The 55600-nt window shown below is 39.2% G+C and overlaps 1 pseudogene; it reads left to right on the plus strand.

The window, feature by feature from the left end:
- Window positions 1–9064: 9064 nt before the first annotated feature.
- Window positions 9065–54962, plus strand: LOC122144560 (annotated as a pseudogene).
- Window positions 54963–55600: the final 638 nt, after the last annotated feature.

Here is a 55600-nt window from a genome sequence, read left to right on the forward strand (position 1 = left end):
CATGCAGCCTGATGCGCAAAAGAGACTTCCCAAAACAATTTAAAATCGAATGGCCCCAAATGTTGAACAGTAGTATAAGACAAAACTCAAGGCTTGCTAACAGTACACTTATTAAAAACAATGGCATCAATTATATTTTACTGGAAGTAAAACCTTGATTTAAGAACATTGTCAGGTGAAATTGTTTTATTGTGTGTGTGTGTGTGTGTGTGTGTGTGTGTGTGTGTGTGTGTGTGTGTGTGTGTGTGTGTGTGTGTGTGTGTAATATGGTATGACTAAAAGTGGGCCACAATGCGAGATCATTAATTAGGATGCACTGTGCTTTCGTGCTCTGGCTGGGTCAGAGCAGCCCCCACAGTCTACAAACACACACACAGTACTTCAATAATGAGGCCCTGTCTGTGTCACACACTGCCCTCTGTCACTGCCTACAGATTAGTATGCACACTTACACACCTACAATAATGGTCATGCTTTCTCTCCCTTTGTGTGTGTGTTTGGGTGTTTGGTTCATCAAGCTAGAGTCCTTTCACCCTGCTCAGTGCGAGATGCTGTTTTCACTCCTGGCTCGTTCGGAGCATTTCTAATGCATTTTTCTCATTCGTTCAGTGCATTTAGGCATATATGAAGATGGCGAACGTGCTTGGATTCACACCAAATCAATCGCTTCGAGATCACCTGAATGAGTTTGTTCTTTGCCTGATTAAAAACAAACTCTGGAGATGCTCGGTGCAGATATTGTGTGTCTGCTGATGTTTTGTGTAGATGTAACTATACCTAAAACCAATGTTGATGTTAAACTCTATTTGGTTTGGTTATTTTTTGCACATCTCTCACTCTTTTGAGATGTCTCACCCGAGGCCATTCTGGTGCAGTTCAGGTTAGGTGGACGAGGGAGAAAAAGACAAAGGCCCTGAATTGAAAACTTAATTACATCCCTGGAAAGCAATTCATCAGAACACAATGGATATACAAACCTCTGAGTGTTTAACTGAGCATGAAAAGGAGGCTCTCTTTTTAGACCGCACGCAAAAATTGCTTCTGCAGCCCGCAAGGGCTAGGCACTTACGCGACTCACCAGCGTGCTGTTTATGTCCCCTAGACAGTACCCGGCAAAGCGAGACTTGACTCAGGGGACACCGCACTGTCCCAGTCACTCATGAACCACTTGCCTACACTGTCATGTCACCAAGACACCTGCAAGACTTTCCTATGCGGTGTATGTGTGTGGTGTTGTGTGTGTGTAATTTCCAGATCATCTGTTCAGGTGGTCCGTAGAGGAGGCTAGAAATGATGAAGACACGGTTTCCTTCTGGCTTCTCAGAATCTTTGTTTGGCGCGGACGTAGTCCTTCATCAAACAGCCCAACAATGGCACAATTCAAGATGGTGGATTATTTTTAAATCAAGATTACTGCATCCCACTGATGCTCTATACCTATGTAGCTTATGGACTTATACACTCAACCCTGTAATGTATAGAGGTGACTACATAACGTACATACAGCAAGTATGGTGATCCAGACTCAGAATTCGTGCTTTGCATTAACCCATCCAAAGTGCACACAACAGCAGTGAAGCGTGAAACACAACAACCCGTGACCCACACCCGATAAGCATGGTCTATGAACATTCATATAAGGTTGTTTTTGGTCAATCATATCAATTCTGATAGCCCCTGCCCCCATTGTGACGTAGTTAACCCTCTGGAGTCAAAGGGTCTTTTTGGGGGCCTGAGAGTTTGTCATGCCCTGGACATTTGTGCTTTTTTCAGTTTATAAATATCTAAAATTGGCTAAAGTCTAATCTCACTGTAATCATAACAAACTGGGCTATAACAATATGGAAAGCAGCATGTATGTACATTATTGTGTTTTTTAAAAAAACAGCCATGGGTTAGTGAAAAAACTAAAAATGTTAAATCACTTGGAATAAGGCAATAAATGAAAAATCATCTTGTTTTACTCACTTACAGAAAAACAATATATTGATTTTAAATTTTCTAAGACACTTTTTTGTTGGTAAAAAGTCATATTTGAGTAGGCGCCAACTATCATGAATTCACACCTGAGAAGACAAAGACCTGCATAATGAGCTGCATAATGAGCCATTCAGTCAGCTGTGTCACTGAGAGGGGATGAGTTACAAGAAAGAATGTGAGGACAAAAATAAATCTTATATAATTTTTATGTTTGTAGTTTATTTAGAATATATTTAATTATCCCACAACATAATTCTAATATTCACTTGTGAGTGCAGTTAAAACAGTTTATTAGGAAAAATCAAAGCTGACTTTCAAAACTGAATTTTTTGCATCATTACCCAGTCACACATATTTTCTACAAAAAAAAAACATTTATTGTTATAGATCATATTATTATATTAGTATTATTATTTTATGTTGAAAAGAGCTGAGAATATTTTTTTAGGTTTTTTAGGGGGTATAAATTGAAAGTTCTGCGCGGCAGCGGTGGAAGAAGTGCGCGGCCGCGCGCGCGCGCAGCTTAGAGGGAACATTGCCTAAAACCCAAAGAAGTGTTAAACATCTATTTGGTTGGTTTTTTTTGCACATCTCTCACTCTTTGAGATGTCTCACCCGGAGGAATTTCAGTGTGCAGTTCATGAGGTGAGGGTGACAGAAAGAGAAAAAGACAAAGGCCCTGAATTGAAAACTTAATTACATCTAGGAAAAGCATGTCATCAGAACAACAATGAGATATACATGGTTGAGTGTTTAACTGAGCGACATGAAAAGAGCTCTCTCTTTTTGGAGCCGCCGCGCCAAAAACTGCTTCTGCCAGCCCAGCAAGGGGCAAGGCAGTGGGAAGCAATAAGGCAATAAACACATACAGAAAATTGGTTCCCAGGAATTTTGAGAACTGGAGCTTGTAGCCTAGAATTTTTTTTTTTTTTTTTCTAAATGATGTGAAAATCATCTTGTTTACTCACTTACAGAAAAACAATATATTGATTTAAATTTTCTAAGACACTTTTTGTTGGTAAAAGTCATATGCAGTAGGCGCCAACTATCATGAATTCACACCTGAGAAGACAAAGGCCTGCATAATGAGCTGCATAATGAGCCATTCAGTCAGCTGTGTCACTGAGAGGGATGAGTTACAAGAAAGAATGTGAGGACAAAATAAATGTATATAATTTTATGTTTGTAGTTTATTTAGAATATATTTAATTATCCCACAACATAATTTAATATTCACTTGTGAGTGCAGTTAAACAGTTTATTAGGAAAAATCAAAGCTGACTTTCAAACTGAATTTTTTGCATCATTACCTCCAGTCACACAATCCTTCAGAAATCCTTTTAACAATCTTATTTTCTACAAAAAAAAAACATTTATTGTTATTATTATCATTATCATTATTATTATTATTATTATTATTATTATTATTATTAATGTTGAAAAGAGCTGAGAATATTTTTTTTAGGTTTTTTAGGGGGGATAAATTGAAAGAACAGCAATGATTGTTACATTTGTTACAGTTACATTTATTGTTACATTTATATTATTTACATCAAGCTTTTGAATGGTATAGTAGTGTATATTGTTATTGAAACTTCATAATATTTCACTTGATTATACATTTAGTCAGGAATTATAGTTTGGAAAAAGTCTTTGGAAAAAAGTCTAACTAGTAAAATGTTTACACGTTATGTGAAAACTAGTACAAGTATATAAATAAATAAAAAGAGACTTACTCATGTTTATGATCTCTGCTGAATAAAGTGCTTCATTCTTTTTTCTGAGGAAATCCAAATCTCAAATCCTCAACCACATCACATCTTTTTGGGGTGAATTATGTCTTATTCCTCTCATCGCTAAGCAAACAGTAAAATAATAAAAAACTTGAAGAACAGTCTCGCCAGGCGCTTGTCTTCTGTTGTGTGGGCGATTCAAAAGCCGCTACGCTTCAGTGAAACATTTGAATCTTCAAAAGCGCTCTGGCGCGGGGGGCGTGGTCGCATTAGAAGATAATGAAGGGAGACGGAAAACGGACATCGCTTGTTTTCTATATGGATTACTTTATCACAGAATATTTGTTTTCAGCAGCACTTGTTTAGTTTAAAAGTAGACATGTCAGGCTTTCTATAGATATCTCTCTCATGTCTCTTCGCTGAGTATTCACTGAGTTACAGTTCATTTTAATGACGATTTGTATCTGAAGTGGAGAGACACAGAGGAGACTGTTGACTAAGGAATTGCTGAATAAAGTCAAGTATTTTTTGTTTTCTTTCTCGCTACAAAAAATTATTCTGGAATCACTGATGGTAGATGGGAGTATTCTGACGCATGTCTTTCTATACTCTTTCTGACCTTGACACTGTTATTTGCCTAAGTAGTCTACTGGACATAGCCACAGGCCTCCCCGGTTTTCAACATCCAAAATATCTTAAATTCGTGTCCCCGAAGATGAACAAAGCTTTTATGGGTTTGGAAACCGATATGGGGGGTAAGTGGATTAATGACAAAATTTTCTTCATTTGCTGTGGAGTAACCCTTTATCAGACTTTAACTGCTGTGGATCGATCATTGAACAGTGAGTTGAATTCAAGACCTGGGTCAATCCAGTTCATGATTGAATCTTTAAATCATTTGAACAGGTTTTGCAGACTGACCAACAGATCTCATAGGAGTCAAACAACAGTTCATTCATAAATCATTTAATTCAGACATTTTCTTAATGATTTTTCAAATTCCAATGATTTTTGACTGTATTTTTGACTTTCATGAGCTGTGTAATTCTAATCATCAAAAATTAAAACATAAAAGCTTTTGAAATGTTTTTATTATGTAATGAATCTAGAATATATGAAAGCTTGTACTCTTTGAGTTTTTCATTATATTCACATTTTTTTGAGAAGCACCCGTGTGTGTGTGTGTGTGTGTGTGTGTGTGTGTGTATGTATATATATATATATATATATATATATATATATATATATATATATATATATATATAATATAACTTTTAATTCAGAAATCATGAAACAGCACACTCTAAGCAATACAGTTTTTCCACTGTCGTTTGTGTTTTTGTAATTATGAGAATCAGCATTGATTCATTGCTTCATATCTACCAAAGGCATCGCATCATATTCTTCCCATCCTCCCGTTCCCTTTGAGTTGCTCTTTAGATGCAGACAAACATGGTGGCACAAAGAAAAGCTGCACATGTTCGATGCGGCTGACGCGATCGTTAAGTCTCTCTTGAATGGGATCTAATTTTTCCCCAGTCGGGCATGAAGCTTCTTTTACATCCTCTGGCCAAAGTATCATTACACCAAATTAGGCCAAAAGCACAACACAAACACAGCTTGCATACCGCTTCTCCGGTCCCTCTTTCTTTATCCGCTCTTGTACTTGTTGTTTTTTTTTTAACGTAGCAACAAGTGACATCTTCTGTATTGATATTCAAATTAGTACAGAGCTTTGGGTGGACTTAGATTAAATTCACCAGCTATTTATACATCGCGAGCATGGCTTTTTATCCAATGCCTTTGCTTCACTAAGTATCTGCTGAATGAGTTTTTGTGAAAGATTTGTTAATGTTCTGAGTAAGAATTTTAATTTAGATGGAAATTGATTTGAATTTGAGTTTGGGACAGAAATTAATAGCAGAACCTGATTAAAGAAAGATTAAAGAAATGTGCTGAGGAAGAAAATTATGATGTCATGAGTTTTTTTGTGTGTTCTTGTTTATGTGGGTTTGTTCTTTTTTATTAGTATTTGCCAATTAAATGACTATCATTTATAAGTCATTCTGAAATCATGAAGACATCAGTGTGTCCTCGTTTCTGAGGCCTAGTTCATTTCTGTATGTCCAGTTTTGGAAATGTTAGCTAGAGATTCTCTCGGTGGGAACGCATCGATAGGGTTCCGTCGGGCAGTCACCTAAAAACAAGGCAGCCAACCAAGCAGTAAGTTTGTTGACTGATGCCCGTAATGTACTAATTAAGTTCGCTGTGTTGTGACTGTTGGCTAGAGGGGTCTTGGTGGACATTGTAGCTCCGTCGGTCTCTTTTATGGTGGAATTACACACAGGATGAGTGTCAGGTAGGACCCAATCCTCTCTGATGTCTGTGGTGCCACTTGCTTCTTTACTCAGTTTCTTTTGCGACACATGTTTTCTAGAAATTTTATTTTTACATATGAAAGCCAGCCGGCGTGATTTTCATGTAGGGCTATTTTTGCACTATCGACACCGCAACAGGAACAGTCAATCTACCTTGCTGTTGTCAATCTATAGAGGTATGTTATCATAAATATATGTATATATAATATATATATCACTATATAGTATATACTAATACATTGACAAGTACATAAAAGTAAACGTTATAAATAACACTCACATAAAAAACAATATATTGTATAATGAAAATTATATTAACCTTTTATTACTTTTTCATAATTGCTTTTACGAGATTACATGCAAAATTTTAACATTGACATTAAAAAAAGCAATGGATTATAATTAATAAATATCTAATAACTAAATCCTTCCTATTAGCCAAATATTTATAAGTATTTATTTGACAACGTTATCTCTATAGGCTACTTGTTATTTTTTAATTTGATTTTGTTTGATATTAATTACTACTGTACACTCAGTATTTGTAATAATTTACATGCATTATGGAAATTATCATTTGTTAGGAGACTTGTTTTTGATTATTGAGTTCTAAGTGTATAGTTACGGTAGTTAGGATGTTGCAAAACCTATGCTATCGAGATATTATTTGCAGCAATTTTCATTCTACATGTAAAACATTGTTAGTGCATGATCCACGTTATTTATCCTCATAATTATTCCCATCAACAGTATATTTTGGTTTTTTTGTAATAAATTTAAATTATTTTTAGTCACAGAAGGTTATTTCATTTAGCAAAATCATTAAATAAATATCCTTTCCGAATATACAGTCCTGATCTAAAAATCTAATAAAATGTCTTCAGGAGGCATGAAGTACTGTTTCTTGCATGCAGCTAACAGCCAATGTCCTTTCATTTGGAACTATGCATGTATTTAGCATACATGTGTGCCTATGTTCAGTGTCCTGTAGGACCTTGATAATTTATCCTGTATTAATCATCCACAACGTTCAGGTGAATCATAGTGGCAAGTGTGACAGCCGCAGAATTTTGATTACACCCAACCAACAACTTTGACAGGATTTACATGTATTTTGAATAGAGAATGGGTCACTTTTTTGTTGACTTTCACCCTCCCATCTGCAGTGATTTGTGGGGGTCGTTTGGGGTTTTTGCTTTCACACTATTCTTTGTCTTAATATGTGGTTTTTATATCTATTTGACTGAAGTCCCCGTCCATCCGTTTTTGAAAACACACATCCTTGACTCCCAGCAGACGTACACAACACCGAGTATCCGTTAAAACATCGAGGCAGAAACCACCAAACGCCCCGACCATTGTATATACTTGACTCTTGTTGGGTTGTTCCCCTTCTTTGGTGCCCTTCCCGCCCCTTGCAGCTCTCCCTTTGATCTTCGCGTTCTTTTGCATAACTCCACAAGGCATGGCTTATTGAAACACAGTAAGTCGAGGGTAACCGGTAGTATGTTCCGCTTCGTGAACGATTGGTGCTTAGAAGTGTGAAAGTTTGGCTTATTCTCACTCTTTTTCTGCTTTATTAGCAGGAAATAGTCAAAAACAGCACTAGGCATAGTCGGGGAAACACACAAACACACAGAGAAAAGAGAACACACAAAACACCCAAAAAAAAGATATATTCTGTTCGTGGTAAGTCCTTTTCCTTCTTTTCTTCCTCTCCGTTTGATCTTACTGAGGCTCGTCTGCGGAGGCGGATCGCTCTCGGCCAAGCAAATTTCCTTCAGGTACATACAGGGGTAAGTCAGAGATGACGTGTGTGCGACAGAAATGGTCATTCTTTTCGGGTAGCCGAGCATACTCGGGCAGAATGACATTCTGACGAGAGAGGGTAGGGGGGGACGTCACTGAACTCAGGGTGGCTTAAAGGCTTTTCCCTTCCCCTAGCCCTCCTGCTCTTTGGCTGGTATTTGGATTAGAAGATGTGCTTTCAGAGGCTTATAGATGCAAACACTGTGGCTTGGTAGATGTGTTTTGGTATTTATTTTTTGTGTTTTTTTTTTTTTTTTGTTTTTTTGTTTTTTTGCCGCAATTTACAGAGATTATGAAGCAGCATTGGGTGAAAACTTCCCTCACAAAAAAGAAGACAATGAATGGGATAAAACGAGAAGAGTATTCATGAGAGGGAAGATGAGAGGGACTTGGATTTCTCTCATTAGGGGCCTATTGTATTATTATTAGTATGCATTTTTAATTTTTATCTTTGCTGTTTGGTGCTAAGGGGTTCTGAGGGGGTTTAAGTTTGTTGCTATTCCATAGTTCCAGCCCAAGTTCTTAATTAGTCTCAGTTACCTTTGAAACCACAAGCGTTATCCTCCCATATTCAAATAATTTCTAATTTAAAGATAATACTTAATTAATGACAATATTTAATTAACCTTAAAGAAGAAAAGTAGAAATAAAAAAAAAATAATAATATAGTCTTATATATTTTTTTCATAAAATAACTGGATGACCTTCTTCTCAAATAGACTTTCATGTCCTTGTAATGCATAAAATCTGTCCTTTAGTTTGATTTTTTTCCCTGATAAACACCTGAATAACTTTTTGTAAGTATACTTACATTGTTGTTTTCCTTCCGTATTGTAATGTTATTAAAATGGCCTAACAAAAAACATTCATTTTTGTGGCATCTTCTTTTATTTTTTATATATTTTCCCCCCAATTAAATATCTGAATGAACTTTAGGTAAGTAGACTTATGTTGTTATTTATGTATTGTTATGCATGAAAAGCATAACAAAAAACATTAATTTTGTGCGTCATATCTTTAATTTGATATTCTTTGTCCTGATAGCTAACTAAATGAACTTTATGAAAAATATCAAGTGAAATAAGTTGTTTTTGGTATGTGATGTGATTTCTTATGAACTCAAAAACATGTTTGTCTGTTTTCCCCTTTCTCTGTAGGTGATGATGGTACCTGTGCCGGCTGACTCTGACCCCTCCCCCAACTGGGAGGTGTGTCAGATCTTCAGTGGGCCATAGATTTCCCCTACCCCTACCTGGCAAGCCGTGGGCCCTGACACTGGTGCTGTGGGGGGCTCTTTGTGGTCTACAAGCTCGTGGCCCGAAGTGGTGATGGCTCAGTGGGAACCGCTCACTTCCCTTTTAGTTGATGGTGGGTTTGACGGCCAGGACTCTTTGAACCATCGGGAAAACCTGTCTATACAATCATTCTGTCCGCCCAGAATGCTGGCCCACTTTATATGGAAAGGGAATTAAACTGATGTCTCACATGCAGACATACATTTAATGATCAATACTTTTTAACCCCTTGAAACGGAAGGGCTTTAGCTGGAGCATTTTAGCTCAGGTTTTGAGAGAAATTTAGTTTTTGTTTTCATACCATAGACATGCCCTTTTATTTTGAAACAATGGCAACAATGATGTGTCTTTTTTAAAATGAGCCAGTTGGTTAACACTGTAATAGAAAAAGCATAAAAAAACACTAAGTGACTAATGTAATCCATGCCGTTTCCATAGTTTATTCACTCATGGTTAAGTGATTTCATGTGGGGGGTAGTGCACAGAGAGCAACAAAGGTTAAATGAATCTGAGGCATGGCTTAGAATTCAGTCATAATTAGTCAGAAAGCAAATAGACTAAATGTGATTTAAGCATACAACTCTGATCTGCACGTATATGTGTGAGTGTATGTGTACGTTGGGGACAGGTGTGCCTCACTGGTTTTATCTGTACCTCCGATCCAGGACATCTTCAGAAACATCATACCCTCTCATAATGGCTAGTCATTCATCATCTGATATGTTGTGACATGTTACAAAATTACTTCTCTCTGGTCCATAAGGATTTAGACTCTGCTATAAATATTCTGTCTCTGGTGATATTTACACTCTGAATGTTTATAAACTCTGTCTTTCGGTGCCGTTGCCTATAGCGCTCACCTGCCTTCCTCAGAGTTTTTGAACTGTCTTTAGTTGAGTCTGTCATTTCATGTCAGTTTTTACTAGATTTGCGCTGACAGAATAAATTACTATTCCTTGTAGGACAAAAGGGATAATGGTTTCGAGGTAAGCATACATTTTAGACCATGATTCTGTAGAAATAAGACTGAAATAAAAATAAATGGACAGTTCTGGTCCTGGATGTTAATTGGTCAGTTTGGCATCCCAGCCATGCTATGTTGCACAGTGGCACTTAATGAATTTTGCTTAATATTTAAAGAAAGATTGTACCTTAACAAAATCAAGGACCATGTTTATTATGAATATTTTCACAGCTAAAGGGCTGCAGGCTCTCTACTGTTTGTTTTGGCCTTACAACATCCTTTAGACATGACGAATCTACCATCTTTGTTAGTGCAGACAGATATAGTTGGTAAAAAGAGATACAAACACACAAATCATAATTCATTAAGCAAGTATGCAAGATAAATGCAGGGAAAAAGATTTTATTGCATCACATTGTTTTCAAAGTGACATAAAGGCATGATATAAGATGATAGATTTCTGTTTCAAACAAATGCTGTTCTTTTAAACTTTCTATATTTATCAAAGAATCCTGAACAAAAAACGGAAACGTATCACAGGTTTCCACAAAAATATACAAGTAATCAGCACAACATCAATAAACAAGAAGAAATGTTTTTGAACATGAAAATCAGCATATTAGAATGATTTCTGAAGGATCTTGTGCTGCTGGAGACTGAAAACTCAGTTTTGACATCACGAGAAAAAATAAATTATATATTAAAAATGTAACAGCAGCTATTTTAAATTGTAATAATATTTCACAATATTACTGTTTTTACTGTATTTTACATCAATTAAATGCAGCCTTTTTGAGCATAAGATACAGACACATTAAAAAAAATCTTGGCCCCAAAGTTTTGAATGTAGATATGTTTTCAAATATAACATTGATATCAAAATGTATCTTTTTGTTTCGTAGCATGTAAATGTGTACTGAATTTTCAGTTTTTGTTTCTTAGAGCTTGCCCGTCCCTAAACAAAACACCAAACAGTAAATTGGAGGTTGCCCAAAATTTTCCTGTCTATAGTGTGCAATTCTTAGTTAGAATAAGCTGCAAGTTATACATAATGAGGAATAGATCATTCATTTCCACACCATTAAACAGCAACCTTTTTTAATTATTTGACGAGAGCTTGTAAGGACAGAATCAAGCGTTGATTCTGGGATCAGAAACCTCTGCTTGTAGCAGATGAGCATTCGAGCAGGAGCGGGTACAGCTGGGAGATCTGCTCCGCCTCAGCAGCTGTGTTCTTCATCCACCTCCTCTTCCTCTGCTCCTAAATAACGACATGCTCAAGGGGACAACAGCAGTTAAAATGAGCTCTTGTCTTACTATTGTCCTGAAGGAGGAACGGAGGGGAGCATATTGCTCCTCACACACACGCAGATGCACTGAACCACAGCTGGCAGAAGGGTCCCTCACTCCTAATGTGTTTGTAAAAAGACTCCAAGGCTTTTGTGACTTTGTCTTTGTAATGCTCTTGCACTTTGAGCTGAACTTTACAAAGAGTTGCTCTTTTAATATGTGATTATAACAAGAGCCACATCACAGTTTTTAGGCAATGTTTCAAATTGGTTACATGCCACAAAAGTCATCATTTTTAAAGTTAGGCAGGTTGTTTGTACTATACAATACTAACAAGTGCTACAAGTGCTCTAATATATATATATATATATATATGATCTAGATATATATATATATATATATATATATATATATATATATATATATATATATATACATATTATATATATATATATCACTCTTAGATGTTTTTTTTTTTTTTTTTTTTTTACGTTAAATTTGTGTGTGTATTTTTGTGACAGGTGGAGAAGATTCATTTGAAGTGGACCGACAACAGGTGAAGTAAAGACCACAGGACGACCCCTGACCCCCAGTAAGGAGTACACACTGATCGTCCAGGCCGTGGATTTGCAGGGCAGGAGGGGGTCCACACACCTCTGTGTGTCATTTACTGGCTGGCTTCCTCCCGCCCCCTCAGACTTTTCACCAACACCACCTACATGATCTACATCCCAGAGAGCACCGGGGTGGGGCCAAGCGTGAGTACAGGAAGCTGTGTGTTAGTGGGCGTTTGTGTGGTGTGCGTCTACATGTAAAAAAGACTCAGAATTTGCTGCTCAATAGAGGGTAAGAGAAGGATTGTGTGAACATGGCCAACTCCACAAGCTTTATGTGTCATCTGTTGCATGAAACAATTCGCCCGGAGGGATGGCGGAGGTTGAGAGAGAGGGGGGACGGAGTGAATAGAGGGGGTTGTGGCAGAGAGGGGGGAACACAGATGCATCATTTTGTCCCCAGGCTCTGAAATTTGAAAGCATGTTCAAATTCAAATATTTATTAAAAGAAACTTCTGGATAAACATGAAGAGCAGTGTCGAACTTCCCCCTTCGGGTGCTGGCACAGAACTGAGCATAATAATCTGTGTGAAGGAGGAGAGGACCGCTAATCATGGTAAGAAGACATATTAAAAAAAGAGGAATAGAGACACAAATAAAAGTTAAAGAGTGTGAAGGGGGAGATGACAGGCGGACGGGAGCCACAAAGAACAACCAAGATATCTCAGACATTCATTATTTCCCAGCCATTGTTAACTAGAGACATTAGCCCTTTTTCTAAAATCTTGTAAGTTGCCATTGCTGCCTACAAAAGCAGATGCATTCTAAAGCTTTGTTTACACTGACAGCATTTGTATGGCAGGAGGTTGAGAGAGGTCACTGTATTTTGGGCCCACTAATGGGCACTTTTTTTTGGTGGCTTATTTGGCAAAACTGGCCATGCTTTTGAAAATATTTTGTAAGTTTTCTTGCTGCTAAAAATGTATGTTCTGCAGGGTCAAGTGCCAATGGTTTTCAGGGAGCATTTTAACTGAAAAACGAAAATTTCATAAATGGCTACTCTTCACATCAGTCTGCAACATCAGCAAATACTTCTCTTGTGAAACCAGACTCTTAAATGAAATACATTAGTTTAAATGTTTTTAGTCTAATGTCGTTTGACATTAGTTTAATGACTGTTTTTGAAATTGATAATAATAATAAATATTTTTTGAACTCCAAATCAGTTCATGATGAGCCTGGCTGCTGAAAATTCAGTTTTGCCATCACAGGAATAAATTGCATTTTTAAAATGGATCATAATTATGACATTTTTATAATAATAATATTTTAGACTATAATAATATTTCAGAATATTAAATAAATGTTTTGAGATTATTTTAAAAAACATTAAACATTCTTACTAAACCCCAGCATTTTAAATTATATTGCACATAGTACACACAAATATTGTGTGAAATAGTCCTTATGTAATTATACATTTTTAATGCTTTTTTATATTATTAAATACTGTCTTGGCAGGTAGCTCACAAAGTTTTAGAACATAGCTGTAGTTTCCATCCTCCAATAGGATACATAGTGTATAAATGATATGCTGGCCTGTGCACTGATTCTATTTCCTTTGTGTGTCTGTAGGGTGGCGGTGGTCCAGGCTATCTCTTTCCAGAGGAAGACTCTGTCTTATATGTTGCTGGTGAACCCAAGCAACCTGTTCAGTATTAAACCAGGAGAGTGGGGCGCTCAGCCTGACACGTACTGTGGACTTTGAGAGTGGACAACATCTCCATCACCTGCAAGTCAGAGCGTCTTCTGAACCAGATACAGGACCGCTCTTGAGCAAACATGGCAGAGGTCAGCACGCGTTTACCTAGCTATCTAAACGGCTTCTTCCCTTGGTCTTCGACCATTTCTATCCCCAAAAGTACAGTTAGCACAGAAGTACATAACTTACTTGTTGTTTTGTTGGTTCTGGTTTCCCACTTATATATTGTTTTCTCTCACATACTTAATGAGATAAACCAGCTTAGGCCTGACATTAAGATGCTGTATGTGTGGCTGTCAGTCATTTCTTCACATCATGATGTATCTGGAACTTCCTGAGGTGAAAGATGCATATGCTTTGATATACACAATAACACACACACACATATGCATGAAGGCATACGCAAGCACAAACAGAAAAACAAACACATATCAGCAGTAAAGCACTAATGAGAGATTGTGTGTGGCGCTGAGGGCCATCAAACACGCCACAGCTGTGGCTGTTACCACTTATTTGTCTTTATGTGTAAGATGAAGTGAAGCGACAAAGGCAAAGAAATATGACAGATGTGCGATGGATTTTACCCATTGTGTTGTTGTTGCTGTTATTAAAGGCACAAATGTATCCATTTGTGTGTGCGTGTTGCTCACACTTTTGTTGTTCTGTGTTGATCTTCTTTGTTTTGGCAGAAGTTCCTCCACATTCATTGAGTCCTCTTGATGGACTTGGCTGCGACACAATGATGTGTAACTTGTCTGTGCCAGCACCAGAGACACATACACACTCTGACATTTTAGATAATTGTCGGAGTCACTGCCCCTGCCAAATGATTACACCATCTGTGAAGACGACTTCATGAGTAGGACAGGCTAGAACGGAGATGAGACAAAACAAAAAGAGAGAAGAGGAGAAGATAAGAGACAAGGCCAGAAGAGACTAGACTGGACAAGACTAAATGAACAAAGAAGAGATTAGTCAAACAATCCTGATGAGAGGAGACTAGAAAAGAAAAAGAGATGAGATGCAACAAGAGAGGAGATCAGCTGAGACAAAACAAAACAAAACAAAACAGAAGAGACCAGAAAAGATGAAATGAAACGAGATGAAAAGTAAAGAAATTATATGGCAATAAGAGACGAAAACAGACCAGGTGGGACATGAAAGGGAGGAGACAAGATAAGACAAGAAAATTAAATGAGGTGAGACAAGAAGAGACTAAATGTGTTGATGAGATAGCAGAAGACAGCAGCTAGAAAAGGTCAAATGAGACAATAAGAGACCAAAAGAGACAAGATAAAAGGACAGGTCATGAGAAAGAGATGACAATACAATAGACTAAAAAAGTTGAAATGGAACAAAATAAGAGTAGAAGAAAAGATAAGAGATGGGAATAGAAGAAAACAAAAATATATTAGATGAAGAGTGAAGAAATTAGTCCAAATGAGATGAGAGGAGAGGAGACAAGAAGAGACTAAACAAGGCAAGTGAGATGGTGAGAAGAAAAGATACCAGGCGAAACTAGAAGAGAGGAGACTAAAAAATTTAAATGAGATGAGAAGAGACTAAATGTGTTCATGAGATAGCAGGAAAAGAGACTAGAAAAGGTCAAAGGAGAAAAGACGAGACCAAAGAAAGACAAGATAAAAGGACAAGTCATGAGACTAGAATAGACTAGAAAATATGAAATGTGACAAAATGAGTATAGAAGAGAAGATAAGATATAAGACTAGAAGAGACAAAATTATATGAGATGAAACGTGAAGAAATTAGACCAAATGAGATGAGAGGAGACAAGAAGAGACAAGGCAAGGTGAGAATAAAATAGACAAGGCAAAACCAGAGAGTCAACAACAATAGGAGAAGACAAGAGACTAAACAAGAAGATGAGAGGAAAAGAAACTAGATGGAATGAGATGAAGAAAAATAAGAAGCAGAGAGAAGAGAAAATTTGAGACAAGAGGGGAGGAGACTAGAAAAAAACAAACGAAAAGAAAAAAAAATGAGAGAAGAAGATGAGCGTCTGTCCAATTTAGCATGTGAAAAATTATTTCATAAAGATGAAGTTCTACATTAAGACTCTTCATCTCTTTTAGACCCCTGTTGTTGTTGTTATTAGCAGTGATTCTCCTCCAGCAGCAGACGTCAGACTCATTACTGCCATATTCAACTTCCAGCAGCTATGAAACAAACACAGAACGTTTCCTCCTTTGGGGCAGATTCCTGAGGGACAACTGAAGAGAAAAAGAAACCCGTAATGCAGAGCTACATGGGTTTTAAGGCTCTGGCCTGACGGGTTTCAGAGCTGTATGATCAGCTACAGTGCTGTGTGTGTTATGTGTAAGGAACTTTTCCCTCTTGGCAGTGCTGTTCCTCTGAGATAAGCAGTTCTGCGGGACTCACCCCACACCATGACTAAACGCTCCCTATGAGAACACGTACCCTGCTTTCCCTCTGCCTCTGTTCGGTCAAAGTCAAATCCTGTGCCAGTATTCTGTCTGAATGCTCACAAATCGCTGCACAGAGAGAAGCCTGAATGTAGATACAGCCCTTCCATAAGCTATCATCTGGAGCTTCAGCTGAGATCTGCCACATTACAGTCTACACACTGAGTTTGACTGGGGGTTTCTGTGTGGGTGTTTGTGAGGAGGTTGAGCCATTTGCATTTAGTGGCTTTTTGCTGCAGCTGCTCTGTTCTGCTTTGGCTTCTTCTTTTAATGTTATATTCCTCTCTCTTGTGCCTTCTTTTTTAACCAAAAGCCTCCAGAAAGCCAAGTGACTCAGGAAACTAAATTGTCCATGCTCATACAGGGGTTTTAGACCCTGGTTTTACAGATTGCCTTCTGCTGCAAATATTGAGGTCAGCCATCTTTCCACGGAAACTGGATGACCAAAGAATGTTTTCATATATTTATTTTAGTTTTTTCTTAAATTGTCTGTCATTTACTGAATTTTAGGAATGAAATAGATAAAAACAGAAAGAAAAATTTCAACCCAATCAGTCAGGTGATGAGTAATAATTGTTTGTAGCTCACTTACTCTCGCAATGTTGTAAATATTGGCATGTTTGTAATCAATATGCAGCTAAAATTTGCCTTGCAGGTCAGTATTGGAGAATATGTGCACAGAGGTTGTGTGATAAATAATCGTTAAACATCATTCTGATGAGCTGGTTTGCAAAAGTTCTGTTTTAATCTCAGTATTGTTTCTGATTGGCATTTTGAATGCAGCATCACAAGAAGTTCCGTGGCAAGAGCTATTTTAGTGTTCGCATTAAAGAAATTTCAGGGAAATAGAGTAGTAATGCATGAAGCACCGTTCACCCGCATTCAAACTGTTGGTCTGTGCAGCAAATACATGTGAAAAATTGGAAGTTCTTCCACAACATTTTAACAGAACAGTGGTACATATGTCCACATCTCATCTCTCTCATCTATGTTCACTTGTCACTTTAAAACACTCATTTTACTCTCTGTCTTCTAATGCCTTTTAGCATCCTTTTTTAAATACTCCTAAAGTATGTTGAGGACATTTAACACAATCAAACAGATAATATACAGTCAAACCAAAATTTATTCAGACACCTTCAACATTTCCTACATTATCACAGTTTATTCACTATAGTTTAGAAAATAAATAAATAATAAAACATGACAGGAACTCATAGGCTGCATTTACACTGCAGGTCTTGATGCCCAAATCCGATTTTCTGATTATTTCCAATTTTTTTGACGACCCGTTTACATCATCTTTTAAAAGTGACCCGTATCCGATTTTTGCATTTACACTATACACTGCTGAAACTACCAAACGTAGACGTTCTGACCCGGAAAAGGAAGTAAAATGCACGAAATACAATGGATGCAGATGCAAATAAAATTATACAGTGTTTTGCTTTCCACAATATTTTGAAAAGTCAACAAAAAAAATCAGCAAAACATTGGTCTCGTACGGCGGAGAAAAAAGAGGACTTAAAAGACATGAAACCTCCGCATTGCTACACTGTGTGTATCTTTCGTCCTCCATTGCACCTATAATAAGTCATGTGCTCTCAGTTGGTGGTGTCCATCTGAGTTGACGTCACTTTTTTAATGACGTACGACTCGCATTTACTGGGGAATATCCGATTTGTCTGCTTACATGGCACACGCAAATTGCACCTATCCGATTCATATCCTATTTATTACCACATATGAATGAGGCCTGAATCCAATCTGAGAAAATCGGAATCAATGCGGTTTTTTCCTGCTTACACGTTCACCGGTCATATCCGATCTGTGCCACATGAGAGGAAAAAATCGGAATTGGGTCACCTGAACCATGTAGTGTAAATGGGGCCATAGTTAAACTGTGTCAGAACAAATTCATATTGTTAATGTCAGATAACTTTGATAAAAAGGTATTTAATGAATTAGGTTGAATAGCTGTCAGCTGTTAAATTTAAGTACACAATTAGACAATACCAATTTAGGTCAACCAATTACAATGTAATTCTTAATTTTGTTCAGTCTGAGGTGTAAAAAGGTCACATTAGCAATAATAATAATAATAATAATAATAATAAACTCTAAAGCAAAACATGGTCAGGTCAAAGTGTCTAAAAAATTTTTGGTCCCAAAATTTTAATGGTAGTCCACTGCATGACAAATTTTTGGGTATGATATGTCACAGTTTACTTTATTTTGCTATCCTCACTTACATAAATGAACTACGTGTAGTGTCCTGCACCAACTAGTAAAAAAAAAAAAAAAAATGTTATGTCTGAATATTTTTTTAACATTCAGGTTTCCATACTTGTCCACATAGTAATGTTCCTTTCTCTGCCTCTTTCTCTTACTTATGCAGGTGGTGGTTCACATCACAGATGAGAATGATTGCACACCAGAATTTATGCACTCCATTTACAGTCGAGACAACGTCCCTGAAACCACCCCTACTGGCACATCTTTACTGCAGGGTGAGTGTCTGTTTCTTGATTTGTCTCTGTGTCCGTCTTACTTTCTTTCTCCCTGTCCGTGTTTTTCCCCCAGCAGTCCCGCTCTTGAGGCAGGTGCTGTTGCTGCTTGCTCTGCGGGGGCGAGTGTCTCTTCAACTCAGTCCTGTAATTATGAAATAATTCATTATGGCAGCGCTTTCTGGGTGGTAAATGGATTGTAATCAAAGCCAGCTCAGTGGCTCCCAGGCAGAGAAGCTTTTCTGCCCCCCGTCTTCCTCTCCTATCCAATCTCTCTTCCTCCCGACTAGCTCTGTCAAACTAGTCAGACCATCAACCCTCCATTTTGTGTCTTTGCTGACATTGTGGGCTCTATAACCACAGGTCGGAGACTGTGACCCAGCAATAGAGGTGAGATATCCGCTGTGGCCGGCGGTGGGGGGCTACGACCCCCTCCATGTTCTTCAGATAATCATGTCTGATAGAGAAAGACAGCTCTGAAAAAGAGGCATGCCTGACCTCCTCCTCCTCTAAAAACACAAGCGTTAATAGAATGGGACCTGTTTATCTCTGTGTGCTGGCCCCATCTGCAATCTTATCACTGTAATTGAAGGTTGTTTTTAGAGGCTTAAAAAAACATGAGATGTCGTGTTGCGTTTCAGAAAGAGGTTTGAGTGCATTAGTTGTCTGAATAAATATTCATAAGCCCTAATTAGTGGTGCTTGCTAAGGCAGGCATTACTATTAGTATTGCTCATAACTAGCATTTGGGATTTGAACAAACCTCTAAACCTCATTATTAAAAGGATAGTTAGCCAAATCTGTCATGATCAACCAAATCCATAAGACTCTGGTTAACCTTCAAAACACAAAATAAGATATTTTTAATGAAACGTGAGAGGTTTCTGTCCTTCCATTAAAAAGTGCTGGTAACCAAAATTTAGAAGATCCTAAAAAAGGTCAAAAAGTTGAACTGAGCAGTTTAATTCAAGTCTTGTGAAGAGATAAGATTGCTTTATATGATGAACAGATTTAATATAGGCTTAGACAGAATTTACATTTTTGGGTGAACTTTCACTTTATATTTTAGTAACTCAACCCATTACATTTTTTTCTACAGACTTAAATGATACCTCAATTTTGTCAAAGAGAAGTGTGCTGCTTGCAACTAGGTTATACATGTATTTTTTCAAAGAGTTAGCATATTGTGATAAAAGTTCATTATTTTCCATAATGTAATGATAAAATTAAACTTTCATATATTTTAGAATTCATTGCACACCAACTGAAATATTTCAGGTCTTTATTGTTTTAATACTGATGATTTTGGCATACATCTCATGAAACCCAAAATTCCTATCTCAAAAAATTAGCATATCATGAAAAGGTTCTCTAAACGAGCTATTAACCTAATCATCTGAATCAACTAATTAACTCTAAACACCTGCAAAAGATTCCTGAGGCTTTTAAAAACTCCCCAGCCTGGTTCATTACTCAAAAACCGCAATCATGGGGTAGACTGCCGACCTGACTGCTGTCCAGAAGGCCATCATTGACACCCTCAAGCGAGAGGGTAAGACACAGAAAGAAATTTCCTGAACGAATAGGCTGTTCCCAGAGTGCTGTATCAAGGCACCTCAGTGGGAAGTCTGTGGGAAGGAAAAAGTGTGGCAAAAAACGCTGCACAACGAGAAGAGGTGACCGGACCCTGAGGAAGATTGTGGAGAAGGACCGATTCCAGACCTTGGGGGACCTGCGGAAGCAGTGGACTGAGTCTGGAGTAGAAACATCCAGAGCCACCGTGCACAGGCGTGTGCTTTTGAACCAGAAACAGCGGCAGAAGCGCCTGACCTGGGCTACAGAGAAGCAGCACTGGACTGTTGCTCAGTGGTACAAAGTACTTTTTTTTTTTCGGATGAAAGCAAATTTTGCATGTCATTCGGGAAATCAAGGTGCCGGAGTCTGGAGGAAGACTGGGGAGAAGGAAATGCCCAAAATGCCTGAAGTCCAGTGTCAAATACCCACAGTCAGTGATGGTCTGGGGTGCCATGTCAGCTGCTGGTGTTGGTACCACTGTGTTTTATCAAGGGCAGGGTCAATGCAGCTAGCTATCAGAAGATTTTGGAGCACTTCATGCTTCCATCTGCTGAAAAGCTTTATGGAGATGAAGATTTTGTTTTTCAGCACGACCTGGCACCTGCTCACAGTGCCAAAACCACTGGTAAATGGTTTACTGACCGTGGTTATTACTGTGCTCAATTGGCCTGCCAACTCTCCTGACCTGAACCCCATATAGAATCTGTGGGATATTGTGAGAGAAAGTTAAGAGACGCAAGACCCAACACTCTGGATGAGCTTAAGGCCGCTATCGAAGCATCCTGGGCCTCCATAACACCTCAGCAGTGCCACAGGCTGTTGCCTCCATGCCATGCCGCATTGAAGCAGTCATTTCTGCAAAAGGATTCCCGACCAAGTATTGAGTGCATAACTGAACAAAATTATTTGAAGGTTGACTTTTTTTGTATTAAAAACACTTTTCTTTTATTGGTCGGATGAAATATGCAAATTTTTTGAGATAGGAATTTTGGGTTTTCATGAGCTGTATGCCAAAATCATCAGTATTAAAACAATAAAAGACCTGAAATATTTCAGTTGGTGTGCAATGAATTTAAAATATATGAAAGTTTAATTTTTATCATTACATTATGGAAAAATAATGAACTTTTATCACAATATGCTAAATTTTTGAGAAGGACCTGTATAAAGCTGTCTAAAAATTAGGGATGCACTGATCAGCAAAAAAAAGTGTGCAAAGCTAAATTTCTGTGAATTATTTTCATGTTATGGCCAGTAAGGGCTGATACTCTTTACTATTTCTCTATATAGATTAAACACACCCTAAAACCAGTTAAATGCTAGGAGTGAAAATAGGCATAAAATATGGCAATATTCAGTTTGATAAATTAATATTCATTTTGACATTTGCTAAAGATTATATTTAACTGTTTTAAATTATTTATTTTTTCCCTAAGACTAACTGTTTTATGATGGCAAAGGTACTCTTAACATCTATTAAATATCTAATACTAATATATATCCAATATTAACTGATACTGATAAATTACAAAAATGTCTAATATTGAAGAATAACCATCATGGTACCATATGGAAACATGCTGTGTGTTTCTAATAACAATTCTCATAGGCTTCCACTCAAGGAGCTATATCTAGAGACCAGAATATCAGAGAGACTTGTGGGTGGGCTTTTTTTTTTTTTTTTTTTTACACCTGGGCAGCCTTGCAACCACATAGCAGCATGTTTAAAAATTACTGAAAACATTACTATATGTGAAATAACATTAAAAAAAAAAAAAAATTATGCACAAAAGTATTTTGTTCTGTATATGTTTGACTGTATGTGTGAGCACATACAAGCATGTGTCTTTTTTTATCTCTAATCCAGTTGTACAAACAATTTCCAATCTAATAGTTAATCTTACTATTGAACAGAAGCTAATGAGCTTTTGTGCTCAGGGGCCAGGAAATTCTTCTCATCCAGCGCTCATCAGAGATCGAAAAAGCTCTGTGCTGCCCACCGTTTCAAAGAGCCCCTCTCCTTCTCCACAAGAATTCTCAGTGATTAACTATTCTTCATTTCGACTTTGTTGTGCACAAACCTACAACACTGATGAAAAGAAGCAGAAAAGAGGGAAAAGCAAAGCAACAAGGAACAGAAGTGAGTCAGACCTGGCAGACCGCACGCTTTGTGAGGCAGATGCACAAATTTAGAATGCCAACTGCATTTATGCAATTCAGTTATGTTTACATATCGCTGCACCCAATGAAAACACAGCACTGTTCGCCGTATGCAAACAGAATGGTTCCTGCCTCTGATTCCAGTTGGCTCTCTGTTTTAGTGCGGTACGCAAAACAACTTTCTTTTTCTGTCTCTGTATCTTCTTTCCTCTTCTTGTTTCGTCTCCCTCCGCTCTCTCTTTCTCTTGCTCTCAACATGTAAAAGCAGCAGGTTCACACAAACACCAGCTGGGGCTGTTATTTGCTTATCAAATGTGTTTCTGTTGTGTGCAGGGGCACACAACAAAAAAAAGAACAACACAGCGCAATCGTCGACTGTGCAAAGCCTGGGCAGAAGGGAGGAGAAGATCAAGTATTGTTGTTTACCTTAAAAAAACAGGGATTAGACTGTAAATTGGGGTGCTGGCTTTTAATATAGGCCTAGCAGGAAGAGAAGTGCAGAACGCGCTCCAATTGATCGTTACAGAAAACTTCTCGGAGAGGATTTTAGACGCACGGCGAAGCAACGCACTTAAACTCGCCCAACCTTAGCCCACCTTCCTACCGACCAGCCTTTCCTCTCTCTCTTCTCTCTCCCAAGCCGCTAACTGGTATGTTTAATTTAGCCCTGGTCTCCTCGTTCGCAATGCATTAAATATGGTAATAGGTAGCCCATAAGAGACGGCTGTGTATTAGGGCTTGTATTTTTAATGAACCTTCTGTTTGAATCCTGGCTTTATGACTTCACATGCGTTCACGGCACCATCCGAAACTTGTTTTTACGCATGCGGGGCGCCGACCCCCCTCCCTAACCTACCCAACCTGCTTCCTACAGCCGCAACAAGTCCTCCGTTTAACCACCAGAGAAAGAGGGTTCGAATCTGCTCTCTGCATTGAACCTCGCTACTGACAGCTGTGGGCATTAGCTATGGCTTTTGCACTGTGGAGATTAGAAGGGCACGTCATGTGGCTGTAGTAAATGAAGTGTGCTGGCTCGGGGCTGGGGTGTGATGACAGCTTGCCCTGCCCGTAGGATAATGTATACAGGACCCTGAACTTTGGCTGTGGGCCTAATGGACAGCAAAGCCTTCCACTCACAGTTGATACTTTTGATCTGCTTCAGTCAACAGCAGCTTTTTTCGTCCGCCGGCCATGACAGTATGGGCACTTAAATTGATCAAATATGAAGGGAATTAAACCAGGGCCTCTCGCTACATAGTTTTGAATTAATATTGGCTCTGCTTAGGATATGGAACCCGTAACGTCAAGGAAAAAGCACTTAGGCACAAGAAGTCCCACAACTTCAAACAAGCTTTTTACTGTGTTGTTACGTGTTACGGCATAAAATATCAACAAACCTCCTGAATGCTATATCATTAAGAGGTTTCGCTGAGTTTTGGATGCTATATACGTATTTTATGCAATATCGGACACTAACGATCCCGCAAAGTGCAAAAAGTTTTAGTAATAATAAGATTTTTGTTATGGTTTTTGAACAAATTCTCTCAACCCCCATGTCTGCATTTATTTGGATCACAAAAATGTACGGCAGGAAAAACTGTACTAAGTGTGAAAGCTTATTTACAAATTTAAAGGAACTATTAATATAGTTTAACAATAGGAAATTCCTGTTTATTACATGACATATCTTACATCTTAAAAATATTGATATAGAAATGCCACTTTTTTTATTGTAAATAAGATTTCACAGGTATGTTTTTGATCAAATAAATCCATCCTTGGGTACAGCGTAATACGCTTTTGATGAAAAATTTTTTTTCTGTTTGGGTGTGCGTGTCAAAGTTGCTGAGTAAAGTACTATTTTACTTATAATCTTTTAGTTGGTCATGCGAAGATTGCAACTTTAATATCTATTAAATCGCTATGTGTCTTGTTGCTATCCAGCCCCGCATCAGTCAAAACAATCATATGTCGTCCTTCTCACCTGTGTATTACGGCCTTGATACCCCTATCATCCGCATGTAAATAATCATCTGAAATTCCACCCCTACCCCCTCCCAAGATTTTTTTTTTTTTTTAATGCACAATACCTAGGGCGGTCTTATTTTCTTCTTTTGATTTAATAAAGCATTAGTATCTGCTGGCTGAATTTTGTCACTTCAAATTACCGACCCTGGAAACTTGCATGCATGCGGTCTAGGACACGGGTTTTAACAGCTCTTTCTGATTCTGATTTCTGATTCTGAGGCTGAGCCATACACATTAACCAACCACACACACAAATCCATTCCTCGCAAGCCACACAAGCATAATGGTCATAGTTCTGACCATTACGCTGGTAATTGTTTTAGTGAAATACCCCCATATCAGAACTTTCCAGGCCTAATGGAGAACACAGCTGTCGAGAGAAAAGCATAGGGATGATTAAGAACTGAGATTTGTGTCAGGTGCCCCTGACCCAAAGCAGATACTCCGCCAATGAAGGTTGCCTTCACCACAATTTTACTGCTGTGTTATATTGCTACTGTTGCCTTTAGTCATTGTGACCTGATGTTTAACACGACTCTTTTCGCTCTCTCTCTCTCTCTCTTTTTCTAGGCGATGCTGCACGAGACTGGTGATACAGGCCTTTAATGCAGAACTGTCCTACTTCATCCCGAGTTGTGGACTTTGACATCTCATCTCAGGGGGGTGGTGAGCCCCATTCAGAGGCTGGACTACTGAGAGACCCAACCACCATGTACGAGTGCACGGGGGTGGCGGTGGCAAGGGAACGGCCCCCTCGCACAGTGAGGGGCACAGCCGCCATCCGATCCGCTTGGGCCAACGTAACCGATGAAGCCCCTGTCTTTTCACAAACATGAGTATGATTCTGCTCTAGCTGTCCTGCTTTCATTTTTCTTTTGATGGCAAAGCTTTCTGGAATACTGATTCTGGATTGGTCACCACATTCTGCAATCAAATCATTGCAAGCTAATCACTACACAGCTATAGCATTAATCATTGATCTCTCAAATCACTCCCTTTTTTTTCTTCTCGACATAATGAATGAAACATTTATGTTATTTAGTACGCTTTTCATAATTAAAAATTAAATTAATATTTGCACTTTGGAAAACTACCCCAACTAAATTGTGAACATTGATCTCTCATATCACTACTCCGCAGTCTCTTCTCTTTTCACATAATAAATCAGTTTAGGTATTTATAATTTACATTGTATGTAGAAATAAAATATAAAACAGGGAAACAACAAAACAAATTAAATTCCAATGATTATTGTTCTATATATAAATAGTTGTGCAATGCATGGAATACATGTGTAAGGTAATTTGCAAACATAAAACCCTTTCAAGATCTCCTTTTACTTCAAAATTTGGGTTTTTTTACAATGACTGTACATTACCCCCTTATATCCCACGAATCCTACTTAAATACATAATGTATGTATACAATATAAAAGTAAATAACTGGACATAAGTATCCGGGAAAAACAAATGTGTTTTTACAATACACTTATTTCATGACTAATTGGCATCTTGCTCGATGAAAAAATTTAAAATTAAAAACTTTATTTGGAGTCCTAAGTGTGCATAATGTGCGAGAATAGTGGTCTTTACAATCAAGATATTTAAAGTGCATCCTGAGGTATACTTGCAATGGGTCCACTTTAGCACAACCAAATATACTTAAGTAGTTTTTAGTTGAACTTCAGCACTATTTTCCGCACAGGGTAAAGTGCATTAAGTACAAAATTAGTTGTTACAGACATTTAGCAGACTGTTAAGATATAGAGTCAGTTAGTAATACTAAAGGTACAATTGCGGGTATTTTTTAGTTCTGTAAGATTAATCTGTAAATGTAGAGGGTAAGTAGACTTAGCATAAAAGAAATGTAGGTCCCAAATTTCTTTCCCTTGTGTCGATTATTTATTTTTTTCACTATTGTAGTATTTTGAGTTGACCAAAAGGAATTTGACTTATTATTCCTTGCCTTTATTTCTGTTCTATTTTAGGTTTAGTTTTTTCAATTTTATTTCCCCCCCCCTCTTTTTTCTAGTATTTCTCTTTGGAGTTGCTTTAAGAATATAGAGTTTTACACCTCGGGGGGGTCACACAGGGGATGTTCATTCAGAGCAGCTCCAAAAGCAGAGGGCCCGGCGAAAGCGGAGCTTCAGACTATACGGCTCTGGCATTTAGGTGAATGTGAGCCAGAAGTAAGAGGCAGAACATTTGGTCCGATTCAGCATGAAAGACAAACAATCAACAAGTGAAGCAAGGCGAGCCGTCCACACACACCACACACACACAACACATAGAGCTCTTATTTGAGAACATCATCTCCCTTGGTAGGAGTTTTGGGAGAACAACATAAGGGGAGCTGGTGCTAGTGTATCATCAGTAGAGCTGCAGTATGTGGTGTGTGTGTTATGTTAGGATTTGCGTCTGGTTTCTGTCTCAGTGCAGGGCACCGTGCAGGGGAACCAGCAAAAATCATGGTTGTTTGTTGTGCGCCCTGGGAATACACTTCAGAAGGCCGTGTAAGGTGGGAAGCAGGATGGTGTGTCCTGTGAGGGTCTGCTGAGTTCTCATCTATCATCGCTGTCCCCTTCGTTCTTGCTCGATATAAAACCTTTCTTTCAGAAGAACCGCCGGCCCGGAGACCTCTAGTGGCCATTGTGCACGCCAAAGACCCAGACGGGGGATGGCGTAAACGTATGCCATCACACCGGGGGTAACGACGACCAGCAATTTTGAGCTGTGACAACCAGAATGGTGGAGTCAAGTGGGATGCGCAAACTCAAAGCTCCCGCTGCCTCTGGGTAACAGCGTCCGTGGCATCTGTACATGAAGGCCTCAGGGATGCTGTCCTTTAACAAGAACATGCCCAAGCAATCAAAAACGTTTTTCCTGCCTCCTCCTCCTTCCTCTTCCTGTTCCCTGCTCTCAGCACACGAAACGTCTTTTAAAAATCCTCATTCAAACGTCCACGGTTGTGGTATTTGTAGAAAAACAAACCCCCTTGGGTGTTGTTTTTGGTCTACAGCTCTTGTTTTTTTTTTTTGTGTGTGTGCACTTGTGTGTGAATGCAATGGTTGTCCTGTTTTCATGCCTGCCTGCCTATGGGCTCTTCTAGTCTCCAAGGTTACATTTTGTCTGCAGTGTTTGCTTTTCGTTTGTTTACCCAGCACACATTTTATGCCATGAAGCTGGAAAACAGCAGTATGCTAAAGCTCTCTCGCTCTCACTCCGTCTTATATCAGCCTCTCCGGCATGGCTGTTTCCACCACCCAACCTATTACAGAGTCCAGAACAGAGAAATGGCCCATGGCTTTCAGTCACTCAGAAAAGCTGGAGTGGAGTTGTCACTTCTTCAAAGATGCCGCGCACACTTTTTTTGCGCAACAACCTCCTTCTACTCGGCCATTGTTTTGTGACTGTTCAATCATTAGACCCATTTTTTCACGGTTGTTTAAGTCATGATGCACAAAAGCAGGTTTTCATTCTTTTCAATATATAAGTTTACCTTGGGAAAAAAGTGTTGTTATTCATAAAAGGCCGACAGCGACTTTTTTTTGGTTTGTCCTTCTTGTGAAAATAAGTAATCCGTTTTGCACCATACTTATTATGGAAATAATACACTTTAACACAGAATGTTCCAAAGTTTGAACTGAATGTAATGTTTTGGGCACTCAATTTGTATTTAATTATTTACAGGCATCATCAAACTGCGGCTTAGTCCTCCTCCTAAACTGCGCGGGCCTCAGTATGTCCTCAATGTCACAGCAACTGATGACAATGCAGCCGGTGGGCCTCTCCCCCTCAGCAGCTCCGCCCAGGTCATCGTTGGCATCAATGACATCAACAACAACAAGCCAGTATTTGATGAGGTGAGGTTAAAAGATTTGAAACCATATGTAAAAATTGTCCATTTCTAGTGAGTGATTTATAAGCTGAAAGAATAAATCAGCGGACAGAGAGGAAACATAACCAAAAGTGTGTACAGGAGAAGAGGTCTAGATACGAGTACAGAATTCAAATATATTCTCTCATTAAATCTGCCTAGCATGAAGTGCCTCAGGCTTTTAATACCAGTGACACTGTGAACACCTCACTAATGGCAGTGTTTATAGACAGAGCTGAAGTCTGAGGGGAGAAAAAGTAAAGTATGATGGGTGGGAGCTAATATACAGAAATAAGAGAGCGAGAAACATACTGTAAGATAAAGCAATATACAATGAATTGTGTCTACTGATGACATGATGACATGCACACAGTCTTATTTTATAACCCAATTCACTAAAAAAAACTATAAATCATTGCTGAATGCATTTTCTATGACACAATTCTCAGTTTTCAGGTTTGTTTCTAAATGGCAGCAGACTGTGAACCAGACTTCTTTAAGATGTTGAAAATGTGTTTGACGATATTGTACATCTGGCTAAAATGCTATTTCATGAATTTGCCCCAAAATGAGCAAGTAAAAGAGAGCAAATATTAAAGAATGTGTGCAAAATGAAACAAAGCGAGAAAGAGACAGGTGAAAGCAGAGGGAAGAGCAGACAGCTGGCAGAAGGAGATCTAAAGGCTCTTGGAGGTCTCCGGTGGGAGAGCTTTTCTGCGCAGGCCGGTGGTGCAGGAGGGCTGTGTGAGTGTGTAGGAGGCAGAATCATGTCCCTGTACACTCTCCGTGAGCCCCACAGGCCCTACTTCTGCTGCCGCTGCCACCTCCTCTGCTGCTGCCCATGAATATTTCAAGGGGGAATTACTCACCAGCACAGGGGATGCATATGAAATAGAAGCACTAAGTGAGCCCCAGGGGCAACATCTGGCCCTGTTCCTTCCTCTCACTCTCTGTCTCTATGCCTGCCCTGCTGACCAGAGTCTTTTCCTTCTGTACTGTATCACTGGTTCTCAACTGGTTTCAAGACTCTTGATTTTACATCAAGCAGTGACTTAATGCAGTATCAAATACATTTATTAATGATAATTTATTAATATTACCATAAAAAATGTTTGAACACCTCAGCAGTCTTCTGTTTCTGTAGTCTGTGTTTGGTTTGTAAATGCCTCTTGAATTTTGATGGCTTTATGGTCTGTGCAGCTAATAAATGATTGCACAAAACACATTTGCATCACCCCAAAATAAAATATATTAGAAAATATATTATGCATAAAGAAAATGAAGAAAATGTTTGCATTGCAAATTAGCACTTAAAAGCCAAAAATGAAATTGACTTATAATGTATAATGGAATGTTGCAGTATATAAAATGCGAGTATATATGAAGTTCAAGATCTAAAATGTAATTAGAAACAGAGACATCGTTATATTTACTTTGTGAATTGGATAGTTTCTTACATCTGTTTGCAAACTGAATTGTGATCACTTTGAATTTTAGTCTTAAATTTCAGTAACTGCATAAAACTGCATTGTAAGCACTGGTATTTCCATAGGGAAATGCAAATCTAGTGTTTTATTAAAGTCATCATGAGTTTAAAACAGTACAACCAAATATTACCATGTGAAACCACATGGTAATTAACCACAGGATTAAAAAAATAAATAAAGGCAATTGCGATTTCTTATAATTCTGACTTTTTATTCTTATGAATTTTTGAGTTTATATCTTACCGCAATTCTGGAGTTTTCTTTTCAGAATGCCAGATAGATTTGTGAATGATGTTTGAAACAGTTTATATCTGGCAATTCTGAGAAAGAAAAGAAAAGTCAGAATTGAAAGATATAAACCCTCAAAATCATAACAAAAAAAGTCGTAAAATTATGATGAAGCAGAAATGCGCCAATGCCTTTATTTTTTATATTTTATGGTGTGGGAAACAAAAAAACAGAATGCCAAGAGTGAAAATCGAAGTCTAAGCAAAGAATTGCAAGAGAAATGAAAAGAAAAAAGTAAGAAAAGCAGCAAAGAGATAGACAAGAAGTCAGGGTTAGTCGTTTTCACAAAATTTCTGACTCTTTTTTCAGAATTTGATCCCCGAAGTGGAGGTGTATATATTGCTAATGTGTCTGAGACTTATGTCTCGGAATTTCTCAAAATATTATGCAAGTCTCAATTTTTTTAGAAAAAAAGTCACGCAGTTACATTTTTATTTCTTTAATCTGAGGGGGGGGTGTGAAGAAAAGGCCCTTCCGTGTAAAATAGAAACATTCATATGAATTTGTCACAAAAAAAATTAATGGTGATGTGTTATATCTTTTTTCTCTTTGAAGTGCCAGTATGACCCCAAAGGTGTGAGGTTGTGAGGTTCACCCAGAAAAGAAACACTGCACTTCATGCTTGGTCGCACTATGCTTATTTTCGGATCCCATATGGTCAGTCCGAGATTACAACCCCATCACATGCGTTTGTATGTAGGTCGTTTGGCGGTTGCCGGCGCCTTCTTAATAGCACCGACGATGATTAATGGCGATACTTAGACTATTTATGGTTCGAGTTCTTTTTCCTTGCTCTAAACTGGGGAAATCCTCCCTAAGCCCTCTCACGATGGGTGAGAATATGTGTTTTCTTTTGTCGCGAAATGTACAATGAAGTAGGTGTGTGAAGCTGCAAAGCGCAGTGAGAATTCTTTTTCCAGACGGGCTTGACTGGGAGGGAGGAATTGTAGCTGAATTCCCAGCTTTTAGCCTTTTCGGTCAGTGTTCGATCTAGTCACTTGATTTAATCGCCTTAAGTTGACATGTTGCCTACCCTTGTGGGCAGCGCTCACCAGGACGCCCTGCCAGTATGCTTTTCTCGCGTCTGTAATTGAGGAGGCATATGCATATGAGAAAGACATAAGAGTGAGAGGAACGGATGAGAAGAAGGACAGGCCCTTCATTATGACGTTGCTTTGTAGTTGTGCTCCTTATTATGGACTTTCAAGAAGTGAGCGGAATTTATACAACAGCTTTATCCTAAATACAAACTTTATTCTCTCTGTGTTTCAAATGTCTTGGTGTCCTGTTCACCACTTTTCTTGCTCTTTAATCTTGAGTTATTATGGAGAAAACCATCCATGATCACTAGCATTCAATCTGAGTTTACTTTGCTTCTAGTTTTTTGATTGAGATTTGATATTGGCCTTTCGATCTACAGGCACTCGCCTAAGTACATATTCTCTGAGCAGTTCCTTAATTATTATCATGTCTGAAAAACTATTGGTTTTGTTTCTTTATAAGTGACACCAATTACAGTGTGTGAGAGGCAACTGGTCCTGGAGAATCAAGCAACTTCAGGGGCACTTTTGTGGCCTGGCGGCGTGCAGGCCACGATGACCGACACAGGGGTCAACGGGGTGTTAAGAGGGTCAAGTACGGGATAATTGCAGGAGGGAAGGGGCCTCACCTGGGTTCACTATCTCAACCCTGTATGACACACGCGTATTTCCTTCTCCTTTACCAGTCATGATATTACATGCATTGAACATGATCTTGTCATGCATTTTAGTCAGTGGGCCTCAGTTCACTCGACACCCCCTGACAGCGCCAACATAAACCAGATATGCATTGCTTTATTGCCTTTGTTTCACCATTGATACTGTATGATAACAAGAACTATTCATTATTTAAATTTTAACTATTATTTAATGTAGTTTTTTTTTCCTTTATATTTTAATTTAAAATAGGAAAGCAAATCTGAAATAAAACCCTTATTAATATCATTTTTGTTGTACGAGATTCAGCGATAATTTTTTCGGATTTAAGCAAGAAAAAAAAAAAAAGCGCACACTGTACAATGCCTGGACACGTTTTGACATAAGCTCATTTTATGAAGTATACAATACTCCGTATTTTCGCGCTGTCCGAAACACTGCGCTTTGATGTGGGCCCTTGAGAACAGCGTTGTGAGTCGAATTGATGCTCTCATTTGAGTTCTTAATTCTTGTGTTAGGTTTTAAATTGCACTTTGAACGTTGTAAACATGGCCAATTAATGCTGCGAATACACGTGCATACCGACCAGTATAGGGTTTTCGTCCGTATCGGTTTCACAGATCAAATGCTATCGTTTAAGACCTAATATATGACAGATGTAGAGCCAATCTTTCACTTTACTTTTTCAAATGATAACTCGCCTCAAATTGCTACTCCATATTCAATCAACATAAAACGAAAATACTAAATAATATAGACACCAATCCATTTTAAACACGCAATAAATAACATGAGTGTCATAATCTATACACATTCTTCCTAGAACATTCTTGCAACCCAGTAGCAATTCTTACACGGCCCCTAAGTAGTGGGTCGCGACCCGGTGGAGGGGGGACCTCTGTCCTGTGTGTGCAAAAAAAACAAAATCCTAATGCATTCCATTTAGTGCATTAAATGTTGAAATGTAAAAAATGGCAAAATAACAAATGCATGTGGCATTGGATGTGTTGACAGGTGTTATCAGCGGCAGTAAGTTTTTTGACCGAGAGAGGCAACGAGAGTATCACTATCGGTCACAGCAACGGACAAGAACGGAGCCCTCATCGGCTATGTCAGATACGTCTCATCCATTGGCCAAGAACGACAAGTGACCCACGTATTGGAGAATAGCTGCTACCAAATGTAAGACACCCCCAATGTTTATAACCTATGAAGACCTATTCAAATAGATTTGCCAATGTTAGATAAAGTATACAGAATATTGTCTGAAAGTCTAAACGTAATTTTTTTTTTTTTTTTTTTTTTTTACAAGTTTGTAGATGATTACATAGTGATATTATTGTATGAAATCTTCCAAATGGTCCTCTGTAGTGATAGGATCTGTTGACGATACTAAAGATCTGTTCGTCTGCCGTGAGGATATATAAAGGATTGATAGGAGAGCAGGAACATAGTACCAACTCACGCTGTAGCTGTGAACTCTTTTAAACATTTATAGATGGACCTTTAACATTGCACTTAATGGCAGTAATGGATTTTGCAAGCTTAACAAATTCTCAAGTCCAGTATTCCTGAGTGTAGTCAATGCACATTAAACCTTAATATTAAAAATGCATAACAGTCTGAGCAAGGTGAGCTTTAATGCACTGAACACAGTATAAACACGTCACTAATCATTTTTTGATGCAGTCGGATGCAGTCTTGGAAAGCTTGCTTAGCCTAGAAGTCATATTATTTATAATTGCAAATATAAGTTCAGTAAGTTTGATGTCAGAATTCCTTTTCATCACATTAAAAGCGGTACTGACTGGGACGGGCATTCTTTTTGCACATGGATTTTAATAGCAGCAAACATTTCTTGTTTTTAGACGGTTGTTATTTGTTTTTGTTGATGCCTTCATTAACCCTGTACATGACAGACTTCCTGCGTGAGGACACGCCGGTTGGGACGAGCTTCCTGAGGGCGGCGGCTCATGATGATGACCAGGGCACCAATGCAGCCATTACCTACTCTCTGTCCCAGCAGAACCCAGCCTACTTTCACATCAACCCCAGCACAGGATGGATCTACGTCAACCACCCCATCTCACAGGTACACATACACACACATTTACGTACCATTCAAAATGGAATAGACTTTATTACCAAGCAAAAGTAAATTCTATTGGGCAGACTCACCTGGGCAGAAATATGCCTATGTAAAATGAAATAAATATATATGTGATTCAACAAATAGAATTAATAATTAGTAATAAATACAGTTGTTGCATTTTGCTTTATATTTATTTTAAAATATTATAATATATTTATATATATTATATTAATATTAAGGATTTATAATAGTATTGCTTTACTTGTTTTAGTTAGAAAGCTCTATTTATATATATATATTTTTTTTTTTCTTTTCTTTGAGGCTGTCTCCAAATTGAGGTTTGTCAGATTTAGTTAACCTTTGTTTTTATCCCTAAAGGAAACACATACGCAAACTTATATGAACAAACTTATGTTTAAAGATCACATGCACACATTCCTGTTGAGAAAACTCAGTACTGCTTATTGTAGTACAGGTACTTTGTCTTGGATGTGTGTGTTTTATAGAACACACATTTTCATCCTCCAGAGAGACCAGATCTTATTCTTTTTTTGAATCTTGTTCTTTTTTTGCATATTAAACATGGTAGGGTCCCAAAGAGATTGTATATATATATATATATATATCCATACAAACCTTAAGTCTGGAGGGACAGCGTTCTGTTATAATAGGCATAAAAATATGCATACAAATATTTCCTTTATTCATGTGGGAGAGTGATCTTGCCTAATCATTTTTATTTTATTTTATTAAACATCATTATTTTTAGCTTTTTTTTATTAAACTAACAAACTTTCATCTTTTAGTTATAATTAAACTTATTTCTTTTATATTTTTGTAACCTTTGACTGAGACCCAGACTTTCAATCCTAGACTATAAACATAAACATATGATATTATAATGTAAACATCAGTGAAAAAAAAATCATTTTAGTATTTATTCTGTTTTTTTTTTTTTTTTTTTTTTTTTTTTAAATGAGAGTGTTATGGCATCATTTTCAACATGACCAACAATATTTGCTCTAATAAAAACTAATACACAAATTAAACTAGTGAGAGTGTGAAGTGTGTTCTAAGAGAGTTTACTTTAAGTAATTAAGGCCAAAATTTCCCATAGTTTATGAAACATCCATTCATGTGTATGTGTGTTGGTTGGTCTTGGCAGAAATGCCATGGTCTTCATTTTTCTGCCCACGAATGGCTGTCTGTCTGTCTCATTTCTATGCTGGATATATAAGCTTTGAGAGGTCGGGGGTTGATTTGACATTAAAACGCTGTATGTGCATACAGAGCCATGGACAGAAAGACAGGCCATGCTCCAGTGAAATCTCCTGCATCTTGTTTATAGAGTCATAAGTGATGGCAGTGTTCAGTTAAAGCATCAGAGTCTGGACTTTATTAATTCACATTTCATGTCCAATACTACACTGCTTTTAACATGCTTTCATCGCTCTTAACAGAAATGGGTGTGTATGCAATTTCCTCAGAGCAGGTCATTAAGATGTATATACTGTACGTCTGGTTTTTCATTAGCCAGTCTGACCGCCTTGCATCACTTATGTCCAAGTGGATCAGTTTTAGAAAGGCAGACGATGTCACTCACACTAAACTCACCTGTCTTCAAATTGACAACTTAAACTGCCCCCCTGCTGTTATTCCTACCTTCTCTCATTCTCCGTATGTCTCTTCCTGTCTGCCTCTTCCTTTCCCTCATTCTGACCTGAAAAAGGCAACATTTTGAAGCCAGTTAAGTGAAGTTTACTGCTGACTCAATCTTAATAGTGCTTTTCAATTATGAGTCATTTGAAGGAGTCTTTAAAGTAAAAAAAAAAAAAAAAAGAAAACACAGACACATACACACATCTAGGGTCTTAGCTGCTGTACATGATATTCTGGATGTGATACATGAAATGGATAATGGAGACCAATTCTTCAGGTGGAAGTATCAGGGATTTCTCTCATCTCTGAACCCCGTTGACAAAAAACCTTGCCTGTCTTCACCGGTATCAGTGACAACCTGTATTATTTCAGTGTATGCTGATAAGCCCCTAGGCTGGATTATATCACCTGTCTCTCGTCCTGACAGACATCACGGATCAGCCAGCAGATCATCGCTACAGACGGAGGGAGTCGGAGCAGCTCGGTCGACCTCACTGTCATCATCACCAATGTGCACAACCAGCCCCCGCAGTGGGAGCAGGCGGAATATTGGGTCACGATCCCTGAGAACACACCGCGCGACACCAAAATAGTGGTGAGATGTTCATATTCCAGAGTTTCCTCTCTGCTTTCTGTAAGAGTGTGAAATATGCCAAACATGAGGCACAACCACATTTCATAATTAAAAACCATGGAACATTAAAAGCATAGCTTTTCAGTCAGTCAGATTGTGCAGCTGTTCCTAACTGGTAAAATAGTATATAATTATATACACTACCATTCAGAAGTTTGGGTTTGGCAAGATTTTTCAGGTTGGTAAGGTTTTTTTTCTTATGCTTACCAAGACTGCATTTATTTGATCAAAATGCAGTTAAAATAGCAATACTATAAATTTTATTTGAAAAAATATAATAAATGACTATTTTTATATTTGAATATATTTTAAAAAGCAGCTCATTCCTGTGATGGCAAAGCTGAATTGTCAGCATATTTACTTTTTCAATGTCACATGATCTTTCATGATCTTCATTGTATATTTTGAATATACACACATGAATATACACACACGCATGCTTTTCACCGGATGTCGATAACAACCCAAGTAATCCATACATACTAATAAAATAAAACAAACAAGTTCAGAAACTAAGTTCTATGTGATAAAATGGAATAACAGAGGGAAAAAGTATTGAAATACTGAAATTTATTTAAGATGCTTCTAATTACTGATAGATTATATGGTGACTTGGCTTTTCACTTGCCTTTGCAACTCCCTTTCTTCAGGTGTTTCAGTACTTTTTACCAGTCTCATTCCATGTTATTACACAGAACTTACTGTTCTGAATTATTTGTATTGTTTTTCTTTGTATGTATGGATTACTTGGGTTGTTACCGACATCTGGTGAAAATTTCAAGTCAACAGCATCTTTAGAAATATATTTGAAAAAATGGTGACTCAATACTTATTTTACCCTCTATGTGTGTGTGTGTGTGTGTGTGTGTGTGTGTGTGTGTGTGTATGTGTGTGTTCTTTTCTTTGCTCTTTTTGACATGTAGTATGTGAAATGTTCAACATAGCAACTCATCTGTGTGTCATACAAATAGTGCAATCCGTGCACAAGATACTTGACTCACTATTGATTTCAAAACAGGTGAAGCACACATAGTACACACAAATGTTTTTTTATTATTATTATTATTTAAATATTTATCAGTATTTCTCAGTATTCAATACATTTAAAGTATATATTGTAATCAAAATACTTCTTACTTCATCTGCCATATTAGTTTTATTTTTTCTAAGCTTTTCTCTGTTGATCTCTGACTACTAAAAAAATAAATGCATGCGCCTTTGACCACAATGATACATTTTACAAGCAAATCTGCCATATTAAGATACCTGCTTTTTGTAACAGCATTTGCATCAGGATCGCGTTCTGATCTTAATGCAGTTCAATGGGTGGTGTGCAACAGAGAAGTGGTTTTCAATAACAATGCCTCTGCTTTTGTGCTGTTGCTAAGGCAAAGGTAGAGTGATGTGGACTTTCTTACCGCTCAGGCTTGTCACATCTTATCCAGCCCTTCATCTTGTTTGCTATTCGGCTGTTTCATTAGCTGTCCCATTTTACATTAGTCTTGGGAGCTGGTAACCCACAGGAGCAGATCAGAATTACACATCACAACCCTCATCTGTCCCGCAAAACTCAAGCAGACTGCTTGTCTGAAACATTCTATTCTAATTTCATTCAAAAGGGGCGGAAAAGGCCAGTCCTCCGAGTCCGGTTTTCCCTCCCAGACAGCCGAGTTATCAGTGAACGAGTGCCAGGGAGGAGTGTCTGATGCGAGTCCACTGTGTTTCCCTGAACATCAGCGGATTCATCTGGCTGCTGCAGCTATTCTAAAAGCTGTATGAATCCTCCGCATCTGTTCTAGCCAGTACGCGGTGGAACAAAAACGTGGTGGGGAGGGTGCTCTTCTTCGTGTTGACACAGGATGTAAAATCGGCTTAGGTGGGATGTTTGATCTTAAATACCTTCTTTCCCCGCTGGCTTGTGAAAGGGTGGTTTGCATCTTCGGCAGGGTTGTACGTGTGCGGAATGCTGCGATAGGTCATTGTTTTACAAACCTGTTTACACTGAATGGGAAGTACATTACAAAAACACTCATCGATAGGATGTTCTGTTGTAAAAACCTTACTTAGCTGCCTACCTTTGACAGCTTTTATTAACATCACATTCACATGAAGGGCTCTTCCAAAAGGTACAGCATTTACCATACCAGTCTGGTTGCATCTATCATAACAGCGAACTAATGTATTTCATTTCGGGATAGCATGATAATACCAGAAACTTCAACCAACCAGATGATACAGCAAGATAAGGTGTTTGGAACAGAGATTTTTTAATATATGGCACACCAACGATCTACGTTTGTACGTTATTCAATGGGAAATATGAAGAACAGGAAAAGAGGCTATAAAATGCAATGTTGCAAGTAGTTTCTGAATTGGATGGGACTGGTAATAGAAGCGTGAAGCTCAAGTTAACTGCCTTTCATCTCCTGACAGCCCGCCCCTCCTCTGGGGGCTTCTGTTAGGCATCCCTGTCAAAGAAAATTAATATCGTCCTAATCGTGATACCTGATCCAACACGCCGCACGTTGAGTTATTGTAATACAGATGTAGTTTTTTTTTTATCTCTATAATCACCTTCTATTAGAACTCACTCACTCCAATTATCTATATTACTTCAACCTCCTCACGTATGCGAATAGCATATTCTCATTCTAACCTTACACTGCTTTCATATGTATACCTAGGCTTGGCTCTGAACTAAATGTTTTCAATTCTAAGTATCGACAAAATATCTCTATATTGTTGTCATTTTCAATGTATTACAATGTCTGTGTGTATTTCATATCAATCTGCTCCCCAACACCAGCATGAATTCTGATCTTAGCAGGGTATTAGCAGTAAGTAAAAACTGGCACTTTCAGGGCACCAATATCCCAATGTGAACGCACTGAAGCGTATTTTATGACGAGCACTGAACAGAGAAGCACCGCAAGGCATCTCTGCATCAGATTATGATTTCTGATTGCCATTGCTGGGTAATGAGCTGATTGTCTAATTAATTGCTAATTTCATGGCACCTTCAGGGCTGTGTATTTTTGCTGGGCGGTCATTACCATTTAATCAATTTTTTTTTTTTAGGACCAGTTTTTATGAACAGCTGTCTCTGACACTGGACTATCACCAGCTACTCTTTGTCTCTTTCCGCCCTTTTGTGCATGTGTTGCTGATTTCGTAAACTGATTTTCTTTGTTTATTTAAAGGGAAGGAGACCAACCGCTCTCAGGAAGTGTTTTGTTCTGAAATCACTCCATTTATGGTCTTGTGTGTACCTGTTAGGCCAGTTCAGGGGCAATAGTTTATAATTGTGTTAGTTTTCTTTTGTCTACAGTGGTTATTAATTCTGGTCGCACAACCCCCTGATCTTCGTATTTTGCATGTCTCTGTTGTTAACCAAGATAAAAAGTCCACAGCTCATTAGAAGAGAGCTCCATGAATGAACTGTGGTCTGATTGACATGGTCCACTACACGGTAGCTTGTTCAACTCTTTTTTATGCGCATTTTGGAATCTTGCATTAAAAGATGCTGGATGGAGGAACTGCCAAGATGCACATAAATCTTAACAATTTACTACCAGAATTAAGTTAAGATGGAAAGGAACATATTTTTTTTTTTGAAATTGAATCATGGTGGTATATCATGTGATGTCAACTTCGACAAGGCACTTACAGTCACGATATGGAAACAAACCTCGAAACGATAAGAGACATACAAAATGTGCAGAGCGGGGGTCAAAGGGAACCAGGTTAAGAACCACGGCTCTGCTATGAGTATTTACCCGTTGGTGTTAGGGGGGACTACCCTCATAAAAAAAAAAAGTCACGAGTATACACTAGGATTTGTTTCTTTAACTAATATAACTGGAAAGATTTCCTTGCTCAACCATTACGATGCTGAATGACTTAAATTCTTGGTGAATGATTTTTTTGAAGAAAAAAAAACTTCTCTGCCTTCATAAATCCCTCCCTGTTGAAGCTTGTATAGATGATGTTTTAAACATAGTATTTCTAGCACTTCTTGTTTTATTGTCTCCCTAAGATAAATTACTTGTAAGTCGCTTGGATAAAAGTGTCTGCTAAATAAATAAATGTAAATTTTATTATTGATCAGCAAGCTAGACCATTACCAAACCAGCACTAACTAGCCTAATCAGCTATGACTAGTGTGAAAATGTAGCACAGTAGCTGTATTAGACTGTCTAAGCTGTACTGTATAACCTCTCTAAGTTATCTGTAGTTTCAGCTTTTAAGTTTCTGCACATCTGTGTGTGTGTGTGTGTGTGTGTGTGTGTGTGTGTGTGTGTGTGTGTGTGTGTTAGCATTAAGTTCACCACAGTGTGTATATGAAGGTGATGGTCCTGGGGGCAGTGTGTCAGAGCAGATCTGTGCTTCCCTGCCCACTCTCATAGCTCTGCTAATGGAGATGTACCTGGAGGTCACCTTCGGTGTCTCTTCAGTCAGAAAACACGATAAGTGTTGTTCCTCAGAGCTTTTTATCACCTCCCTTCCTGCACTCTGTTGAGTTTCAGTACTTTTCAACCACTACTTTGTCAGCCCCTCCACACTTCTTTTAGTTGGATGGAATGATTATAATTGCAGTCGAGGGGTTTCAAAACACAGGTCGCACAAGTATTCAGATGCAATCACTGGCTTTGTTAATGGAACGCACCTTGACAATTTGACAAACAAGCTAATTTTCTTTATCCTTCCTTTCACGTGTCTCTATTTCCCTACCTTCGACGCCCACACCGACCGACGGCCGAACTCTAACACTGATGTTCCCTGTAATATGACTTGAAAAACAAAGCGCTTTACAACAATTACAGTCTATCTCTCTTTCACTTCAACCCTGCAAATACAGTATGAACTCCCTAATGTGAAATAACTGTAGCAACTGGCAGTTCAAATCTGTTCTGTGCATTGGGAGCCTTCATGCTAATTCATCCTCAGAACTCTAAATACAAATTAGGCTTGTTAAACAGTATAATGCATTCATTAGCAACACTGAGTAGCCTTGTTGTGCATCGAGTGCTCCTATTCATTTCTCGCTCTCACTTCCTCCCCCCTCGCCTTTCTTCTTCATCTATCTATCTGTCTCTCTGTCTAACTAATTAAAAATTTAAATATCAGTCAGCTCATTGTGGTATTATCTCAAGGAATGCTAATTAACACATTTTCAAAAGCAGTAATTGCAACCTTGAGGATGTAATTTAAAGAGCCTTGTTCGTGTGCATGGATAATGAGAACGCCGTTCTCATCAAGCCTGAGAGACGTCCACTAATAAACTCTTGGAGGGAAGATTAGACAGGTTGGGATTTGAAAGTTGACCAAATTTCTGTTTAGCTGAATAGGGGAACTTTCGGTAGTATGAATAGTTTAACCCCACGGGTGGTTAACCAAAAGAATGGAGTGGTGGGCTGGTAAATGAAAGGCTGTAGGTTTAAATCCCACAACGGTTGATCTGTGAAATATCACCAGTGTACTCGTGATCAAAACACTTAACCTTGGGTTACTCCAGATGGATTTTCCCTGTAGAAACTGCACTGTAAGTCACTTTGGATAAAAATGTAAACTACATGATGAATTAGTTGAAATTAAGGTTTTGAAGTGACGGCAAGATGTCCCAATGGACAGGAGCACAAGCCTACGTAACTTCTGAGGGATTTTTTTTATCTCAAAATATGCCGTTTTGAGGTGTGTTGAGAGTGTGTAAGTGACTGTTTTAGGCCTCACAAGTTCTTTGTATGAATGCCATTTTATACTATTTTATCTATTAATTTTGAAAGCATAAGAAAATACTTTTTTCATCAAAAAATTAATTCTTTATAGTACTTCTCTTTGTATTTATTTTTTTATTTTGTGAAATTATTTCATAAACCCTCACATTAAAATGTACATATTACATTTAAATAATAAATTATATACTACTTACATTAATGATACCTTGGGTAGGAAATATTCTATCTAAATTCATTCAAATTAATGTATTCATTTAAATATATACAGTATTACAATTGCATTATGTCATAGAATGCTGGAAAATCTTCATGAAATTTACTTCTTTACTTTACTACAATAAAATTGTTAGGTTTGAGATCTGCATCAGTATTGAGACAGTCAAAATAGCATAGGTCAGGGAAGTTAGAGTAGATCTGTCAAAGTGACTGTGGCAAATAAGTTCACTGAATAGGTCATTTCTGTTGGGGAACGCATACCGGATGGCAAAACCAACCCTTAAAAGCAGGAAGCAAAAGCCACAGAGCTTTTAAGATGCTTGTTTTCTGTGTTTTGCAGCGGGCGGATGCTCTCAAAACCATGGCTAGGGTTGATTTAATGGCTGACTGGACCCATGTTCTCTCTCTACAACTCGTCATTTCTCCATCTCTCTCTCTCCACACACCTGTATTTTGCTCTACCTTTTAACCCCTTTTTCTCTGTCATCTGTATGCCAAGCATTCATTACTCTGGATGACCATAGATGGTTTAGGACTTTCTCTTTGACTTTTGACTGTTGGCTTTGCTGTGCTGTTGGCTGTATTGTCTCTGGAATGTTTTGTTTGCTTTATAGTGTCATTTGGTTGATGGTGTTTTGGGTTAAATGTGTTTTAGTCAGCTAAAAGATATTTGAGTTCTCATCACAGACAATTTCCAGCTGTAATATTGGATTTTCCAAGCCAAAATCGGTTGTATGTCTTGTATCCAAGTACTATGCACATGTTTTTGGCTGAACACAGAATAAACAATGAATTTGGCTTTTAGGCTGTGGCATTGCACTTCTAGCCAAGGTATGAGAACAATAAAAAAATTCCATTTATTCAGGTAAACAGCCAAGTAGTAGGTAAAGTTTTATATGTTTTTTTATAGTAAAACATAAATATTTATGTTCATCGCTCGGTTTTAATCACTGTTAAATAGTCTATTAGGATCTGGCCTACATTCTCTCATTCCTTTATTTTACGCCAGCGCAATCCCTGCTTGCGTATAATTCTATCGTACTATACTCTGATTGTTATCCCTTATTCTTCTCCTCCACCCCTTCTTTTAGTATAATGCAGCCGTCGTCAGCGCCGAAGTCTGGCAATACTCCTGCAGCAAGGTCCTTCATCAACTGGACAAGCTCATTTTCGCTAAGCCGTTGGATGGATTATAGATGAAAACCTGTGTAATGTATTCACACGCGTGCAGTCAGCAGACTCGTGGACCGACGGTTCTGCTGTGATTCCAAATGCCTTCTCACATACCACGCTCACTATCCTGTTTGAGGTTTGGGAGAAGGTTTTTTGTTGTTTTTTCTACATCTTACTCTCATAAACGTTTTCACAATGAAAAATTCATATAAAAATATATAGCACATCCCAAGCGGTTGTTACCCAATTACACCCAAAAACTCATATGGGCATCCACAGGTTTTAGACGTAACAGGAAACCTTCACATCACTACTGACACATCGCACTTTTCAAGGTCAAACTTTCAACATGTAGGCCATATTTCAATTTTATATCACACACATAAAGCTTCATTTCCCCCCCTCCCAACAGACATCAGGTGGCGACATCCCCTCTTGGTGACCCAGGGCGTATGGTTCCGTCTTGAGAGGGCGAGTGTGAGGTGTGATTTGTACAACAATGGAGGATGGCAGGGAAGGCCTGGAGGAAGGGTCCTCCTCTGGAGGGAAGGGTAAGTCAAGGTCAGGTTCGGGACCCAAACATGCCATATGCGACTTCTAACAGCAAGCCTAACCGGAGGGGACGGTTCCTGCCCTCTATCCGTGGTGGCAGAGAATCTAGACTAGTGAGACGACACGCTTCTTTACGCTTCCGAGTCCGTGTACAGAATCGTGGCGGGATGTACCACTAGCTTCCTTCACCACTGTCTATGTCAACTATCACAGGTGAGAGATACCTGAATCTTCTATAAAGTACAATCAGAATTATATGTAAAGCGTAAATATGAGGACCACACCTTTGGGGGTAATTTTACTATATATAACATTTATTTTTTGCCTTATTTAAACAATAGATAGAATCGAATAGAAGTTCAAACTTTCGAACAGCATTTTTGGGAATATAAATCTTTTGTACCATATCAATATATGGATACCATGTCTAGAAATCATGGTAACACCATGTCTACGTTCTACTTTGTATAAGATCCACAGAGAAAGAAAGAGAACAAAAATGAATCCCTCTGACACCACTGCTAACTAGGCCATGTTGGCCACCCTTCATAGTGCGCTACAACATATTGCTTCGACAAAAACGGTTCCAAGCTGCCTGTGTGCCCCAGGAAGGTAAAACACATGCGGTAGTTCGCACTACAGCCGTCATGCATCAGAGCCCGTTCTGCAGAAAGCACAGCAGTGTCTGATAATGATCCACTGATTGTGTTTGAGCACGCTGACGCTAATGTTTTTTTTTCCCTTTCTTCATAAGCTCATTAGCCTGTGTTGGCATATTGTACACAAAAGTGTTCTCTGCTGGTCATTGAGTGTAGTGGGAAAAACCAGAGCGTGATGAGTGCATGGGACAGGCGATAGGTGTGGGGGTGGGGCGTATAGCAGCACATCGGTGTGTGTGTGTGTTGTAATAGGAACATTGAAGAGCTTTTGCACCGCACACATCACTTGAGACCACATCAGCATTAATTAAGAGGAAAATGGAGATGAAAATAGAGGGAAAAGGAGACAAAAAGCCCACGGAAAAAACTAGTTTAGAGGGGCTGTGTAATCTGTGAAGAGCAGAGAATCCAGACAGTAAACTGCCATTAAGTGAATTTTTTTTTTTTTTTTTTCCAAACATCTAAAACCCTGCACCTTATTCTTGCCGTGTAACTTATGCAGAGTTCAACCTCAAACCAAACGTGATCACAATGAACGAAAGCCTTAAAATAAAAAATAATGAAAAGACCAACAAATGACCCTGAAAGAGACTTTTAAGTCACACTAAAAATTGCATTGAATTAGATATAAAATATCAAACTAAGTTGGGTATATTTTAAAGAAAGACTGCCAAAAGCAAATTTTCAAGTAAATTGGTTATTTCTATAATAGTATATCTAGTACTTTACTGGTACTAATGGTGTGTGTATGGCAGTCAGAATAGTTGAATATTTCAGAAAAGTGACAATTGTCAAGCAATCTTTTAATGCAATTAAACTTCAAATACTTTTTGGGGCCCCACTTTGGAGGCACCTTACTGCATTACACTCTTTTAAAAATAAGGTTCCAAAAGGGTGTTTTTGCATTAATGCCATGGAAAGACCATTTTTTTGTCCCAAAAGAACATTTCAGTAGAATCCATCTGACAATTTCTGTAGTGGTTTCATTTTTAACAGAATGCTTTCTCTTTTTGTCAGATGTGAATGACCAATGTCCCCTTTCTTCATGTCATCCACGTATGAAGCGACTTGGTCCCCAGAGGGTGCAGAGGATTGGCACTTCAGTTGCTCAGGTATCAGCACAATGACCTGGACTCTGGTCTCCATGGAATGGTGAGACTCTTCTGATAATGTTCCCTCCTGGTTCTCTCTAAAGGCCGATTCACACTGCACCGACAGATGCAAAGAAATGACAACACACATCTTCGTGTTTTGTCGGATCAGTGTGTTACCCCTGTTGGCCTCTGTTGGTGTTAGTCGGCACTTGTTTTCAGTTTTTTTGTTGATTCTCTGTTAGTCTGGTCTTGAAATGTCTGAGAAGTGATGTACTGTTATCTGGTGACGTATCGCCATCATCTGCATGTGAAATTGGCATTAAAACTCTCCAAACTACCTTGATGCAAAGGTCTTTTTTAATCTGTTTGGCATTCTTTCTCTTCTCCAGATTAACTACATCATTCTGAAGGATCAACAAGTGGTGGCGACTCACAGTTCTTCTCGCATTAATTCTCTATACAGGGCATTATCCACACCCGGGGCCACCTTGACCGTGAGCAAAAGGCTCCTACTTAAATCGAGGTCCCGTCTCAGGACAGCTCAGAGCGTCGGCCTCGACCCGTCAGCAGGGGCCAACCCAACACAGGGTGTGATCCATCAAGATGAATGTCTTCTTAACCCCCTCGTTTACTCTGTTTCCCCCTCAAAGTGAAAAAGTGAAAGTCGTGACATTTGCCAAGTAATGGAACCCATACTCGGACATTGGTGCTCTGCATTTATACCCATCCAACGTGCGCACACACACACAGCAGTTGAGAAGTGACACACACCGTGAACACACACCCGGAGCAGTGGGCAGCTATATCCAGTGCCCGGGGAGCAACTGGGGGTTCAGTCATGGGTATTGAGTGTGGAAGAGAGCACTGTTCATTCACTCCCCACCCACCTACAACCTCCTGCCAGCACCGAGACTCAAACCTGTGACACCTTGGGTTAACAAGTCCCAAACTCATAAAACCATTAGGCCCACAGCTGCCCCAACCAATTACAGCAGGGGCACACCAGCCTCCAGGATGAGCTCCATTCCTTAAGACTTCATGAAAGTCGCCTAACGCCCTATAGAAGAACTAATGCCATCCCAGGGATTCCTGTGTAATATCGGAGGAGTATAATAAATAAGACTGCAGTTTTTAATATTAAACAGTCATTAGGATGTTTAATCTAATTTGATCAGAATAGATCATTGCCTACAATTTTCACAAATAATACTTTCCATTAACCTTTCCCTCTGAGTGGTGGGGGGAGGTCTATAGAAGGAGAAGGACTGTGTTTCTTGAAAAAAGCTGTCAAAACAGTACGTATAGGAGACCATTAAGGCTGTATTCATGAAATGAGACGGGATACAAAAATGGTTGTTTCCAAACACGGCTATGGTCTTTTCAACTTGATATCATCCGAACATCCTGAAAAAAACTGCAAGTTTTAAATGGATAATATTGATAACATGATTTTTTGGCAGACCGAGCCTTATTAACAAGGATCAGGTGACACTCTCGGAATAATAATGCGGAAACTTACACTTGCACACAGCAAGAGAAATGGACATTTAAATATAGTAAATTAGAACAATGATTATAAATATATAAAATAGTTTACAAATATCAATGTTTTTACAGAATCAAATGCAGACTGGTGAGCATAAGGAAGTCTTAAAGTAACTTCTGTCAAACATTTTTAAAAATCTATTCACCTCTCAAACTGGAGAAACGGGGGGCAAAAAAATACAGATGACGCACAGGAGGTAACCATGTCACAGGTGAGCGTCGATTGATAATGTACAGTGCATCCATCAAGGAAGGCCAAGGACTTGTTTTTTGTTCGGTCGTGCCCTACTGGGGTTTGCGTGAGTAAATGAATGAGCAAGAAATGAAACGCCGGGTTCCTCTGGAGCGACTATATGGCCGTGATGTGATCTGGAAAGTATGCACACCTCTTATGCCTCTTTAAGACACAGCCTACGTGGAGGGTTTTTGTCACAGATGTTTAATGACAATGCCCAGCCTTCTCTCAGCCTGTATATGAGATCCCAGCGTGGAGGAAGACAAAGAAGTGGGCTTTGGGGTCATTACCGGTACAGCTAAACGATGAAGCTTGAGGGTAATTTTTTTTTCCGTTTGAGCGTGTAGGTGTATCAAATATCTTATGGGGTGGTCTGTCACGGTTGTCGTTTTAGTGTGGTGGTTTTGTTGTTTAGTGTTGTTGTTGTGTTTTGTGCAATGATTTTTCTATCTGACAGCCCAATGATACATTTGACAGAGTTGAGGAGGAGGGGTTGCAAAAAGAAATTGAGCAAAATAAATCTAGAGTGGGAAAATTCACTCCTTTTTGTGCTGAGCTTGTTGAGCAAATCTCTGTGGTGAATGTGGTTTAAACATTTCAGCACCCATTTTGATTGTTGGGTGTCTCTCTGATTTGTTTTGCGTTTGTTGTCTTCACGAAAAACCAGAATTAATTAAGGTGCAGGCCTTCTTTAAAATGATTGAAGGTAAACCTTTGTGTGAACGATTTTGCCGTTAGAACGGTTAAATAGAGCTGCCTGACATCTGCAGGACCAGGCAAAATAACCAATGAGATTTTTTTAACAACAATCTGGGAATCGCAATAGGCCGACTTTAACACTTTTGAAAACATATAACGGAAAATGCTAAAAGTAGTGTGTGTAATGCGATGATTTTGGGCAACAAACCTCTCGAGGAGAGCTTTAACCAAGGTGGTCTGAGACCAGAGTGATTTAAAAGTGAGCCAGAAAAGATAGCCAGATTGTATTCAAACCCAACGCTGCGCACAGATTCATTTGTATATTGGTCTATCAGTTCAAACTAGCGACTATTGGGTTTCTAATTACTGAATTGCTCCTTTTTTCCATATTGGCCCCACAATTCATGCCATACAAGGTTCTTTATTCCATGACATTGAGGAAGTATTCATAAGGAATGGTCAACAAATCTAAATGTCTGTGGTGTTATCCCTGTAATTCTTATCTATTGTGGTAGTGATACACTTTTTTTGAATGCAGGTGACATATTGTACAGGCTTCTATAGTTTAAATATTTGACTAGTTTTTTTAAAAATAAATATAGATAGTAGTTTGTTTTTTTTTGGTTTTAAATTTGTAGTCATTTGTTTGTATGCTTTTGTCATTTTAATACATATATTATTTCAGTTAACCTTTATTTAACATAACTATTTAAATGGTCAAGTAAATGCTGGACGAATGTGAATTGTCGGACGAACCCTAATTATCTTTAAGATAGCACCGAGAGGTAGGAAATCAGGGGACAACATGGCCCATTTTTGTTTGTTTGTTGTCTCAATCCGTCACGCAGTCCTTAACAGCAGTTCATTACTTTTGGTATTGTTGTACTCAAAGTAATGTTAGTGAACCCCCAGGGTAAGGGCGACAAGCTGAAAACTGCAGGGATTTTTAAGTTCACTTTTTGGTTTGTCTTTCATAGCGCAGCACGACGTTTTTGGTGTGCAATGTGATGAACGTTGTGTTTCACCATACCAAACAGATTTCACTTATAGTGACACAAGATCAGATCAGCCTGTTGTTTTTGTTTTGGTAATCATGCCAAAATTAGCCTGATGTATACAAGCATCCTTGCTGACAGTGGATTTTACCTTATGGATATGCATGTTTTGACCTCTGAAAATGAAACTTGGTGTGTTAGTGGTAAATGTTTTATACTTTATGCGCTTTAGAGACAGCTCTGTCTTGGTCGTCATCGACAATTGAAAGACGCAATCTCCACACTGCCTGAAAACTTAGACGCCTTAGCTGGCTGAACCATGTGATGAATAAATGCGCACGATGAGCGGCTATGAATTAGTCAAGTGAAACCTCTCGGTGGTCAGGTTCAATTGCATATTCTGGAGCGTGAGCCTCTCAACTGTTGATTTTGTCCTGTTGGGATCATTTCGGGTCCGTCGCCCTTTCCTCCCGACAGCCATAGAGTCACGCCGCTGTTTAGATCTGAGCAGTGGACAGCTCTTGGACAACAAATGGTCACGCTATCGATGCGTGTTCATATATTGGTAGCGTTGGCAGCCTGCCTGTGTCTGCCCACCCACCTCATTTCTTCATCCTTGCCTGTAGAAATTGCCCGTTTCCACAGGCTGTCACCTCCACACATCTCGGTGACACGATTCCTTCCACCCTGATCGCGCTCTGATTTCCATTCTCAGGGCATGGGCGACTTCGGCTCATCTGTCAACATAAAACAAAACAGGCGGGGAGCGCCAGGTCTCTTCACGACATAGATACCACGGGCTTTCACCTGTTACAGTTATGCTATGACCCAGAAAAATTATGGTTGGGTGGGGAGCCGTCGGCGCAACAAAGGCAGGGGCTGAAGCGGAAGGGATTGGACAGGGCAGCGGGATGGAGACATGCAGGGTGATCGGATAGCTCATTAATGGATGAGACGCCCGCGCTTGCCGTGGAGGTGCATTAAGGGTGACGTGTGGATCCCTGCCAGGCTGGGGGACTGATATTGGACGGTCCAGAGTCGAGCGACAGCTAATTATTCTCACAACCTGTCATGAAGGGGAATGCAATCGAAGCGTGATGTCCTCTGTCCCCTTCCTGGCTTTGAAAGGCACAATGAATGAGAGTCGCCCATTAAAATGCAATCTTTCTTATTTACGCCGGGGATGAATAAATGGGGGGAATAGGAATAATTAGGAGCTGATTTGCAGGAGTAGAGGAAATTTTAATAGGTCCTGTTAAGTGTTCCTAAAGCTGATTAGCAGTGCCCTCTCTGAGCTGTCAATTGAAAACTTCGAGGACTGATTTCAAAGAGGGAAGAGTATGTTAAAAACCGCACCAAACTGTTCTTCAACAGACCATAAATTAGTACAAGGTCTCCTGGACTTTTAGCTGTCTTTAATGCCCCCAATGAACAATTCTGTAGAGTCACATTAGTGAGGTTTTTAAACCTGGTTGGCCTGTGGTGCGCGCTGTGGGGGCGGGCCGCCATATGGCCCAGCTAGGTCAGTAAGGAACGAGCTTGGCTTTTGGCCAAAATCACTGGAGCTCCCCTCAGCAAGTGTCACAGCATTATTCACACTTCACCCACCGTGATGGCCGTGTTAGCCAGGGAGAGCATGGAAGTTGTTCTAATGAAAATCGCTCACACACATCACGCCAGATCCCGATGGTGTTTTGTCTCCAATATAGAATCTGATCCGGACTGGTAAAAACAGAAAGCTGGCGGGAAACACAAACTAGAGCCTTTTCCGCCCTGCAAGGTAGTGTACCATGGGTGGAGATAAAGCCATTTGGGGGTTCAACGTGCATTTTCTCTTGGAGATTTAATACATCAGTACATTGTACAGGTGATATTCAGATATAGGAAGTTCATATACAGTATCAGCAGAGAGTGTAGGTTATAAACAATTTGGTGTATCATTTTATAAATGAAGAACAGGCCATGTTCCAAAGGATCAAATGAATTTGTTTAATGACACATTGGGACTAGAGAAAAGGTATAAAAAAAAAAAGTGTAAAAATATGTACAATAAAAAAAACCATTCTGTGGGGGGACATGTTGTTATGTGTGTGTTATACATAAATAATATTTAATATTAATAGTTTATACTATATATATATATATATAAATGTTTGATTTCAGTATTAAAGCACAAATCATGCTCATGCCTGTGTGCATTAGAGGCTTTTCTTGGTCCTTTATGTAATCCTCAATCCAAATGAGCACAGGATTAATAGTGGAACATTCTTTTTTTTACTCCAAGCTCAAACCAAGCTTCACACTTCCTAGAATGCTAACGCTTCCCAAAACCCCCCAAACAGGGTTGCCAATGCCCAAACTGCCGGGGGTAAAAACAGATTAACCAGGACCCGGGAACACCATGGGGGGCACGTTTCGATGTGGGAGCCCAGAGGTTGGCTACGATCTTCATTGCCCAGCGGCTTAGACTCCGACTATGGAGCAGGGGGCCAAAAGGGCGCTAACGATTTACCGGCATCTGGTTCGCATCAAGATGGAAAATGGGGGGGGGAGGGAAAACCGGGTGGACAATGGTGTGTCATTAACGTCATCAACCAGAATGTATGCCCTGGCACCCCGTTTCACTCAGAGACTGAGTACCATGCTTAGCGTCATGGGAGGAACTTTACAGAGCTTCCTGTCCTGGTACTAGAGTGTGTGAGGGGGTTTAAAAATACTCAAACAGAAACATTGTAGTTGAATGAGAAAATAGGCAATACTGGTTGCAGAGAAGAATATTCAACCTTTTTAAACGAGTTATGAAACTATTTTGGTGACAGTTGATCTGTGTACATACCGGAAAAAAGGCGCACTGGAGATGGAGGAACTATTCGGCATTCGCTTTGCTGTGACTATCATTAACTTTTCAAGTGCCTCATATGTTCTGTGGGACAAGTGTGTTTGAATGTTCAAATATGTGTGCTGTTTTTTCTCCATCTGTTCTTCCCACACAGGTCTCAGGGGCGCCACGATCCAGATCAGGAGGCGGAACCACAGCATGCAGTGCGGTATCTATACAATGGGCAGGGAGTTGGGGTTAGCGAATTGTCTCCATAGATGAGGATGACGTGAAGGACGGTGGATATTTTGCCAAACCGTCGTTTTAACATCGCGAGGTTCGCTCTGCATGGCAAGTCCTGGTACCGTTGGCCACTGATGAGAATGGGGCAGGGGGGGGGTCTTACGGGGTTGCCTGATGTTCTAGTCGAAGTTGCGCAGGATCTCAATGACAACCTTGCACACAGTTTTCCTGTGTGGTGCGAACTAGGACAAAAAAATGCTTTTTGGGTGTCACGGTGCCTGAGAAAAAAACTCCCCTGCGGACAAACTTCCAGAATGGAGATGAGGAGCCACTGAGTACTAGGATGATCCAAAAAGTTGGGAAGACTGGCTATCCCTTACCTACAGAATTGTGCAGAATGTGCGCAATGAGATCAATCTTAACCTCTTCTCCATCAACCCAGCACACCGGCACAATCTATACTGTTCTTCGCTCTTTGGAAAGGGAAGTGGTGGATCGATACATCTTCGTTGTGGTAGAGGCTGTGTGATGGATGGAGGACTTTCAGGCACAGGAACAGCCATCCATCATAGTTCTCTGGACGTCAATGGAGCCATCCTCCAAGTGTTTCACCCAGAGGGTCTACATGGCTCTCTATGCAGGAGGAAACTTGGACAGATTCAACAGCGAGGTAGTTTGGTAGTGGGCTGCCACCGATGGTGATGAAGGTTGAAAAATTCGGTTCATTGAGGTATTAGGTATTCATCGGTGGAGTATGAAAGACCGCCTCAAATTCTTCATCGAGACCGACAAGGTGAACCGTCGTGGCATAGTGAGGCTAAAAGGAGAAGATTGGAACTTTGAAAAAGCAGCCACATGAGCGCACATTTCTAACTGTGACAGTACAAAGGGGGATGTGGACTTCTTTAAGCCTGGGACTACTGCATCATTCAGGTGGAAAGAGACTCCAATGACCAAGCTCCAGTCTTCTTCCCACAGTTCTACGAGTTGCGGGATCCAGGTTCGAAGGATTGTTTTCCCAGTAGTAGGCCACCATTGTGTGCACAGGTGACAGCCAATGGATCGGTGGGACTCTGGTCAAAATTGGGAGGTTCACAGTACAGCAATCGCCCCAGGATATCTGCACCCACTTCAAAGCAGTTGGCTGGTGGGGATAAGAGCGGTTGGGTGGTAGTGAGATGCTGACTCTCTGGACAGGGAGGAAGGGCTGGTGCTCTAAACATAGGCTCTAGTCTGAATCCTGGCTACAGACATGGGGCAAGCCCTGCCTCTGGGAATGGCTCTGCCATCGTGCTAGTTGACTGTACAAGATGTCAATGACCCAATGGGACCAGAGTTGATGCTCCATATCGGCCCATTCTGTGGGAGAACACCCTATTGCGCCACAGGTCGTTCACATGAACAACACATCCCATTCTGTTGCATGTTATTTGACAGAGGGGACCCATCAATCCAAATGGAGGGCCTTGTTTCCATTAGTCGTGCTGATGCTGACCTCTGATGTTATTAATTTCAACGTGACTGATTTGCGTAAATGGCAGTGCCATGTAAACTGCTTCTCCGCAGCTTTGACAGGGGGAAACAGCAGAAGCAGTATCTTCTCCCCATCTGATGATTGACAGCGGGCTGTCTCCCACCAATGAGCTCCACCCAGTTTACACTCACCGTACATAATGTGGAGATTAAAAAATGGGGACCATTCCCCATCTGGGCACATGGACCACGGGCGGAGTTTCATAGATGTACAAACTTACCAGGGTATGTTCCAAAATAAATGCCCTTAATCTTGCTGCTATGGTACTGAAATTCCGGCAGGAGGTTATTTATATAACTTATGGTACTTGATATATACCATGCTACTGGAATTAATATACCATGTTTTTTTTTATGGTACTTCCGAAGAAGAACCAATGATACTACCATTGTGCTAAAACAACACCATGGTTGCACTCTTTTTGTAAGTGTTAGCTTTTTAAATGTTTAGCATGATATTTGCTTGGTACCTCAAAAGTACTTCACAAAAATATACCATGGTAATTGGCCATGGTAAATGTGTAAAAACCGATGGTATTGCCATGCACTACACCTGTCCAGAATACCATTGTAGTATCATGATTTTCACTTCCAAAATTACTATGGCATTTACTTAAAGGTACTTAAACTAATTTCATGGTGTAAAGATGTGAAAGAAAAAACTTTTTGGTATACTGCCATGGGTACATTAACAAAACACTATGTTTTTAAGCCATCTTAATATTAATCACATTTTTAGGAAAGGAAATATGAGCATAACTGATGATATTTTTTTAGCATTTTTCTCTTTTCTCTGATTGGAAAATGAATTAGCCCCTTCTAATAAAGAATTCGTCAGTAGGCTCAAAAAACAGGCATGATGCTAAACAATTTACTTCAATCCCAGGTTTAAGAGGCACATAAATAAAACAGGAGCCACTTTTAAATGATGTTGGTGATTTCATGACTAAACAGGAGTTACAGCATGGTCGTTTTGGCCTTTTGGGAGAAATGGGCCACAATGCTGCACGGCTAAATAGTATCTGCCATCCCCCCCACTGTGCTGTTTAAGTGGGTCCATATGTGCCAATGAATGCTCTGCTTTTGCTTATCTTTTTTAAAGATATTGTTCTCCTCCGCCCACACCCAACACATGCGCATAGCACCCAGGTATCGCACAGCCCTGGATGGAGGTAGCTTTTCTGTTAAAAACTCATATGTATTGTTCCCAGGTACACTCAGCCCGACGAGGTGCTAGGACAGTTCAATCCCTGAACCTTGAATGATTGGCGCGAGAAGGTTTAACAAGTTCGAAGGCAAAAACCCCCAGGTGCTTTGATTTTCTATTGAAGTTTGATTCAAAACTCTACTGTATGTCAAGTGAGCAGTTACAAGAGAATGATAAAAGAACAAAAGTGAGAGAAAGGATTAAAGGATGAGACGTGCGTTGCGGAGCACAGGAAGATATAGCCTTAATGACATCTTGCCTGTCACTCGCCTTTTTAATTTCAAAATTAACTTGTGATTACACGGGTTCTCTCCTAGTAAAAACTGATAAGGAAGAATATGTTGGGGAACTAGAGGTTCTCTCTAATGAGAGGCATCTAAAGTGATGGTCTTTGTCCCAAAACCCAGACTCTGGGCTGGGTCATGCCGAAGCGATGGCACGCTTTAGAGCAAAAGCGGATTATGCTTTGATACACTCACAGCAAAGCCAGAATGACAACTCAAATGCAAGTCAGTTTAGGTCTTTGGTTCAATCACAGTCTGTTTTAAGTTGCCATCCAAAGCTGTGCCCGCCGGTGTGTTGGGGAGGATCTGCTTCATTTAAATATTGGGATACTTAAACACATTAATAACATTAGCAGTTTGATGCTAGCCTAGTGTGACACATCTTCTTGGCACCAAGGAGC

This window comes from Cyprinus carpio, unplaced genomic scaffold (assembly GCF_018340385.1).
Source record: "Cyprinus carpio isolate SPL01 unplaced genomic scaffold, ASM1834038v1 S000006725, whole genome shotgun sequence".
Taxonomy (NCBI): Eukaryota; Metazoa; Chordata; class Actinopteri; order Cypriniformes; family Cyprinidae; genus Cyprinus; species Cyprinus carpio.